Consider the following 71,082-nt stretch of genomic DNA (forward strand, 5'->3'; position numbering starts at 1 on the left):
AGTGTTTAAAGGGGTTCGTGATGCACAAGAGGTGGAGAACTTTCTTTGGCACTTGGAGAACTATTTCAGACATGGCAAAGTGAGGGATGATGAGGCCAAGATCAACACCACTGTGTTGTACCTAACAGAGACTGCCATGCTATGGTGGAGAAGAAAGGTCGCCGATGTTGAGAGAGGTCTATGCACAATTAGCACGTGGGATCAGTTCAAGAACAACTTCAAACGACAGTTCTTACCAAGGAATGTTTTGTACGAGGCAAGCCACAAACTTAGGGAGTTGAAGCAAATAGGGAGCATACGAGACTATGTTAAGGAGTTCACCACCCTTTCGCTTCAAATTCCTAACCTCACTAATGATGACTTATTGTTTCACTTTATTGACGGGTTGCAAAATTGGGCTAAGAAGGAGTTGCAACGCCGTCGAGTCGCAGACATAGACCAGGCCATAGTGGAGGCCGAGTCTTTGATAGACTTCAGGCATGACAAGCACGACAAAGGCCAAGACAATGAGTCAAGGGGTAGCGATGCCAAAGGTGGGGGAGACCGTGGTGAGAGCAAGGAGTCGCAACAACAATACTCCAAGACTCAAAATCCGAATAAGTTCGACGGCAAGAAGTCAAATGGTCGTCAGGGCTATGCCGAAAAGAAGGCGCAAAACGAGAAGAAGGGATGCTACTCATGCGGAGGGCCGCACAACTTCAAAAATTGCCTTGACCTGAAAAGCCTTAGCGCTATGGTGCGTGAAAGTCACGAGCAGACGCAAACACAGAGTACGGGAATCGCACAGTTGGGGACGATTAGACTATGTGGCGCTGTCACGAAGCAAGATAGTCAAACCAACGATAATAAAAACCAGTACGTGGATCTCACCATCAATAACAAGCCCGCTCGTGAACTGGTAGACACTGGGGCGACTCATAATTTTGTGACCGAGGCCGCAGCGAAGAGACTAGAGTTGAAGCTCACTCCAATTAACGCCCTCGTCAAGACCGTGAATGCTAAGCCATAAAATGCTCGTGGTGTAGCCAATAGAGTTGGTGTCAAATTGGGCGATTGGAAAGGTACGACAAACTTTACCGCCACTACTATAGATATTTTTTACATTGTTTTGGGGCAAGAATTCTTTACACATTGCCACGCGATGATGGATTCCTACCTCCAATGTCTCTTGGTTATGGAGCGAGAAGGCGCTTGCATGGTGCCTACAGTGACTATGTCGCATGGACAGGGCCATGCACAACTTTCAGCTATGCAGCTTGTCAAGGGGCTCAAGAAAGAGGAGTCAACATTCATGGCAACCATTATAAGTTTGGAGGAAGATAATTTGCTCGAAGAAAACAAAAATGGTATTTCCAAAGAGCTACCTAAACGCTTGCCTCTTAGGCATGAGCAGGATCACAAGATTGAGTTGGAGCATGAACCAGAAAAGGGTCAAGTCATGCACCGATTACCGTCACCGCCTCACACGATAGGGAGATTGAAGCTATCATTGACTACCAGGCCAGGCGGAAATAAGGGCAAGAAGCCACTGCCATTTTTCTCGTGCATTGGAAAGGGCAATCACCGAAAGAGGTCACATGTGAACGATACGAAGACTTGTGGCAATTTAAAAGCAAGAGTCAAGAGTTTAAGCAGCAGCAGTGCGCCGTGGTCGTCGCAACATCAGGCAGGGGAGAGTGTGATAGCTCGCCACGTCATCATGCCACCTAGGCACCACGTGGAACTATTTTTGCCATGTAGGAAGCTTATGTGGATGGTTACATGGAGAGGAGGCTAGCTTATGTGAGAAGGTTCTAGAGAAATATGGAGATTTCTCATGGAAGACCTTAGAACCTTATGGAATTGCATGGAAAGTCCTTAGAATAATCTAGTTGTGTAGAGATTTCTAGAATAGGGGCTTATTTGTAAATATGTAGGGACTTATATAATAATTATTATTTACATACTAGTCCCTAGGTGAGTAGTATAAATAGGGGGTCATTCATTTGTAAATCAATATAAAAAAATTAATCAAGTCTTTTTTAATAAAAAGCTTCCTTCTAGCAAATTTCTCTTGTCTTATTCACCTACTATTCCCTTAGCGATCTTGAGTGAAGTAATCTAGGCTGACTTGGCATAGCAAGATCGTGAGCAAGTTGTGCAAGAACGTGAGCGAGTTGAAGACTAAGGACGTGACACTATGCTACAAAATATTGTATATTGCATTTCTTAATACAATTCGCTAAAATTATATCTAACCAATTTATTGATCTTCCTTCGAAGTCGTGATTTAAATTAAAAGACATCATTGGTTCAGGATTTGGTTGATCCTAAACCTGAGTCGTGATTTAAATTAAAAGACATCATTGGTTCAGGATTTGGTTGATCCTAAACCTGAGCAAGCATATTCGTCCTATTTACCATCCAAATTGTTCTTTAATTTGAAGAATCAAGATTGAGATTAATTCATACATAGTTAATATATGTTGAGAGTTTTCATGCCAATGCACTAATATATATATGTACATACTAATGAAACCTAAATATAATAAGAGTGTTGAGATCTTAATTTGGGGCTTCCTTAATTAAGCTTGAATCATACGATTGCGATAAAAAGGTAAGGAAGATATCATTATGCTAAGTATTATTATTGCATGCGACGACTAATTGAACAATCACGAGTTGGGATAATCATCTAGTATTATGATGATTAAAGGTATTGTCACGCTTTTGTTCAACCAACAAGCAAGGTGATTTGTCCGTGTAGAAAAACTCCAAAGCACAAGAATCCAAGATACATAAAATACCTTTTCTCGTGCTAGAGTGGTATTGGTATCTTCTAACTTACTTTTTCCACAAAAATATACATTGTTGAAGACCTCTTGTATAAGTCATGGGAATGAAACTGTTGGTCAGACATAGAAGGGGGAAAAACGATATATCACATTTAAGATAGTACGTCTTTTCTTTGGTCAAATATAGACCCATCCTTCTTCCCTTTTTATTTTACTTTCTTTTCCTTATCGTATTTCACCTAAAAGTAAAACACCAAAATGCTTCGTCTTGATTTCCCACCCTATACAGTCGAAAAGGCATATCATAGATGGGACTAACAGGATAAAATATATATTAACTGATGACCAATATATCAGAGAAATGACGAAGACAACAACAAAGGGATAACGCGTTGCGAGAGCCGCGTTTGGCAGCACCTAAATACACAAATTAAAGTAGCACATAAAAGAGGTGGTTATATTTCTGCGCGCAAGTAGGTGGTTACTAATCACGTTTCTGAAAAGCTTTTCTTACATGACTTACACTTTGCACTAGTAGTTCTTGAACTTGGTGAAGCAAACATTTTAATCCAAGATATATACTAATGCTTAATGAAATTCCACTTCTTCTTCTTTTTACCGAGAATTTGTTGGAAAATAGAACCCATTATTTCTCCTTCAATAAAACCATCTCACTAAAATAACTTTTACCAAAACACCCTTTAAATAGTGCTTTTTTAATAAGAAACCCTTTAAATATTGCTTCTGTTTTTAGCGAAATTTGATACTAGGTGTGAATTGCAGAATCCCGTGAGTCATCGAGTCTTGGAATGCAAGTTGCACCCGAAGCCATTAGGGCGAGGGCACGTCTGCCTGGGCATCACACATCGCGTCGTCCCCGCACCCAAAAAAAATGTGACAGAAGTGAGATAAAATTACTACACAACAACAATGCAATGTCATCTTGCATCTAAAATTGTTAAAGAGCCAAACTACTTGACCAAAATTTAAGGGGAACTTATTATTCTGCACTCAACCCAAATGATTAGTTTCCCATTATGGAGCTCAGAACAAAGTGCAAAAGTACCCACAGAAGAAAGATCTAGCGCCAAGGAAAGTACTAAGTCCAATAAGCTAATCATTCAGATATATAAACTAAAGGCAAACTGTGGATCGATAAAATATGATGAGCTTTGTGTTAAGCCATCCAAATGCAACATAACTGAGGTTTCTCTAATTACACTACATATGGAAATGGGAACAAACAATCAAAAGGTACATGGTAGAAAACTAGCTTTGCCTACATTTACACGCTAAGTTACAACTGTGAGCTTCACAGCGACATACTAGGTCGCATATGACGCTGTGCACATCTAATTTCCAACAAAATAAATTCCACACATGGATGAAACTTCAATGTCATCACCTTGTCCCAGGATTGGCTGCAGGTACCTTAGATGGATAACTTGAAATGTCTACATCAATCAGTGATAGGTCATAGGGTGCTGAAACATTATTTGATGCATCCATAAGCAACGAGTAGTTCATTGCCTCTGATTTCCCTGTTTGCTGGCCTGCACCCAGATTTTGTGGATTATTGTTATTAGCAGAGGGGGAGAGACTAGATAACTGTACATCTTCCTGTTTGTTTCCAAGTATGTGCTTGTTTTTCCTAACAGTATCCATCTCTGGGCCAGTTGGGACGAAAGTCCTCGCTCGGTACTTCGTTGCACATCCCTCTTCAGCATCACCACCATGATTATAGAGAACATAATCATGATAAGTAGGAGCAAACTGCATTCATGGAAGAAAATAGATTTGTTAGGACACACATGGAGTAAACATATGGCGCTAGGGAATGAGCAAGTGCCTGTCTTACCTGGTGGACCGTGTCATGGTAGAAGTCATTTAGCATAAGGGCATGTCCAAGGCTAGCGGTAAAACCACTAGAAGAACCAATATTTGCGCCAGCATATTCCTTGTATGGGAAGGCATAAAGATGCGCAAAAGCTGCAATAAGCATCTCAACACAAATTACAAAATTCTGAAATTCAGCAGCTTCCTCGGTATCTTTAATAAGTTCTGACTTTGCAGCAAGAAACACCAGAACACCCTGGCAGAAGAAGTTAAGGAGGAAGATTATGATAACTAGAAACGTCATTCTACACAGAAAATTGTAATTGAAGAATAAAAGCCAGCCAATTACTGTGATTTCAGTAAAAACTCGGTTATAAAACCAACACATAACATGAAGTTGTACTATTAAGGGCAAAATAGTGATGGTAATTAAAAAGTTTCCAAAAAGAGAAAGGATTCACTTTTCGGGTGCATACTAAAAAGGAAATGTGTCACAGAAAACAGGACAAAGGAAATAATAATAATAATATTGTTATGGTAATAACAGAATTAAGCTAATATGCCAGATTTGGTGAAACCAAAGTGTAAAGTGTTCAGTAGTCAAAAACTGAATTATATTTTGCTTGCTTAACAGCAAAGTGAGAAAATAACATGTAACTGAGCAAATCTGGTGAATTACCTGCCAGTACGTAAGGAATACGACGGATTTTATAATGATAAACTTTGGAACTGGATTAAAAGGCCGGAGCAGATCTTTGCATGCCACGTAAAACAAAGCCAAGGCATAAAGTGCCATTGAGTATGAAATAGTATATATAATTGTGAGGTAGAGGTATGATTGCCTAGGACTGAAATTTCCATCCTCATATTTTCCTTTTACATAGAGTATGATTGTAACGATCACTAATATCGGCTTGAGAATCACAAACTGCAGACATCCCTGCTTGCACCTTCGAATAAAGCGTCTGCATTGCTTGAACATTATCAGAAACACATTTCAAAATAAATAAATAAACAAGAGTTCTGAAGTCCAATCATGTAAATAAATTAACATTGCAACATGGAGACCAACATAATTGAAATGTAAAGCAAGGTGATGATAATTTGGTAATAGATATCGAGGAAATCATTATTCAATTGAAATTTAAGGAGTCATCTCAAATTCAAGCATAAAAATGCAATGCATTCAATCATATAAACCATGAAATATGACTCCCCTATGTAGAACTGCGAGTAATGTACAAATTTCTAGAAACAGTACATGCTGGAGAATTCTCAAAAGGCATAGCTCTTCATTGACTAAATAAAAGTAGGTTCGCATAAGCACAACTTACCCATCCAAAGGAAGTGGAGGAAAGCAGCAGGTCATCAGACACATATTTGGCTTTAAAACTCGGCCACTCAAACTTAGAACAACAGCCCCTGGGCCGCCTACCCATGCCAGGCAGAGTGATAGAAAATTATATATGACCCAAGCCTCATATCTGAAAGGAAATTAAAAACGAAATAATCACAATTAACGAAACAATTCCACCATAAGAGAGGTGGGTAAACTGTAAACATAAGTTCAAATATAAAATATGCATACTCATATAAATCATTCACCAACTGCTCCTTTCCACCTAATATATGTTGCGTGCTTTACTAGGACGGAGATTTACAAATAAAAAAAAGGCTAAAGTTTTTTCTTCTTCTTTATTCTTCTATTTCTCCTTCTTCTTCTTTTTTTTGAATTTTTGAATTTTTCAGTTACTCAAATACTAGAGATGTGCACAAGTTAGGTATATTGTGAGAAGATGTCCACGAAAAAAGGAAAAACAAAGCTATTAAAGGATACAAAATAATAACTATATAATTTGAATTCTTAAAGGCGGCAAAATATTGCCACTCGGCAAGGATTAGACTTTCTCCGGATAGAGAGATAAAGAAGTGGTTCAACTTAAAAGGGAGAGAGCGACTATGATTTAAAATGCTTAACATGCACGATCCAGATTCCTGAGAGCCCTGATATAGACCATGTTGGGGAGGGGGTGGACCTACACATAGCTTCTAAGAAAACATAGAGGGCCATAGCCAGTGCACTCCGAACGGATCATTGCTGACATCATGAAAACATTAACTATTCAATCTCCCAATTATAAATTCAGGACAAACGACCCTGGCTCATACAGTAAGTAAAGTCTGCATAAAATAAGCTAAAATGCTCATAAATCCAGATAGTTGAGGCTAAAATGCTCCTTTCCTTTAAAGATATGTGGGTCTAGAGCTTTTAACAAGCATCTTCTTTTGATCAGTCCAATCTTACTCACAAGAAACAAACGAACAACATGCTCAATTATCTGGATGCTATTACTAATAAAACAAAATTCTGTCCGCAGATCAACATCCCAATGGAACAAGGGAAATAGCACAAACTCAAAACCAACCTAACAGACATAATCCAACCTAACAGACAGAAAAGGAACCCTCAATATCACTCAAAATTTTACTTTTTTTAGTTTCTTCTTTCTGCTCCTTTTCTAGCCAACCCCAACTTGTTTGTGACTGAGATATAGTTGTAGTAGTTGTTGTTTCTCCTACATTTTTTGCATTGGTTAGGGCTGCAGGGGATTTCTATCACCATTAGTCCTCCATGCACCTGCTTCCAAATCCCTCCATCAATTTCTCATCATATCCTACTTTCTCAAAAGCAAACCCCCTTGTGATCTTTTTCATTCATACAACAAAAGCAAAAAGATTAAAGTCCCACCATCACAAGAAAGGAAGTTTTGAAGAAAGATGACCTTGCAAAATAGCCAATCCAAAATAAGGACCCAATATTCCCCTTACCTAACAAAGATCTTGCATTTGCATCTAAAATTTAACAAAAAGTATCCTCCAACCCCATAAGAAGTTGAAACTTTCTGAGTACCCAAAGGCACAATTGGCAAAATTTAGTAGTGCATCCTCATATTTCTAGCACCCAGTACATAATTACCAGGACCTACCTACCTCCCAAACCCAAAAAAAAAAAAAAAAAAAAGTTCCCCTTTCAGAAACTTCTTTTCCATTTTCTCACAGATACTATTCCAAATATCATTTGATTTATCCCATCTCGAATGGCATGCCTAAATGTGGGATAGGATGAGAGCTAATTTTGCATCCTTGAATATATGTCATCTCTTCTATCCCCTATACTTCATTTACCGAATACTATCAAATTTTGGATCTATATGCAACCTTAAAATTGCACCTAAGATGGTTAGGTCATGTCCTATGTAAATCATCATATACAGATGCGACATCATGAAGAATGAAGGTATTTTAAAGAAGGGATGAGGTAAAGGTAAAATCACATGGAAAATGGTGTCTCAAACAACCTCTAATCCCTCGGAATCCATGCGGATTGCGAAAGAATAGAACTCAAGAGAAGCAAAAGGTTCATATAGGCAATAACTAGTTGGAAGGAGAGCTAGATGTGTTGGTACATTTATATGAAGTCAAGTGTTTACCAAGAATCCTTTTTGTCTATTTAGAGATAAGATTGGGGTGTAAAGCCTTCAGTGTGAACCCAAGTGTTCTAAAAAGGGAACTGAGAAAAACTTGGAATACGTTGAAGATTGATGCTGATAGTTGTAGTGATCTAAAGAAGTGGTTAGACGACAGAGTTCTCAAAAACTCTTCAAAAGACGGTCTAGTTGGATGAGGTGAGTAAGACAGCGAGAGTAGCTTTCAGAAGTCTCTGGAGAGACGGTCTTGTCGGATGATAATGAAAGACCCCTATGCTCATAAAGACTCAGGTTAGTTTCAAGTTTTGAAGGAAGGTTCCGTGAGGGTATTTAAGTATACTTTGAACATTTTCAGCTAAGAGATCCCCTCTCTGAAGAGTTTCACTAAATGGATGCTTAGCAGACATCCAGAAAAGTCTGTCTCACAAGGTTTGGATATTTCAGTCGATCTTCTGCCGAGGGATGTCACCTTTTCCAAGTCACAATCATTTTACATATCAGCATCTGTCAACACTATATTATGTCGTCCTGACAAATTTTAAGGCTTTCGACATTCTTCAAGGTTCTAGGTTTAAGATGCTTCAAGCTTCCTGGTTTTGTTGACTTTATAAATCCGTAGCAGTCTACAAGTTGGGTAATTAACTTGACAGCTCAATAAACCTTGGATGTATGAATGCCATATGAGAATACATCCATGCACTGTGTGGTTGAACAAAGCATAAAGTGAGTTCATTCTTCAGCTTATAGACGAATAAAACATTGTGCAATTAATTTGATTCAACTTTTAATTTTAAATAGGGAAAAGGGTCAAAAATCCCTACTTTGTCTTTTTAGTCAGGTTTTATCCTTCGTTTACAAGTTCGGGCTACTTATACCCCCGCCGCTACTAAATTTAACAAAAATACCCAGATTAACGGATTCCCCCGAATCAACCTCAATTCCCCAATTTCAATTGAATTTACCCAATTTCCCTCATTTAACCCCACCCGACCCACTACACTAATTTAACCCATATGAAATAACACGCAAATCCCATTTCTCTCTTCTTCATCACATTTACACCAGCCATCACCCCCACCCCACTCAAATAAACAACCAGCCACCCATACAGCAGTCAAACAAAAAAAATCCTCGTCAATTTCAACACCCAAATAGGTAGACATGTCAAATAGCCAAACAGAGCTATACCACTGAAATGCCATCTAAGCACGGAGAAGTTCTAGTCTTAGAAGTTGACCACATTGCTATTCAATCTTTCCTCTTACAAGAATATTATAGATGAGAAATTATTTGCTTACTTTCTTTAATCAGAAAGGATTGAGGTTGGGAAATCATAACCACCAAAGAGTAAACTAACCAATTAATCAAGTCTCTATGGGAAAGGATCGTGGGTCAAGGGAAATCATAACCAAACCACAGCAAGCAAACAACAACAACAACAAGCCCAGTAGAATCCCATCATGTGGGGTCTGGGGAGGGTAGAGTGTACGCAGACCTAACCCCCACCTTGAAAGGTAGGGCAGTTGTTTCCAAAAGACCCTCGGCTCCAAACCACAGCAAGCATTATATAGTAAATGAAAATCAATGCATTAGAGCATACCATACAAAAGATTGTACTCCTCCATTTCAAGTTGGTGTCGCCAGTGTAGACCGTGGTGTATTGGCCACAGTGGGGAAGATATTAGCAGAGGAGATGAAGAAAATGGGTTATGGGTTATGGGTTCAATTGGGTTATGTGTATCATATGGGTTTAATTAGTTTAGTGGGTCGGGTTTAATTGAGATCCGTCCAAAATAGGATAATTTCAATTGAAATTTGGGAATTGAGATTGATTTGGGGGAATCCGTTACTTTGGGGGTATTTTAGTTAACTTTAGTAATAGCAGGGGTATAAATAGCCCCAACTTGTAACGGAGGATAAAACTTACTAATAAAACAAAGTAGAGGGATTTTTTTACCCTTTCCCTTTAAAATTTTGATTCAATATTTTTGCAAAGGTTTTATTGCACACATAAAACTATAATGTAAGATAGACACGCATACCAAGTCAAGCAACTGGGTTGGAGGATGCATATATATATTTCATAGTTTAATGCACTGTAGGCTAAACAACTGAGCATGCAGTCAAACTCAACAGGGCCATCCAGTTCCCTTTCTGCATATAGGATAAAGAAGTGGAGTTTTTGAAATATGGTACCAAAGGTGTGGCTTAGTGGTGAATGAAGTGGGTGAAAACCTTAGAGACCACGGTTCAAGACAAAAATACAAGGTGATTTCTTCCGATCTGCCTGAACTTGTCGACAGAGTTACTCGGTACTTGTGAAAGGTAGCAGGTATCCGGTAGAATAGTCGATGTGTGTGTTCGTGTAATTAAGTTTTCAACATATAACAATCTAGTTAAACTCGCAAAACTTTTAACAATTAGAAACTCAGTCATAAAAAGAGGAGCTCATTAAGTTCAGAACAAATACATGTTTCTCCACACTATAGAGCCGGTTCATGACGACTATTATTCTATCAGTATTCATGACTGCTACTTGTCGCAAAAGTTAGAGCACAAGGGCAAAAGCACAGGCACCATTCCATGGAGCAAACAACAGGCAGTCAATTTCTAATACCATCAAGAAAAAGAATATGCATTAAAACATGAAATACGAACTTGAATCATACTTACATTTCACGAATGGAATTGAAATAGATGGCACTCTCATTTAGGATGAGTGACAAGAATGACGTTAGTGCATAAACCTGTCAAGGAAACAATAAGAAATTTAAACATTGACGTGAAACTTAACTAAAACTCTAGCACAATGTAATAAGCAGCTAAGAGTCAAGCTAGTTCTGAAAATATATTTGCTAAGGCCATATAGAAGGAAAAATTGCATTCTCGTGTTATTGAAATTAACACCATGACTTCCAGATTTATGCAAATATGTCTGATTTTAAGATCCAAAGAGATTCACAACTTTAATATTCACTACCTGTTGGGGTACATTTAATGAACATGGCGTCTTTAGTTTAGCTTTAGTTGGTATTATCTAAAACAACAATTATAAGAAATTATACTACTACAAATTGTGAAAATTGCAGTTGAAAAGAGTAACCATCAAAAAGGGGCAGCCCGGTGCATAAAGCATCCCGTTAGCAGTATAGGGGGAACGGTTATTGCGGTCATATACAGCAGAGTATATGATTTGATTCATAATTGAAACTGTGGAAGAGAGTATTCAAGTAAAGGCTGAAATCAAGCTTGACGGAGAAAATATCACATCAAAATTTGCAATTTGAAATGTTTAATGAATTTGAATCCATGAAAGTTGTATGAAACGGAATGGTGTTAAATATCTTGGAAGGTCTGAAAATACAAACACTGTTGTGTAAATTGGAAAGAAGGGAATGATAGAAATAAAGTAAACTAGTTCCACTACCACGTGACAAAGAGCTACCAAGGATTGCCTAAACATAAGTTTCTCCCATTCCTCGCCGCAACAAAGAACTTCTATTACTACAACATTACACTAGTTTCATGGTGGACCGGAAGATAAGATAACATATACTAATAATTAGTCCACCCTTGCGCATCGTTAAGATAACATAAACATATAACTTTTAGAGGTTAGATCAAGAAGAAGAATAAAGGCAAAGAAAGACTCACAGGAACCATAAAGATGATGCGAACAATGTATCTTTGATAAGTAGGCTCGGTGTAATTCAAAAGGTGCCTGTATATGTGCAAAAGCGCCAATGCAATGGCACCAACAGTACAAGGCAATGCAATGATGATATAGTATATGGGCGCCATTTGTTACCGAGCATCAAACACAAACACCCTTGTCTGAAACCTTACAAATATAAGCAAATCAGTACACCATTGGAATAAAGAGATAAAGAAAACCAACAATTTAGGAATATCCATTTGTAAACAATGAATCCACTTACAGAACTGAAGAAAGAACTCAAAACCCCAATTATCTTTATTCCCCAAATAGAACAAACTCTTGCTAGAATTCAAATACTTGGCCTTTTAACTTCGATTGGATGTACACCAACTATGGGACATCAGGAAACCCTAATCAAACAATAAATGTCAAGATTCAACTTATCAAGAAAACTGCTCAGAGAATTTCAAAATCCCAACTGGGGTTTACAAGAAAAAGGGTAAATATATAAGAAAGATGCCGAAAAGGGTAAAGAAACACTAACCTTATCGATGCAATCGGGAGAAAAAAAAAATGATAAGAGTGCCAAGAAAAATGAAAGGTTTAGTTTAATGAAGAAGGGGAACTGTGTATAGATCTGCAGCTTGAAAAATCAAGAAAGAATGGTTAGGGGCCAAAAAAAAAAGCGTTGTTAAGTGAAATGCTCTGGTGGGTGGTGGGACAGGGAAGCAATAATGGCGGCTTCAGGGGCTAAATGTATTTTATTATTGATATTGATGTAAATCAAGATCGGTTAATGGTACAGAACATATCTTGCGAACAAAGGATAAATCTTTTTACAGTCAGAAAGAAAAGGATAAATCTTTCTTCTTTTCCTAACTGTAAATCTGGAGAAAAACGCGAGTGGCATTCATTTAGGAGATATTCGTTGAGTTGTCACTGATTCGACAATCAAGATAATTAAACCAATTATTAACAATCACTAATCATATACATTCTTTTCCTTTTTTTTATTTTGATACTCAATCATATTCAGAATTCAAAACTTGCTTTTTACTCTATTTAAATTGCAAGTATAAGTTAGAATCTGCGGACAAAACAATTTGTTTTAAAAATATAAAGTGAGAGGAAAATGATGAGGTAGTAACATCACCCATAGTTGGGTAATGATCTTAAAGTTTTTTTTTTCTTTTTTAACAATAAGGTAATTCAACTTTCTCTATATCACATAAAAAGTCACTCAAATAATGTTTGGCCAACAAATATGACGTGACATTTAATTTAATCCATATAAACTTTTCTTTTGTGTCAGTCCATGTGACAATAAGACCCGACCCAAACCAAACTCATAACCCAAATTAATCCAATTCAGTTGGACAAAATCACGAAGAAAACTTATTGCTCTCACCAAAAATTCAGAACTACTAATGTATTGAAGTTAAAAGTTATGAAGGGTTTATCTCTTCCCCCACATACATTATTTAATGCGAAAATGGAACACTATGTCGATGGTGCTGCACGGAACATCAGAGAAAACAGGGTGCTTGTATTCTAATTAATTATTAGTGCTGCCAATATATAATAGGAGTACGATTTATGGGTCATAAGGAATGACCAGACTTCAAGAACTATATTTACTGTTAAAAAAATCCTTATGGACTTCGCTTGACAAAAGGAAGAAAAAAAAACGACACGATTTTAATAAAATGATAGGTCATTTTTTCCGGAGAGAGTGGAACTCTATTTTAGTTAAGAGAGAATATGATTAATAAGGATTAATTTGGGTTTGGGTTAGGCCAGGTTGGGTTGGGTTTTATTGCCACATGGATTGAGGAAAAGAAAAAGAAAAAATCTATGTGGACTAAACTAAATGACATGTCATATTTTGTAGGTTAAATATTAATTGAGTGACTTTTAATGTGATGTAGGGAAAGTTGGGTAACCTTGTTGTTAAAACAATCATGACTTTGGAAGATCATTATCATAGTTGGGTGACCTCTTGTGTTACTACATGAAAACGGTAAGTATTGAATTGGACTTGAATTTTTCTTTTTGCACCAATTCTTTTTTCTCGGAATGCCCCCTTATTATTTATACGGAAAGGGCTCAAATATGCCATCGAACTATTGAAAATGGCTCATTTATGTCACTCATCAATCGTTTGGCTCATTTATGCCATCAAACTATCGGAAATTACTCATTTATGTCACTCATCAATAGTTTGGCTCATTTATGTCATCGCCCATTACCAAAATGACTCATCCATATCATTTTCCATTAACGTCGGTTTTATAATACCAGATGACATGTGGCCTCTAATTAGAGGTCTACGTCATTTAATTAAACCAACCAAATCTTAAATCCCAAATTAATAAAAAAATCCGACCCATATATCCTACCCACCCACAATCATAATCTAGTTGGAGGCCACGTGTCATATTTGGTATTGTAAAACCGGCGTTAATGCAAAATGACATGGATTAGTCATTTTGGTAAGGGGCGACGGCATAAATGAGCCAAATTATTGATGAGTGGCATAAATGAGTCATTTCCGATAGTTCGATGGCATAAATGGGCCAAACTATTGATGAGTGGCATAAATGAGTCATTTCCGATAATTCGATGGCATATTTGAGCCTTTTCCGTAAATTATATTCCCCTTTTTGCACCATTTCCATTTATAAATTTGCACTCGGCATCCTAGCTTCAGGATTTGGTCGTCAAACTACTAAGGATTATGTTCTCTTCTTAAATCAGAGAAAAAATATCTTTGAAATCATTAAAACTACATATTATGATTGTGTAGCAATTTTAAGAGCAGTATATTTGCATGGAAACAGCATATAAAAGATTGTAATTTTCATACCCGTCATTTCAGGGACTAAAATATTTGATTCATTTCTTAGATTTGTGTGTCATCTTTGCACAGGACAGTGCTAAATCTTCTCCGTATGAAAATCACAATGATGTGCATATAGGTAAAGTGATAGGTACCAAACTTGACGATCTTATAAAGTTCTTTTCTCTATTTTCTTCTGGAAATGAAGAATGAGCAAGCTTTTTAGGTTTTCTAGCTACTTCAAAGTGGTAGTAATAGTAGCTACTAAGGGGAGGACATAAAAGTCACAAATGGGATTTTCAGATAGTGCTTAATTTTACAAAATAAATGCGAGTGATAAAGATACTAGCATGTACTATTAAAAAACTAACCGTTAAATGGCTGTTTAGACAGCCATTGTATTCAACGAGGAAGCCGAGCAAAGACGAGTAGAGCTAATCAACTAGACATTCTCAACTACTTTTCTAACATTCTGGAACTTGTCCTTGGACAACAACCAGAAATTGTGCTTATCCTGTTTGATTCTAACACTTCGTTTTTCCAATATGCAGCTTTGTATATAAAATAAAATTACAAACAATACTATTCATTTTAAACTTTTTAGATGATCTTATTTGGTCAAAGGTTGAAATGTATCACTTTAGAGAAGAAAAACAAACCAAAAACAAAACACCCTAAGCGATTTTCAAATGAACCCATCGGTGTTGACGTGCTGCTTCAAAGGCGCTTCTTAGCTGCACTTTTATGGTCTGCATATATCTGAATCCAGTTACAATAATGACCTCTATAGACTTATTTACTTTTTGGTTCAGGTCATCCATTATGAACTACCGTACGATCCAAAGACTTCTGTCCATCCCTCCTGTCACGACTGGAACGTAAGTAACTCAGTGCTCCGTAGGGGGGAAAATGAAAGCAGAATTCAAGATCTCCCCACATGTTCAAACGGGACGTGCACGAAAAAAGGCGCTGCTATTTCTGATGTACAATCATAGCCAGAGGTTTAACTATCAGACCTCTTGAATATAATGTTGGGTGCACATTTGAATTTGTTAGTCCTCCGTCTGTTAAGGAGGCTTTGGAGTCACCAGCTGAGCAACTGGTGGCTATGCTTGGTGGAGTTCATCAAACTGTAGAAAATAACTTCATAAAGAAATACTACTTACTACTATAATGCTTTATCATTAACACATATCGCAAGATCAATGCTGAACTTTGGGAACTAGGATGAAGCTTTTCATGAGTCTTTCTGGTTGAAGATATTGTTGATTCCAGATAGTATTATATAACATTCACCTGAAAGAAAGAAAATTACAGCTAGATCCTGGATCAGTCATTAGAATTTGCCAAAAAGCTAGATAATCAAATGTCCATAAGCACAAAGTACTCTGCATCTCTTATGACAAATGCCAAGAACCTTCCTACTACAATAATCTACACAACAAACAGCCATTAACCAAACAAAAACAAAACATGTTTCATTTGGCATAGAAAACCTGCATTATAGTCCTATAAACCAACCCTCTTTTATTCTTCAACGCCTCCTTCATCTTACTCTCTTCAGGCACAGCTCCATTCCTCTTCACTATCTGCAACAACTCTTTCCCTTCTTCCTCCATTCCTGCCTTCACCAACCCTTCAAAACTAGCCAAACAAATACCCGCATTCGGCTTCATTCCCCTTTTCTCCACCATCTCCAACACATACTTCTTCGCCTCTTTCAAAAACTTTTCTTCTCCACTCTCCGCCAACGCCTTAATCAAAACGCTATACGTATACGCGTTCGGAAGCACCCCCGATGAAAGCATCCTTAAGTACACCTTATGAGCTTCCTTGTGCTGCCTGGCATTCGCGTATGCCTCGATAACCGCTGTGTGGGCCACCACATCTGGCATTTGATTCTTGTCTTTGATTTGAGAGAATAGTTCTAAAGCCTCGTGGGTTAACCCGTCTTTTGACAATCCGTCGAACATCTTAACTGCATTGTTGATTAGTCCATCTGAACGTATCTTTTGGAATACTTCTTGTAAGTTTGTTGGGTCTTGGGGTTCGTCGATTACGGGTTTCTTGTTAAATGGGTCGTACGGTGGTGGTAATTTGGACTTATCTATCTGTGGTTTCGCTACCTCCTTTGTCGTTGCTTCAGAATCGGAGTCTTCTGAATCAGATAACGAGAAATTGACTAATGTGTTGCGCTTTTGAGGAGGTGGAGTTGGGGTATTGGAAATGGGTGTTTCTGGGGTAGTGGTAGTGGTGGAAAATGGTCTGATTGTGGAGAGTGGTGAAAAAGAAGAGACTGTGTTTGGGATTTGGGTTTGGTAAGAGTGGTGGAAACGAAGGGCATAAGGGGAAACCAAACGGGCGAAACGGGCAATGATTATTCCGGCCATCCTGAACTGTGATAATAGTAGCTCCCTTTTGATTTAGCAGCGGCGAGTCCAACTTGTTCACAAACGCATTGGCAGTCTTATTATTTTCTAGGAAAGAAGTGGCTTGCTCTTTAAATATGAGTATTAAGTTAGTATATGGAGTACATTATTATTATAAAGTTTTTCTACATTATCACATAATCTAATCTTATTTATGATTACAAATTTTGTATTTTTAGGATGCTTGCATGTAAGACGCACACAGCATTTTGATTGACTTGACAATACAAAGAAAATCTTATATTGACATTTTATATAACTTAGGCTCTTCAAATATTGTCACAAATTAAATTAAATATTTTTTAAGTAATGAAAGTCATTACATGCAAAATGAACATGCTAAACTCTACATGAAGAATACAAACGGAAATTTAGGGCTATAAGAATTCAACACTATACTCTATGCGTGAGCTTGTTCATATTATCGAACTTGTCTAGATAAAGAAGAAACGTTACATTAGGATGATAATCTACTATTAAATCATGTAGCTAGTCCAAATAAAAATTACTTTACTAATAGGAGTTTGAATAACTATAATGATAATAAGTAACGATTTTCTCCACCACGTCTCCTCATCAATTTCACAAATCAACATACATCTCTTACCTTTCAAAAAGCATCATCATATCCTATTAGCATCATCTATTGGTCAATAACTTCTCAATAAGAATTTGAGTCATAAAAATCGATTTTGACATCAATTCATAAACTATTTATGCCCCTCCCCTCCCCTCCCCTCTCATTATGGATCGATCTAAAGTTTTTTTTTTTTTTTAAATAGATCTAAAGGTTGAATGAGTTACATAAGACAATTAAAAAAATCTGTATTTTTAAGATTGCAAGTGAATTCTATTTGAATTAAGTTACTTATATTATTTTTAGTAGTATATTTTTCTTTCATAATAACCATATGAGATCAACTAGATTGTAGGATTTTCTTGAGACATGAAATTTCATGTGGATGCAAAACAACGAGAATGACAAAATGAAATAGGATTTGGCTGAAAAATAAGCAAGGCAATCGATATCATAACCGATCACCATCGATATAGAAGAATCTTCTAAATTACTTTGTGTCAGTGAGGCCTTCAAGCATTCGAAATAAGCCATGACGTAGCGATCCTGATAGAAAATGACAACTCCTTAAAAGAAAAAAATTATTCAAATTCTTTCTCCTAAAGAAGTCCCGTTCCGATCGTCCGCCAAGTCATCTACTTAAAAGGATCCTCCTGCAGTCCTCTCCCACCTCCCTCCTCCTCTTCCTAACCACCCTTATTTTACGAGCCTTCAAGAAGGATCATGTAAAATAATAGTAGCAATATTTGCAAAAAATAAAAATTTATATTATGACCAACTGTTAAATACTAGTAAAAACGTGACTATATATCACATAAATAATACTCTTTCAACGCTCCTCCAATTTATCTCATTTTTAAGCTTTGTTTGGAAAGCCACCTAGTAATAGGAATTGGTGTAATTACTATGGTAGTAATTACACAGTATGGTAATTATGAGGGTTTGTTTGTTTGTCATAATGTAATTACAGTATAATGACAAACATACTTTTTGGTTGCACATGTATAATTACATAATTAGATTAGTTTAAAATAAAATTAATACTTGACAAATGTGTGCCTTTGTGAATGATGTATTAAATTAGGTATTTAAGATACATATTGTGTCTTGAAAATACATTAATTAATAATCACATATTTGTAAATAATATTATAAAATTAATTGTATATTTTTTCAAATGAATAATGTTTTAATTTAATTATTTATAAAAATTAAAAGCATATATTTTGTAAGAACGTCATGGGCTAGATGTTTGACAAAAAAGATTAATATTAATACATATAATGTCATAACATTATTCAAATGTTTGAATAAAAAATAATTTATCAATTGTGAATGGAAAATTAACAACATGCATTGTAAAACAACAAGTGAATAGTACTAAAGCAAATAAATTGAAATCGAAAATATAACTTAAATTCAAAATCCAAAAAAAAAAAAAGTTTCACATGATACTTTTATGTCAAACTCCAACATAACATAAAATAAGTTCTTACATAACTTAAATAAATATAACTCAAAAGAAAGTGAAAACATATATAAGTCTATAACCTCGTTCAACAATGGATTCTACTTTAATGACACTCGTTATATAACTTGCGGATTCTACTTTAATAACATCACTCGTTATATATCAAGTTAGTCAGTGACTCATTCTTTCTAATATCAGGAAGTGTACTTTCAAAAACAAGAATAATAACGTAGTTATACTAAATGAAGAAAATAAGAAAAAAAATTAAACAAAATACAAGCAATTACATGGAATCACAAGAAGTAAGATTGGGAATGAGAAGAAAAAAAATGAAGGATAAATATAAAAATATTTTTAAAAAATCAAAATAATTCAAAATGTAAAAATAAAAAAGAAATAAAAATAATAGAGAAATAAAAAATAAATTAAAAATAAAAAGAAAAGAAATTAAAAAGTAACACTGTAATTACAAGGTGTAATTTCACCCAATTCTCAACCCCTTGAGAATTGAAGAGTGTAATTACTCATGCGTGATTTGCACGATTACCTTCAAAGCACTAGTCTTTAAATTTTGCCCCTCAAATTGATGGTTTTTAATTTTTTCCCTTCGCTAAAATTCCTTGATTTCGGGACCCGCTCAGTCAAAAATTTAAAAAAAATTGCAAGGTAGAGTTTGGATTCTCAGGAGGCAGAGTTTCAAACTCCACCTCAGCCAGAGTTTCAAATTCCACCTTAAGGCAGAATTTTGCCTTCGGGCATAAGGCAAAACACTACCTTAAGGCATTGTTTTTTTTTTATTTAGTTGGAATTTTTCAAACCTCTGCCTTAAGGCATTACTTTTGCCCGAATAGGCCTAATTTTGGCTAAAAAATTGCCTTCAGGCCTAACTTTTACCCAAATAGGCCTAACTTTGCTACAAACTCTACCTTATAATTTTTTTTATACTGAGCTGGAATGCTGATCATGTAATTACTTAACCTGAAAATTATACCAAACTATCTAATTACACCCTACTACACTCTATTCCAATTACATGGGTGGCTTTACAAACAGGTCCGCAATATAGCCGATTTGAGTCTCGATGCTCTTTGGCTATACCTTAAATATATTGCAAATGGTTACATGTTTAAAACAAGAACCCCTTGGAAGTAGCTAATGGCATAATAACTCGAGCAATTGGCGCGAATGCCCTTCAAATGCGCTGGTCTTTAATTTTTGCCCCTGTAATGCGTGGTCTTTAATATTTGCCCTTCTGAGCTAAAAGATAATAAGAAAAAGATGTTACTACCCCTACCTATAACATATAAAAACCTGAAAGTTTGTAACGAACCCCAAACATCCAATTAAACCTATCCATCATTCCAACAACAAACCTTTCAATCGTTCCAACATTTCACCAGAGAAATCTCCATTGATTTTGCTGCTACAACGTCGGAAAAGGTAAATACATAATATATAGTGTTTCAATTAAACGTAATTCAACTCAATCTGATGCTTTATTAAGTTTAGATTTGTTAATATTTGAAAATAACAACAAATCATCTTCTATGAACTAAACAACTGATATTCAGTTGAGATTCAACATTGCGAATCATGATTTTACTCAACAACATAGAATTGATCAAATTTATTGCTTTGTTCTGATTTTGATTAGTTTATACGTTCCATTTGATTAGTATACAATGCTCAATGTGTCACACCCTAATTCCACTAAAGTGTGATGGGCACCCGGCCCCACATCCGGAGCCGAGCGAACCCACAGACCTTCGGGACACACAAAATCTTGTTAGACTTTTAAAATCAAATAAAGATAAAATACATAATAACTTCTCAAATATTCTTTGAGTCTTATAATTCTCTCCATTATTCTTTAGGAACTTAGCTCGTAGTCATTTCCTTGCTTCCTTTACTATTCTCTAAAACATATTACTGCATACTTAGGTTTGACGCCAGTTTGTCCGATAGAAGAGATTCAAATCATGACATAAACGTATCATAATTCATGTTGGCAAGAAGCATTTTCTTAAGGTATCTTTTGTTCTTTCCCTTATGTCGGCCTCTCGGCACACTCATTGCCGCACACTTATTGCCAATTTATTTCTACTCCTTTCATGTATTCTCTTGGTACGCCGATACATTTAAGCTCCGGCCTCGAGCTAATAGATGTCCTTCCTTAACGCTTGAAGATATGTGATTCCGCCCTAAGCCTAATATAATACGTTCTCCCCCCCCCCCCCCCCCCCCTTTTTAGGGGCTCCTTGGGTGTCAACAGTCCTCGAGCACCTTCGACTACGATAATTGTCTCGTTCCTCGCCCTTGTTTCCGATTCCGTACATAACATATCAAAACTTCTTACCCTAATTTTTTCCTTTTTTATTCCTGTCTATATCGTCATTCTGTCCATATTTCCGTCCCTTTTCACCTACTATTAATCCTTTCACCCATCTAATTCACATACTCGTAAGTCTTCTTAATTATGCATTGGTGCCAAAGTTGTGCATCCATAGGTTTTGAGCGCCCACTACTTTTGCGCTAAGCACAAAGTCTATACGGTTTACACACTCTATATCTTTACTCATTGAGCTTTTAATTATGCTTATAACACTATGATCGAGCAGTCTCCCTAGCTCGTTCCTTGTACTTCGTTCCATTTCCTCCAAAATAAAATCTGTCGAACTTCGCATGGATTCTTATTCCATATCATTAATCTCCCAGTCGACAGTGTCAACCCATCACACTTGTTCTTTCTTTGGTGCGTAACCGGGTTCCCATCGCTAATTCGTTAAAGTATTCCCTCTTACTCCTATGATTACAGATTTCCAATTGTTCTATTTCCAAAATTTCTTCTCTTCCTTGGGTTCCTTCCTCCTCGAACACTTTTCTGATTTTGCCATTTGTGGCATCGACTCTGAAATTTATGAAATTTTCACTTTAAGTTCGCAAATCTGTTTCATTTCTAGATCATCCTTTCAGGAGAACACTTTCACGTCCGATGTAATCACATTAACGCGACTGCATATTATCCCTTTATATGCCAAATCTTCTGTCGTCGTCACAAGGGTTTATCGTTCTTTTTCTTACTTCACATTCCTTGTCGTAGTCACTATTTCCTTAGTCCCGCTTTTGGAATTGGTTCTCGAACCTCATACTTTCCTTTTTTGCTCCATATGACCGCATTTTATCCTTTTCATATGCCTATCTTTGAATTTGTATTCAATTAGTCTCGTACTTTGCCGGTAATTTTTCTCGGGCTTCCCTTGCCGGGATTTCTTAACTTTTTTCCGATATTTTGGTCTCTTGTCTTCCATCTACGCGCTCTCTTTCTTTTTTCTTCAAATATCGTTGTATTATAACCTTTCCAGTCTTATCCTGTAATGAAAATGATAACAGCTTGCCTTATAGCACTTGCACCATTTATTTCTGTTGTGATTTAAACTTCGGTGCCCTTACTCACTTAATGCCTTCCACACCGTAATGCCGGTTGCTGGGACTCACATGTCCGCCGATACCATCACATATGGGATGTCGTACGCATTCATACATACATGTATAATTATTACCAACTATCCCACAAAATACCTCCAAACGCTATTCAAGCCTATCCTAATTCCAGAGCTGCGACGTATCTTCCATTTCTCCTCTAGTCTAGCCTGTCGCGTGCTGTGTGGTCTTTCATGGTCTCCAATCATCCTATATACTCTAATTTCACTCAGACTATCCTAACTTTTCATTTGTCTCTTATGGCTAAATCGTTGGGATTTCTTGCATACTTCCCGGGGGGGTCACCCATCCTCCCACCTTAGCACGCTTAACCTCGAAACTTTGGTGGAATCCGGTGCCTTAATACTGATATAATCGCGTCCGCTTTCTCATACGGCCTTTATTACATAATTTGAGGCCAGTCAAGATCTTACAGGTTCCGAGGCATTTTCGTATTACGCCCTTCTCTGTACAATTACTATTTTACCCTTTTCACTTTCGTGTATGATTATTGCCTGTCCTGGACTTCCAGATTACTGATGGTGGCGTACATACCTTCGTCGCCATTACCTATAAGTACTCAGATATCCGTATGTCCAGACTTTCCCTCGCCATCCATACATACTAATCTACAACAAAACTGATTGTTAACTTTCTCTGAATCATCCAACAAACCTTGTTCTTACTAACTTCAAATTTTTATCCCTTTTTAACTCTTCGAACTGTTAATCATCTTTCTTACAATCGTTCTTCACATCGTGCCCAAATCTGTAGCTTCTCTAAAATGTCACATCCACTTATCGTCCATTTGCGATATTTCATTCCATGCTTCTTCCTGTTAGGTATACCTAGTTAAATGACCACATTTGAAAAATTTGTCCAAGTCTCCTTTACCATTCCTATTATTCAGAATCTGCACACCACAAATATCAACAATACCTTTATAACCTTCTGTGTCATCCCTTACCTTCTCCCATAGTATGTAAAGCTCATATAAGGAATTTCATTTTCCTATGACTCAGCTCTATCGCACGATCTAAGATAGCATGAAGGTCAACAACCCCTAGATGCCCCGTAGCCTCCTGTTTATAAATGTGGCGCGCTTCACACCATAAACAGGACTCTACCGGACACGACTTTACAGACAGCCCCTAGGACAGACCTGCTCTGATACCACTTTGTCACACCCTAATTCCACTAGGGTGTGATGGGCACCCGGCCCCACCTCCGGAGCCGAGCGAACCCACAGACCTTCGGGACACACAAAATCTTGTTAGACTTTTAAAATCAAATAAAGATAAAATACATAATAACTTCTCAAATATTCTTTTCGATATTTTCCAAATCAAACAGAATCTGTGATCATATAGAATTTAATGCATAAGACAGGATGGCATATCGGCTGACGAAGCCGCTTACACAACTGACATACTATACCCACGACTCTGTCTGCAAAGTCTCTAACATCAATCCAGAAGAAGCACACATACAAACTCTGACTCGGTGGCACCCCAGGAACAAATGGAGCTTGCCAACTCTGCCGGAACATCCTCTATAATAACTCCACATCATCTGGGTGTACCTGCGCGGCATGAAACGCAGCCTCCGAAGAAAAGGGGGTCAGTACGGAATATGTACTGAGTATGTAAAACATGAAGTATAATAAACAGAATCATAACCGGAACAGGAAGTACAGAAAATGAGTGCAATAATCAGAATATCAGAAATGCTTACTCATATAACATAGATAATGCATGTCAAAACATATGCCATATCCGGCCCCATTATGGGACTCGGTGAACAGAACGTGGTCGCCACCCCGTCACTGGCGCCACAACACATCATACTCCAGAGTAGGGAATAGCTCCGTAACATATCATATCATATCAGAATGTGCACATATCACAACATATCAGATGGCCATATCATATCATATCGTAGCATATCAGAATATATGTACATGGCACAGCATACTCGACAACCCATGTACAGATATACCTGCCCCCTCACATCGAGGCACGGCGAACAATGCAGTGGAATACGCGTGATAACATATCCTGGCCCGGGCTCAGTGAAGGAAGCATTGAGGCATCCACGAGTAGAGTAGTAGGAAACTATATGCATTATAAAACATTTGAAAAGACTCGACAAAGTAATCCGAACGATAGGCCATTTAGAAAAGAAATCAAACGGTAGTCATAATACGTACCTTTCGGATGATACAACGGATTATGTCAAAACAAAAATTCTGAGTTCGTTTGTACATGTCAAAATATATCATAGGTCTCCATAGAATAGTTAAAACAATTTTCGATGATAATCGAAATAATAGTCAAAAGTTTCCTTTGAATGTCGCTCGAAAATAAGTCTAATAGAACCATATGGAAAGGGTTAGGGAAAAGTGGGCCCACCTCGGGTCAAGCCGAGGTGGCGTACATAAGTTACGAACCTTAGGCTTTATGGATTCATTTGCTAACAAGTTTATTTAAAGTTTTAACGGATTAGAACGGGAAAAATAGCGATATAAATTCGTCTGTTGGTATTGTGAATTATGGAATGAGATTTGAAGAGAATTTTGGATGAAAATAAATGTAGTTAACTTGTAGAATGTGGAGGATGTTGCTATTGATGTTGTTAGTATTAATTTCGACTTCGTTACGGAAATAAAAATTATGAAATAGTTATATCGCGAATTGGTTGGTTGGAAAATTTGGAAAATAATGTGTGGGCTATTCTATGGAATATTTTGGAGCTAGAAATATTATGAATAATGGTGGGTGTTGTTGTTGATATTGTGGCCGAGTTAAATTCTCGGGTTTTTTTGTTGTATTTTTGGCCGAGTTGAATTCTCGGGGATGTTGAATTTATAGGGGAGATGCTGCCCAAATTTCTGTAGACAAGTATGGATTTAAGATTGAATTCCTAAAGGCTTATAATTAATATTTGGTAATTGTGACCAATTGTAGATTTCGGAGGAAACGGGATTTGAGTTTGGACAAGCGTAAAAAGCAAATAAGGTATGTAAAGCCCTACCTTTTCTTTCTTTGGCATGTCTTAGTCATAGTAGGTTATGACACGAGCCTCGGGGGAAACGCCATTCCTAGAAATCCGAGCATAGATTCGGCCCTTAAACATTCAATGTAATTGAATTATGAACCCATGTTTTGTTGGAAAAAAAATATGTTTGAACACTTTTACTTCTAAAAGAGTCTTGCGTCATAAAACGTCCATAACTTCCACAAATAAATTCGGAATGCCCCGAAACTTGTTGCAAATGAATCCATAAAGCCTAAGGTTCGTAACTTATGTACGCCACCTCGGCTTGACCCGAGGTGGGCCCACTTTTCCCTAACCCTTTCCATATGGTTCTATTAGACTTATTTTCGAGCGACATTCAAAGGAAACTTTTGACTATTATTCCGATTATCATCGAAAATTGTTTTAACTATTCTATGGAGACCTATGATATATTTGGACATGTACAAACGAACTCAGAATTTTTGTTTTGACATAATCTGTTGTATCATCCGAAAGGTACGTATTATGACTACCATTTGATTTCTTTTCTAAATGGCCTATCGTTCGGATTACTTTGTCGAGTCTTTTCAAATGTTTTATGATGCATATAGTTTCCCACTACTCTACTCGTGGATGCCTCAATACTTCCTTCACTGAGCCCGGGCTAGGATATATTATCACGCGTATTCCACTGCATTGTTCGCCGTGCCTCGATGTGAGGGGGCAGGTATATATGTACATGGGTTGTGGAGTATACTGTGCCATGTACATATATTCTGATATGTTACGATATGATATGATATGATATGATATGATATGATATGATATGATATGGCCATCTGATATGTTATGATATGTGCACAATCTGATATGATATGATATGTTACGGAGCTATTCCCTACTCTAGAGTATGATGTGTTGTGGCACCAGTGACGGGGTGGCGACCACGTCCTGTTCACCGAGTCCCATAATGGGGCCGGATATGGCATATGTTTTGACATGCATTATCTATGTTATATGAGTAAGCATTTCTGATATTCTGATTATTGCACTCATTTTCTGTACTTCCTATTCCGGTTATGATTCTGTTTATTATACTTCATGCTTTACATACTCAGTACATATTCCGTACTGAACCCCTTTTCTTCGGGGGTTGCGTTTCATGCCGCGCAGGTACACCCAGATGATGTGGAGTTATTATAGAGGATGTTCCGGCAGAGTTGGCAAGCTCAATTTGTTCCTGGGGTGCCACCGAGTCAGAGTTTGTATGTGTGCTTCTTCTGGATTGATGTTAGAGACTTTGCAGACAGAGTCGTGGGTATAGTATGTCAGTTGTGTAAGTGGCTTCGTCAGCCGATATGCCATCCTGTCTTATGCATTAAATTCTATATGATTACAGATTCTGTTTGATTTGGAAAATATCGAAAAGAATATTTGAGAAGTTATTATGTATTTTATCTTTATTTGATTTTAAAAGTCTAACAAAATTTTGTGTGTCCCGAAGGTCTGTGGGTTCGCTCGGCTCCGGATGTGGGGCCGGGTGCCCATCACACCCTAGTGGAATTAGGGTGTGACACAATGACTTAGACTTGAAATTACAGTAACTTTAGTTGACAAAAAATAATCAGGCAAAATTCTGAACAAGTATGCCGGAGGAGGCAGAAGTTCGCCTTGCAAAAGAACAAAGTATGTCGTTAGAGTCAAACTTTCATTTTCATAAGTAAAACATCAAGTATACAAATGTTAAGAACTAGAAATGTATACCCGAGGAGGCAGAAGTTTACTTTACAAAAGAACAAAGTATGCTGTTAGAGACAGCTTTCATTTTCATAAGCAAAATAAAAAAGTACACAAGTGTTAAGAATTAGACAAGTCTGTCGGAGGAGGCAGAAGTTCACTTTACAAAAGAACAAAGTATGCTGTTAGAGGCAAACTTTCATTTTCATAAGCAAAACATCAGGTATACAAGTGTTAAGAACTAGAAAAGTATGTCGGAGGAGGCAAAAGTTCACTTTACAAAAGAACAAAGTATGCTGTTAGAAGCAACTTTCATTTTCATAAGCAAAATAAAAAAGTACACAAGTGTTAAGAATTAGACAAGTCTGCCGGAGGAGGCAGAAGTTCACTTTACAAAAGAACAAAGTATGCTGTTAGAGGCAAACTTTCATTTTCATGAGCAAAACAAAAATTTACGCTAGTGTTAAGAACTAGAAAAGTCTGTCGGAAGGGGAAAAACTTCAGTTTACAAAATTACAAAGTATGCCGTGAGAGGCAAACTTTCATTTTTCATAACCAAAACAAAACATTATTAATAAAACAACACCAAAACACATAAGATTGCATAAAAACTAAAATTATTAACAAGACAACACCAAAAAACTAAGACACACATAAAATAACTTAATTCATGAAGTTATGCCGGAACAGGCATAACTTTATGTTGGAACCGACATAACTTCAGTTTCAAAAACCAAGAACTCTGTCGGATCCGGCATATGTTGCCTCAGACAAACACAGTCTTCATGAAAACACAGGTTACTAAACAAAAAAAACACCAAAAATCTTAAACTAAAGTTTATAATCATGAAAACATATAAACTTTCATAAAAACCAACATTATTAACAAAAAAAAACCAAAAAATCAAAACACATACAAACTAACTTAAATCACGAAATTATGCCGGAATAGGCATAAATTCAGTTTCAAAAAACAAAAATTCTGCCGGAACAGGCATATGCCGCCTCGCACAAACACATTCTTCACAAAAACCAGACTATTAAACAAAAACAACAGCAACAACATAAAACAGCTGTTCACAGGCAAAACTTCAAAGATTCAACAAAGAGAAAACCAAAACGCATATCAAAATCAACTAAAAATATTACGACATTCAAAAAACCAAAATATATACATGGGGAACGAAACTAAAGTTCAAAAAATCATACAGACACTTTAACAAAACACTATAATTTTAAATAAAAAATGATCAATTAAATATAAAAAACGATGATGACAAAGATATCAATTCAACAAACAACAATTTAACATAAAAACAAATATTGGAACGAGCAAAAGATCCAAATTCGTACCTAAATTTTAGAACAGATAAGACAGACACAAAACAGAGGAGGAACGAAGAAGCAAAAAAAGAAAAAGAAAAGGGCAAATGATGAAATAGAAAGGGTTTTAATGGGGTAAAGATAATTTCGTCAAATTTTTTTCATTAAATAGGCGGCAGAGATAAAAATTAAAGAAGACATAAATGAGGGGCAAAATATAAACACCAGCCCAAAAGAAGGGCACTCCGCGCAAAAAAAAGTAATAACTGGTTAGCAGAGCAAACGGGACCAACTTTGTGGATTGACAAATTTTGGGGAAATGGCAGTTTCAAGAGCACTCAGGAGAAGCTTTTCCACTGTTTCTTCAGAACCATTACGCGTTTGCATCGTGGGGAGCGGACCTGCCGGCTTCTACACTGCCGATAAGGTACTGCTTTCAACTTTCTCATTTTTTCCGATTGACTTTGTTTTTGAATACTACAATTGACAGATTTTGAAAGCTCATGAGGGAGCTGAAGTTGATATACTTGATCGGTTACCGACGCCATTTGGATTAGTCAGGTCTGGCGTGGCTCCTGATCATCCTGAAACAAAGGTCTTAATACTTTTATTGTATTTCTTTTTTCGTAATAGTGGTGGCAATAGGACAAGGCCGTTGGTGGGAAATACAGGACGAACCCTAAGAGGGGTGGCCAAGGCACAAGTATCTTTTAAAAGTTAATTAGCTCGGCAAAAATTAACATGTAGCCATACAAGTGTGTTTTCTTATGCCGAGGGTCTACAGGAAACAGCCTCGGTAAGGCCTGCGAACATTCTACCCTCCCTAGACGCCACTTTGTGGGATTTCACTGCGTATTTTGTTTTTGTTGCTATACAAGTGTGCAAATATGGAAACAGAAGCAGGAAAAAAAATGAATAATCTCCTCTGATAAACCTTTTCTCTTTTTGAGACTTTTTTCAGCTCACCTAACACCAGCAACAAACTTTCTGAGGAGTTTTTTTTGTTATGGCGGCTTGAAATTTTTGAACTTTCTTTTTCAATGCATAAGTTTGCATCTTTATATATTTGTGTAGTTCTAATAGTACCCCCTCTATTTTATTTTATATGACAATATTACTATTTGGAGAAGGGAACAAATTTTTATGTGACCATCTTAAATACTTTAAGCTATGGTTGTTTATAGTACTTTTTATATAATCCAATCCAGGTTTGTAAATTTGTCTCCAAAAGATTGAGAATCCCATATCTGAATTCACATTAAAATTTAGACTTTGACCCTCATATTGTATACTTCGTCATCCTTTTCTGGAGATAAGGAGTAGTATATTTCTTACTTATAAATAACAAATTACCCATCTTGTATTTCTCTATAGAGTTAACAAAAAGTATTTTTAAGTGATGAAGAGTATGCTTCAATTTGAGACAGAAAGCAATTATCAAGTAATAACCCAGCAAACAATATCTTGCTGCACGAACAGGAGCGTTTTAAAATACCGTTTTGGATTTTTTTAAAAATTTACAACTTCCTGATAGCTGCTCTTATTAATGCTTAGTTTACCAGAATACTTGCAACAGATTGTGACGAACCAATTTTCTCGGGTTGCTCAAAATGGACGTTGCTCGTTCATTGGGAATGTGTCGCTTGGAGGCTCCATATCTTTGGCTGAGCTGCGTGAATTATATGATGCAGTAAGACTCTATACAGTGATGAGGATGCATTTGATTCTCTGACATTTTTTACTTGTCTGGTGCAGTATGTAGTATTCACCAGATTCAAAGTTAATATATCATTTTGCAGGTGGTGCTTTCTTATGGTGCTGAAAGTGATCAAGCTTTAAGAATACCTGGGGAAGTATGTATATTCAAGGGGTGGCTTTGTTGAGTTTCCTTGCTTTATAACTAGTGTCTTAGGAAATAAGTGTTAGTGATGGTGTCATAACAATCAAAAAATATTACTGATGGTGTCATTTGATCAATCTTCTACCACTAAATTCCTGTTATTTCTTAAAGAGACATAGTTTCTGTTTATCCATCTATCGCTGCATGTCTTGTAGGAGTTGGCTGGGATATACGCTGCCAGAGAATTTGTTTGGTGGTATAATGGCCACCCAGACTGCAGAAATCTGGCACCAGATTTGAAGAGCTCCGATACTGCTGTTATTATTGGTCAGGTATGTCTATATAATGCCCATAATACTATTACATGTGTAGCCAGTGGTCCAACTGTGGTAAAATTGTACTTCTAAGGAACATTACCGATGTTCATGGTTTGATTTTGTTGCTATAGATTGTCTCATTGGATAAGTTGCTTGTTTATCTTTTACTAGTAGTATTTATTGAACTTTCAATGACATGTGTATTCCACTTCAAAAAAAATATAAAAATAAGCCAATATTTGCTTAAATTTAAACCACAAATTGTGTGCACCCAAAGGTGTGGCCTAGTGGTGAATGAAGCGGGAGGAAAATCATGAAGTCTCATGTTCAAATCCAAACGGAGGCAAAAAACAATAGGTAGGTTTTTTCTTCCATCTACCTAAGCATTGATGGACAAAGTTATCCGATACCGTCATTAAAAATTCTGGAAAACTCGGACACTACTGTTACTAAAAAAGAAATATTTGCTTAAATATAAAATAGCATAGCGCGTCTTCTTTTGGGTTAATAATTATTTTTTTGTTAAAATTAAACTAAACCAATGGAACAAGTCCCTATGCCTCTCTTTTGGGTTAATAATTAGCCTACCAAATGTTTTCCTCTTATCTCTTTCTGTCTTCATGGTGTTGTATAATTCAATGACAACCAGAGTTATTATGTGGACATCTTATCTCCTAATGTTTAGACTGGAATAAGGGTTAGCTTCTGGTGTTTAATTAATACTACCTAAAGTATGTTGCTCCACATTGGATGCTTCACTGCATTAATATGCCCATCAACTCATCACTTTATAGTCTGAGTTGTCTATTGGGAGATTGGCAAATGCATGACATGTTTGCATCATTTGAAGCAATGTCTTCTCTAGGAAACCACCCTAGAATTTATTTGGTTAGAGCTTTATAAAAGAATAGGCACAGTGAAATGTAGCTCCTTGCTAAGTGATTTTTCACTTTTGTTCAGGGAAATGTAGCTCTTGATGTGGCGCGTATCCTTTTACGACCAACTACTGAATTGGCAACAACTGATATCTCTGACCATGCTTTAGCAGCTTTAAGCGAGAGCTCCATTAGGTCTGCCTTCTGCCATCTGCCATCTGCCATCTGCCATCTGCCATCTGCCATCTGCCATCTGCTTTTGTCTTTTTCAATATAAGTGTCATCACATGTTGTAGTTAAATATGTACCATAGAAAAACATGTTGAATTTAAATGATGACGCTTATGCTTGAATATTGTCAGAAAAGTGTATTTGGTTGGAAGACGGGGAGCAGCACAAGCAGCCTTCACGACGAAAGAGCTGCGTGAACTTCTAGGTGAGTTCACAGAATTTTTTGTCTGTCTAAGATTGCTGGTTCCAGTTCCCCCCACGTTCATTCATCATGTTACTCGTTTAACTTTACTCTCGCAAGATAATTAGAGCCTAATATTATTTGCACCAGTAATTGGTTTGTTAAATGAAATTTATGTTGCTTCAGGTATCAAGGATCTGTCCATTAAAATTCGACAAGCAGATTTAAGTAAAACCCCAGCAGATGAGGTATGCCCGCTATCTGTATTACTAGTTCAGGTTCCGTAGGAAATGATGTATAAATGCAAAGCCCTTAAACTTTACTGTTTTGTAGCATACTAGCATTATATATTTCACTGCTTTTCTTTAGTGACAAACCCTTAGACCGTTTGAAATATAGAAACTTGCTCCTCCTTTTAGCTTCAACTACCATATAAAAAAAAAAAGAAAAGCAAATGACGATACAACCACATGATTGAGAGAAAAGGACCTAAATGGTCCATTAACTACATCGATAAGTTTAAATTTGATCTTTCTGTCTGTGACTTATCTTTCTAAACAGAGAAAGTAAAAGATAAGTAAATAAAGTGCAAGAATGAGAGTAATGTGGGATGCTGGATCTTGTTGAGGAAAGGAAAACCTATCTGGTTAGAGACTTAGAGTCCCACATTTGTTGATGGTGTGAGTTGTTGTCTTCTTATATAGTATTTGACAAGTCTCACTTCCTACAACAACCTCAAGTTAATATGCAATAATAACTGGGTTCATAGTCAAATATTTATAGATATTTAGTAATTCCTTTAATACATATATAATAAGGTCTAGACAAAAACTACTGGGTTCCCGTTAACCGACATATCGTACTGTTGATCTGCCCCTGTTTCTTGGATATGTTCGGAAGAAGAGTGTAATAGGCTGCTTGCTGTTGTATGCTGTTTATGTCCCTTTTCTTGTACCCTCTTGGTACAAGAATTTCACTTTGCTTTTATGGTCACTAGTCTTATGCATAACTTTGGTATCTCCCAAGTTGAATATTCTGTTCTTTTGTTTTGTGTGCAAAGGAAGAATTAAAGAATAACCGGATTAAAAGGAGAATTCATGAACTGCTCTCCAAGGCAGCCACTCCGGCAGCTTCCGTATGCAGTCCAGGTCAAAAAGAACTGCACTTTGTTTTCTTCAGGAAACCAGACAGGTTTCTGGAATCAGATTGTAGAAGTGGTCATGCTGCTGGTTTGCGGATGGAGAGGACAATTCTTAAAGGTAACTGTATGCTAAAAATTCTTGCCTTTTTTTGTTTCTTTTTGGGGGTATATGTTCCTCAATAGATCTGCTCTTACCTTTTGTTCTGTATAATCATTTTAGCATGGACTTGACATTGTCCGATGAGGACTTCTGATGTTAAAATTTCATTGATATGATGGGGGAATCTTGTATACAAACGCATGTACAACAGTACAAAAGGATTGTTTGATGAGGATTTATGTTTTGTTAGTTGTGCATCTATGTGTTTGTGTAAGTCATGTATTTGAATGAGTGTATGCTTGTTTGTACATTTTATTTATTGATGTAGTGCTTTTTTTTCCTTTTCATTTTTAGGACCCTTTGTTTTCATGGATATTATTATTCACTTGAGATAGAATGTGATAAGTGTATTAGTAATACGTGGATAAGAGCATCTAATATGATTAAGATACTTTTGCGCATTACTTTGTGGTAATGCACCATGTGGAGAATCTACAACATATATGATCCTCCACGAAAGTCACCTGATCATTTGTACAAACTGGAACCTCATGAATGGCTAAAAAGAAACTAGAAATAAAATGGCTATTCCTCAAATGTGCATAACAATCCTGTATGCTCTCTTTTTTCCTTCCTTCCACAGGATTCGCGTGAGTGCTAATGGGGCAACATCATAATTCACTGATTTCTCTTCCTATTTCTAAGTTTTCAGTTGGAGAGTGCCTCCGTCACTTATGACCATATATGTCAGATATAGGCCAAGGATATTAATGAAACATATTTCTATCCAATTTCAACATATGCTTATACAATGTAAATTCAGTTTTAAATGTAACTAACCATGAGAAAGGCATATGCAATAATTCATCCAAAGGCTTTTCATTATTACCATTTCTGTACAATAGCGGGTGATTGAGTGGTTGAGGCATAAGATAAGAGTAATTGAATGTAGATTCCAGGTCTGTTTCTTGTTACAACATTCAGTATTTGCCCATTACTCCACCTTTGGTGTGCAGGTTAACCCAATACGTGTTTGTGGGCAGTCGCATGCTGCTTGATGGATTAGTCAAGGTCTGTGCAAGTTGAGTACAGATACTACAATCTACAATACTTGTTTGAAACCAAATTACCCGTTAACGTATGTGTGTCTTTGTGTGTGTGTTTCTGTAGTTCATGCTTAAAACTCTTCAAAAAAATGTGAAAGACTTGACTTAGTATTTGCAATTATGTCGGAGTTATAATTAATAAGTGTGCATGTTGCAGATCTTGTTCACGAGAGATAACTACTTCTAACTCTGAACTTTTTCTTCCTCCAGAAGATGTTGACTCTGGGAAACAGATTGCAGTTGGTACTGGACTTTTTGAAGAAATGGGATGCGGGTACACTGCTTTAGTTTTCTTTGTTTCCCTGCATTTAAAATCTTTTCTTTCTTAAATGATCTACCAACTCATATAACATGTAAGAAACCGCTTTAGTTCTACATTTTATTTCATATTGCTGTGGTGTAGGAAAGCGCTTTTTAATTCCCTTTTTTATTTGCAGCTAAACCTATCTTTTGATTCATTCCCACCATGTTTAACAAAAAAATAAAAAAGAGGAAGAAGACTATAGTAGCTGAAGTGGTGAGATTTGAGGGATAAAGCAAAATCTGAGAAGATACAACTAGTGAGTAGAGTAGTTTGAAAGCCAGTAGTGGTTCTGTGACATACCAAAAGCGAAAAAAAAAAAGCAGCCCGGTGCACAAAGCATCTGGCGTTAGCAGGCTCCACGGAAGGGCCGCACCCCAAGGGGCGTGATGTAGACAGCCTACCCGAATGCATTAGTGGCTGCTTCCATGGCTCGAAAAACCTTTAAGTTAGCAGAAAAACCCTTAAGTTAAAGAAAGTGAGATAAGCCCATTTTTGATAGATTTCTCAACTAAAATTAGGTGCTTAATTGACTCAATGCTATGATGAGGCCTCCCCACGGACCAAGAGAGATGGTTTTTATTTGGTTTAATCTTTCCTTTGCTTCTAGCCTTCATAGCCATATATTGCTGGGCCAGTCACTGGTCACTACATCAATAAGCTCTTTTTTACTTTTCTGCATTCCGGAGCTCTGTACTGAATGTTGATATGTTTTACTGCACTCGTTTGTAGGCTGGTATTGAAGAGCGTTGGTTACAAGTCGATACCTGTTGATGGCTTGCCTTTTGATCACCATAAAGGTATGTGATGAAAGCTAAATCATTGCCAATGTGTCGATTGCTCTTACAGCTCTTTGCTTGGATAGATCTCTCTATAATTTTAAGCTTCCAATTCTCATATGTATATTCTATTTTAGCGATTGCAAATACTTCCATTCACATTAGTGTTTTTGATTCCATTTTTTATCTCATCCCTTGGACAAGTGTTTTCATCATTCACATCAACTGCATGAAAGCTTTGGTTGCTGTGTGGTCCATCACTGTTGCTAATTAAATGATCTGGGGCTGCATTTCCAGGAATTGTTCCAAATATTCAAGGACGAGTGTTAAGCGAAGCTTCTGGAAATGCACAAGTTGAGAAAGGCTTATATGTATGTGGGTGGTTGAAGAGAGGACCAACTGGGATAATTGCTACAAATCTTTACTGTGCTGAAGAAACTGTAAGTGCATATCAATCACAAAACCTGTTGCTTTACTATTCCCATCATCATGACCAAGGAAATTTTCATTCAGAGCTAGTTGGATTAATTCTATAATATTATAGTTAGCTTTGCTAATTGAGACATAACAGGTTGCTAGCATATCAGAAGATGTAGTGACAGGAGTGGTAACATCAAGATCTGGCTTATCAAAGCCCGGAAGACAGGGCCTTCTCGAATTGCTTGATAACAGGAACGTGAAAATTGTTCCTTTTGGTAGCTGGGAAAAGATCGACAATGAAGAGCAAAGGAGAGGGAGTCTGAAAAACAAACCCAGGGAAAAACTTACCAGTTGGCAGGATTTACTAGAAGTTGCTACCGAGTGATAAAAGTGTGTCCAGGATGGCAGATTTTGCTCACTTGTTGCATGGTAAATCCTGAACTCAATAACTCTTCAGATGTGCTGCATTTGGTTGGCCCTCGGCATATAGATGATTGACAGTGCATTCTAAGAAAACATGAGAAATTATCAGTTACCTGCTCAATTGCTCTGTTTTGAGCTCTTTGGTCCTGGAACCTTCTACTGACATGGTCACAGATTCTAACCAGGTTGAGGCAGATGAGAAGCGTTGTGCTTTTGTGACTTATTCATCATTTGAAATGGAGCACTGTAGTTGTATTTTAGAAGAAGCTCCGCATATTCAATTTTCATTTGTTAAAGCCTGTTTTCACTCAAATGTAATTGATTTCAGGTAAGGGTATTGCAAGGAAAGAATGATCCAAACACACTTGTTTTTGCATTATTTATCTTTGGTTATATAATCATCTTTTGAGCTTATAGTTCAAAATGCGTCCTCTGAAGTGTGCACAAATTCATTTATTTATACAAGAGTTTCGTATGTCTAAAGGGTGAAGAAAATCAAAGAGATGAGAACCTTGAGAGTCAGGATTTGCACTTTCAAAATATGGGTTAGCTTAGAACCATATTTTAGATCTATTCTTGTGTCGAAACTTGAGAATTAGTAACTTCTGTAAACTTGTTTGAGAAACTAGCTTCTCCAAACTCTAAGCCTACGAAATAGATCCATGGAGTAGAAAAGGAAAAAAGTACCACACGATATGTTGATATGCTTAGTGGTATATATTTTCAGAGGATAAATACTCACACTAATCCAAAGGCATGCTTTACGTGGCATTTACTATAAAAGTTACTTGTTTATCAAATGTCAACCCATTCAAGTGCATTTGCTTTTTAAGAGTTTTTTCACTCGTTACCCGTAATTCTAGAACCCATAATTCAATGGTGTCTTCACTTAAAATGAGTAAGATGAGGTTCATGGTTAATACTTTTTCGGACATTCTTTATTTTATATACGTTCAAACTTTTCTCACTCATCAATTTCAATTTGGTAAGTTGAAAACGAAAAAGATTCAATATGGGAACTACAAGTTGTTCATCTTGAGCGCATTGGTGATCTAAGCATTCACTTATGTATGGAATCTAGTTTCCCGCAGTTCATTTTCTTCCGTTTCCTGAGAGAGAATGAACAATAGCATCATAAATTTTAGATTAGCAAGTATACACTTACACTATACAATAAGTAAAGTGGCTTGTTCAACTAAACCAATTTTAGTGTCTAATTGAGCCTTGACAGTGCAAGACAAAAAGAGTATAACATGGGGTGGTGGCGCAGTTGGCTAGCGCGTAGGTCTCATAGCTTCTGAGTGATCCTGAGGTCGAGAGTTCGAGCCTCTCTCACCCCATAAACCTTTTTTTTTTTTTTTTTTTTAAATTCTGGCAAATTCCTATTGCATCAGTGCCATCCGGAAACATAAATGACTACTTGTAAACAACTTTCGTTGGTTCAGAAATGTTAAGCTTTAGACTACAAAAAATCCTTTCGCCCATCATTATAATTTATGAGTATGTCTTCATGCCATGGAAACATCAACTTGTCGCATGCCATGTGGATTTTACAGGTCTAGAAAATGAGCAGATAAAGAGGTTTAAATGTCTTTGGCGTTGACAACTGTCTTTTGCTACTTTTCCTACTGTTTGCGGAGTGATGCTTAATGTGTTATAGTTCTCTCTTTGCTACTTTTTGTGGTTCCTTTAGAAGATTCCAGGAATGACCACTTATTGTGGATTTGCGGTGCCGCTGAATAATTATATTCCTTGCCGGGTTAGAGCCTTTTTGGATGGACATTATGCCTATAAGCTGCAAACAGCTTATAAGCTAAAAAAAATAAGTTGGGGTAGTCTAACTTATTTTTTTTTGCTTAAAAGCTGTTTTAGATAAGCTAAGCCAAATGGGCCCAATTATTTTTTTGAGCTTATTTTAAGCACAAAATGACTTTAAGCTGGCCAGCCAAACACTCAAAAAAAAACTTATAAACAACTTATAAGCCAATCCAAACGGGCTCTTAGTGGCTTAATGGTAGTATTATAATAGTACAAAATCACAAAATGCACAAAGGGGTGGTGGCGCAGTTGGCTAGCGCGTAGGTCTCATAGCTTCTGAGTAATCCTGAGGTCGAGAGTTCGAGCCTCTCTCACCCCATAAACCCCTTTTTTCTTGAACTCAATTTGGCAAATTCATAGTCATTTGTTTTTTGTTCCTCCAGGATCTGCCTGTGTACATCAAACATATCATACCAAAATTCAATTTAAGCAGCTGATTCGACTTCTAATTAGCTCTTTATGCCTCAAAATGATGCCCACTCAGGTAGCCCGATACTTGTTTGACGTCCGCCGAACTTCCTTTTTCCCAGTGGATATACCAACACCCATGTCAGTCATTCCACTCAAACAACTTTGTCATGTGGTTGTTCAATTTCGAGCTGAGCAAAATACTATAGAGTTTCATATTATATCCCTGGGTGTTTGCCTGCTGCCAATGAGAGCCAATTTTCCTGAAACTTGTATGTCTTGGATCATTTGCACACAGACAAGGAACGAAAAATTGCATTCAAGTCTTAGCTTAATCTTGCTCGTCAACACGGGTAGGACTTTTGATTTCCAAGTCATCGAGCCTCTCTCACCCCATAAACCCCTTTTTTCTTGAACTCAATTTGGCAAATTCATAGTCATTTGTTTTTTGTTCCTCCAGGATCTGCCTGTGTACATCAAACATATCATACCAAAATTCAATTTAAGCAGCTGATTCGACTTCTAATTAGCTCTTTATGCCTCAAAATGATGCCCACTCAGGTAGCCCGATACTTGTTTGACGTCCGCCGAACTTCCTTTTTCCCAGTGGATATACCAACACCCATGTCAGTCATTCCACTCAAACAACTTTGTCATGTGGTTGTTCAATTTCGAGCTGAGCAAAATACTATAGAGTTTCATATTATATCCCTGGGTGTTTGCCTGCTGCCAATGAGAGCCAATTTTCCTGAAACTTGTATGTCTTGGATCATTTGCACACAGACAAGGAACGAAAAATTGCATTCAAGTCTTAGCTTAATCTTGCTCGTCAACACGGGTAGGACTTTTGATTTCCAAGTCACAAATATATTCCTTAAACGGTAGAGGAGTTGCTAAAAATGCAGTCCCCTTGGTGGAAATGGTTCATGATTGGTTATGAGTTATTCTTAAGGGTCCCATACATCATGATCGGAAATGGAGTGCCATAATCCCCGCAGGCCTTCCCTTCTTGTGCTCCACTATGTTTGGCTGGACTATTCCCCATGAGGGCTATTTGGAAATCGTGGCATAATTGGGAGCACAGACGATATGTATTAAGTGGATGCATCATGTAAGGATAATTCTATTTTATTTTATTTTTTATACTGACATAAAAAAATACATAAGAAATGTGCAGTTCCCCTTAAGAGTCCTTTCTTTCTTTATTACCCAGATCATACAGTTATCTTACAACTATGTATACTTCCCATACCCAGGGTCCCTTCACAGACCATCTGCAGAGATGGCATTACGCTATCTTTCAAAGGCGGAGCTGCCAAACCAACATTACAGAGATCTCTCTCTTTGAATAATAACTGAATAGAAATGTTATATCACAGATTGAAAGCAGGTAGTACAACATTCCTACTGACCGCCTAAGGTATACAAACCTGACCTGATCTGATCATCTACCCAACTGTCAACAGTACCCAATACAGAGATATCAACATCGAAAGATATTTATGCTCTCAAATGACCCAACAAACCTAACAAACTCAGGTCACTATTATTAAGTGAGCGAAGTGCAAATAGCTATCAGCCTCGAAATCTGATCTGCACAGGCACTAAGCAAACCCTCTTGATGTAGCACCAAAACCTTGAAATTTTGAACAATGATTAACTAGCTCGTCCAACTTTTATTAGAGCAAAACTGCAGCGTGAAGCCATGTTTTTGCCGCAAGACCTAACCTACATATAACTCTTCTTAAAAACCCTACACTCTGCAGTGTGTGCATGTTGGCCGAGGTAATTAACCAATGTTAGGCAGTTTCGTGAGTGCCAGCACCTGTCGATTCACTGGAGTTTGCAATTGGTTGATGTTTACTTGTTTGTGGCAGGTAATTATAAGCAACCACTGAAACGCCAATGGCAGCAGAGAGCCCTATACAACCCCATAGCCACTTCCTCTGGGTTCTTTTCCTCTGTCGCTGCTTCCGAGCAACATCTGCAGAATGTTTGAAATGAAAATTGTCAAATTGATTAAGAAATGACATCGCTTATAGTGGCACAGAAGCATATATTTTAACTATCACATTCAAAATGTTAAAATGGTAGTTTCCCAAAGCTACAAAGGACTAAGTAACAACAATCCTGACCAAGGGTCTTTAGGCCAATAATAAATGGAAGTACGGTTGACCCAAGCTACACCAACTCCAACTGAAAAATAATTCTGACCAAGGGTCCTTAAGCCAAGAATGGCAGGCAGCTGACGAGGTAGATCTTTTGAAAAAGTTTTATAAAAAATTTCAGCTACATTAATGCTGCAAATCACGGTGCCACTTTTTGTACAAGTTAAATAAACCCTTGGCAGAAGCAATAATCCACTCCCATTCAACTTTAACCGGGGCAGAATGGATCCCAGCATTATTGTATCTTTCTCATATCACGGGATGCACCTTAATTTAAGGAAACTTCTAATCGAACAGATGTGTGTATGACTATAAATGAAGCTTGTACTAGCTCAGAAGTATTTGGCAACCATAACTTATTATATAGCAGTCTATAGAACTCTTTTTTGGTTCAAGAGTGGGGAAATAGGATGCATATTTCGTCTAAGAAGTAAGATGCCTACACATTCATCCTAGATAGTCAGTCCTTCTCTAAATGGGATTGTAAGATTCTCAGTTTTAGGAAACTAAAGTTGAAGCAAGACCACAACAATATTATCATGAGAGCTGTCAATGTCTGGATGGTAAGGGACATTCATCAAAGTTGTTATAAGTAGCAACTACGTAGTAACAGAAGCAACACCTACCAATGATTTCCTGATTTCTCTGGGACATCTCATGATTTACAGCCTCGTAGTATCGGAGCCTGTCTCTCAACCTTGAAATCTCCTGGTTTTTTGATTCAAGTATTGACTCTGCAGCTAGTTCAGCTTCTGCACGAGCTTGACCTTTTCCTATTGCTTCAGCAACAAATCTTGTGACAATTACTTCCTGAGAGAGCTGCTCAATTGAAGCATTATCAAACTGCATACCACCAATGACATCTGAAGGTGAAGGAAGTGTTAACCCTAACCCAGATAGAACATTACTGATATTCTGCCACTGACATCGCATCATATTAAGAGCATCCTCGGCAGAATTTCTCCTTTCAATTTCCTCAAGGAGTTTAAGCCTTGTGGCACGCAGTTCCAATTCAATATTAGCGCCAGATGCAGATCCATTAAGAGATGATCCTTCCAAGGTGAAATCTGAGGTACCACCATAAAGAGCAATTAGACTCATCATAGACTTTAGGAATTACCTAGGAAAAATGACATTTTTTTGTCTAGCAGCTGTTATAATAGAACAATTACATTCATCAGTGTACTGCAGGAATTATTTACGGAACATAACATAATTTGTCTGACAGCTATTCAAATATAGTTGAAAGCAATCCCTCCCTCCCTCTATTTTCATTCCAATGCTGACTTTTTCTTTGATCAATTATTCCAATGCCAATCTGATTTTTAAGTCAAATTAGGGGCTCAGTAGAAAAACCTTCTCTAATATCACGATTATACCTACACAACATACACTTCTCTGATCAAATCGAACCAAATCCAAGTGTAACAACAATAACTAAACCTTGAGGACAACTAATTGTTCCCTTATATCTATCCTTAGCTTCCATTCTTTTGGTCTTAGTTTTAGTATTGAAAGACTAGAAGTCTAGACAAAATTTCCTTACATCATAACCTTTTGCATAACCCAGGGCACGGACAAACCATCTATGACGAGCTTATGTTATCCTCTATATGTTCCACACACACCCTTTGTGAATTGTTCTCATTTCTATAATAGTTTGCTAAGTTTCTGCAATATAATTCAGCTAATTGTAACATAATTTTTTTTTTTTTGTTGAGTTGCTAAGCTTATTCTAGTCAATAATTCAGATCTAGATAGAGGTTGCTAGGATAATCATTTTCGGTCAAACAGATACAACTCAAACCATTTCTTCTCTTTTACACCCTGCCTATAAACTAGAGCATCACAGTGACAAGTTACTCAGAGGTACCAACCTCAACAATTCTTCTTTCAATAAGAAAGCCTTAATGGTAGTCTTTACTTTTTCCCTTTCACTCGTAGTGTGGGGAAAGATTGGACTCTAGGGGTCCTACTAATTGAGTTAAGGAAGCAAACTGTAACAACAAAATAGCATTTGAAATTCCATTGGATTTGACCGGAGTAATGTATTATAGGAATCATCCAAAAATATCAAGTCTTAACACAAAAAAAAAAAAAAAAAAACACATACTTATAATTTATTAGAGATTACAGTTCAACATAACGTAATTCCACAGATTTGCTTAATAAAACAATAGAAACAAACATTAAATTAACAAAGAGAAGCAAAAATTATACCTTCATCGGCATCAAAGAATTCGCCTTGAGCAGACACAATGCTACGGCAATCATTAACACTTGCAACGCTAAACACATCACATCTCGGATCCAAAAATCCCTCATCTTCTTCTTCTTCTTCAAATGAAGCTAATAACTCCTCCTCTTTCAAATTCAAATCTAAATCAGTGTTGTCATTGTTAACTTGCTCATCAAGTTTCCGGTTGGCAAAGGCGGCACCGCCACGTCGCTTGTGGTTGACTACATAAGGAGAAGGAGAGAGGGAACCAGAAGAAGTTTCTGGAATCGGAGCTGGCTCAGGTGTTATGTACAACGCCGGTGATATATATATGTGGTTCGCCGCTGCAACTTCATTTCTCTCGTTTATTAGCTGTTGTTGCTTTGCGTAGGAGGATTTACGAGGTTCCAGAAGATTCTCGAAGGCTATTGCTGTATAAGTCGGCATAATAACGGCGCCGGACGGGAATAGTACCTAGGTTTTCGACATCGGAGCTTTTCTTTCACCGCCGTAATAAGGGTTTGTTTTTCAGGAAAATGGGAAAGCAACGTGTTATATGGCGTATCCTTCAAGTCCAGCGACTTTGGAGTTATGGGGACACGTTTGGTTTGCTCTTTCTTTATATCGTGCTTTCTTTGCCTTCTTCTTCAAGAACAAGTTATGCTTTTCTCAAAAGGATTAAATTTAGAAAAATCTTTTTTCGAAGATAAATAAAAGATTTATTAATGTTAAAAAGCACATACGTATAAACTTATCATTTAGTTTCATCTCAACTATTCATTACTATATTTATCTACCCGAACTCTCTTTATATTAAAAAAAACACCTCCAGTGGAGAAGTCAAAATTTTGACTAAAAGGATTCAAAATAGGTGGAAGTGAATCCACGAAGAAGTCAAAGGGGGTTCAACATCTACTAAATATACATAAAAAATAAATTTAACTATATATAAACTGTATAATTTATCACCTAAGGGGGTTACTTGGCTTCACCCCTAACCTCTATGCTGAGTTGACCTCCACACACCTGTTGTCTTGAGAACAAATATTTGACCACACAATATCAAGGTGTGGAAATAATTTAGGTAGGTAAACAGAGCAATGATTAGTTGAGGTATGAAACTCGTCGAAAAGTGATAGTTTGGATGTGCTTTCTATCATTAATCATTAATTCTAAATAAAAACAATTCAGTAAGTTTTCACAAACCTAAAAAAGACCCATGAGTATTTTCTTAATGACTAATTAAGTATGCGACTTTTTCGTCAATTTTTTGCCAAAGACTTGATTATTCAAAAATTAAAGCACACCTAATTCCAGACGCCATGTTTATTTTGTTCTCCCTGTCTCAACTTTTATTTTAAATTTTCACATGGAAATTGTCAAAAGAAAACTTCTATTAAATGTGTCACGCCTTGTAAGGATTAGGGACCACCGAATAAATTTGAAGTTTTGTTCATAGTAAAGAGCACACATTGATAAATTTATTAATTTATCTTTTTTTTAACAAGTAATTTAGCGCAACAATATTTAGGTTGATGAAACAATCAGTTAGCATTATATTGAGATTCCTTCAATTGTCCCATCATTTTTATCATGACTTATTGGCGGTTCATATCTTTGATGCATTTATTTATTTATTATGTCTAAAAAAAACAATTTTGTTAATCACTGCTGTGTTATAAAATAAAACTATGAAGTAAATACACAGAAGAAATATGTAGAGAGATATCAGATTATATTACTTCTACTCTTTCAACATTGCATCTGTGCATCCCATTTATAGGAGCAACATACAAAGGAGATATTTTGGGATATTTCTAACTTAATGGATATTCACTAATTTGGGATATTTATAACATGCTGGTATATGTACAGGTTTTAAGGGGCTGTTAGGTCACTCTGCCTAACTTAAAATGTTTTATTTGTGCGGATTGCCCTTCAAAAGCACTGGTCTTTAATTCCCCCCCCCCCCCCTCCCCCCCCTCCCCCCCCCCCCCTCAAATATGAGAACTTTAATTTTTATCATTTGCCTAAAAACCCATGGGTTTCGGATTTGAATCCCTGTTCAGAAAAAAAAAAAAAAAAAATTTGCAAGACAGAGATTTAGATTCGCTCTGCCTGATGGCTTGCAAAATTATGCCTTAGGCCTAACTTTGGCATTTGCATTCAAAATTCTACCTGAGGCCAAACTTTTACAAAATTCTGCCTTGCGATTTTTTTTTTTAACTAAGCCGGGATTCGAACCTCAAACCTCATACTATCAGGTGAAGTGCAAAAAGTAAGACCACCAATTTGTTGGGCAAAAAATTAAAGACCACCCCAAAATAAGGGCATTCCTGCGAATTGCCCACTTAAAATCGACGCGAATTGCCCACTTCAAAATCGACGGAATTAACTCTTGCCTCTTAATCACAAGGAACGATTAGTATTCCCTCCAATCCTATTCTCCGCCCATAAAAATGCGATAAGATTCTACAAGCCTTTTATGTCATAGAATAAATTTCTATCTCCATCCAACTTGAAAGTAAAATCCTCCTACATTTTGGAATCTGTTTAATTTAAAGTTCTTTTCACCTAGACTTTTATTTTATACTAGCTCCTATGGTGCTTCACTTCACTGCTTCTCATTCTCAAGGGATCTCGAAGATCTCTTTATTTAATTATATTCCAACTTTAATGACGAAATAATTGTTTATTTCTTTAAAGGTATTGTCACGCTATATTACGTTGCCGTAGAAATTGATGATATTTTGTTTTCTCTTTTTGGTAAATAGATATCACGATTGGATTCTCTAAGACAATGAAACTGAGCAGTAGTCGGATAATTCGTAACACTGATCGTCTAAAATAGGGAAGCAAATTATTAAATTTTTTAATTACTTACAATAGAGAGATGATTCTAAGATATTTTCATTTACTTAGATTTATTAAAATAAGGAAATAAAATAATTGGTATCAATATAACTTTATTTAAAGTAGTAAAAGATAACCGCATGGCCAATATAACACCTGAAATTAGTGCGAGATAAAGTTCTTTATACGACAACATAATCAATTAGGTTAAACTCGAATTTCATAGTTTGATTGTTGGGTTCGAATAAAAAATTCCTTTTCACATTCATGTATTCAACGTTTGACGTCTATCGTTGATGTGCACATAAAAGCAGATGCGCAGGAAATTAGTGCAATGTTAGTTGGAAAACCAAAGGCCATTTTATTTTGAATAACGTGTAAGGCCATTTTGAAACTCCGACCTACTGTTTTTTTTGGGGGGGTCCAACTACTGGTCAAACTTGACAAAAGTGTCGAAAATGTGATTACTTCTGAACTTGATAGAAACTTCTCCATCCAATTTACGAATTTTGACGTCGTCTCTCCTACTTTTTCCCTTTTCTTTCCGTGTATGGACATGCTCAACTTACTGAGGGCAGATATGGAGATCGAAAATTAGAGTAGAAAGATAGTAAGTAGTCGAGTATTATCGTACTTGTTTGTGAGAGAGGCAAAGGGCTAGTCTCCTCTGCTCATCCTCTCCTTATTTAGTTAGTATTTTCGTAGTATCTTATTCTTCAATTTTACTACTATCTATTGCTTCTTTTGCTTTATATTCATCTTGATATTTTGTTGTCATTATTTTCTTTTGAATCCTGCTTCAAATTTCACTTTTTTTAACCCGAGAATATATCGGAAACAACCTCTTTATCTCACAAAAGTAGGGGAATATCCTGCCCTCCGCAGACCCCATTTGTGGATAACACTGAGTATGTTGTTGTTGGACCATGGAAATGAGAGAAGTTTTGATAGTATTTGACTGGTACAAATCTCAAACCACATTTTCTAAAGAAATTTACAAGTGATAAATTCAAAATGTGGAGGTCAACTTGAATACCGCGAAATAGACAGTGAATAAAGAAGCAGGTGCTGAAGAACAAAGTGTCACATCTCACAAGCATGTTTGCCCCTAAAGAATTTGAACCAAATCAAAATTAATTCCACCCAAGAAAAAGATACAGAAAAAAGGGGGAAAAAGGAAGATGCAGCATAAAATAATGAAGTTATATCAGAAGAAAAAAAAAAAAGAGGTTACAAAATCAAGAAAGACGGAGCACAAGATGATGTGAACTGGCGAAATCCCCCCAAATCAAAGAATAAGGAACAGACAGGACAAACTAATATTAACAAAACAGACCTTGACACCTAAGATAACGATCCTACCAAAGAACTCGCAGCTTCAACTGCAGCATGCATAGTGCATTAAGCATAAAAAGAAAGTATAAGATATTCTACTCCACTATTATACAAAATGTAATGCAAGGAATCCATACCACTCGTACGCAGAGAATCTGCAAGGGAAAGGTGAACATGCAATTAGAGCACGTCAAGAAAAATCAATCATTAGAGGCTCATCAGGAAAACTTGGTTTCTTATTTTCTGGTGCAAGTGGTGGACCCGTGGCTGAAGTCGATGGAACAATTGAGCCGGTTGTAGTTGGTTCCATAGCAGCTGAAGTTGATGGGACCAAGGCCAGAGAGTCTGAGGGCTTTTCATTAAGTGCTGGTGCAGCAGGCACAATTGCTTCAGCAGCAACTGAAGCATCTGAGTGTGATGCTTGGGACGTACTTGATTCTGCAGGAGCGGCACCATTTTCTGGAGCAGGTACAGTAGCAGTTTCTGTTGCGGGTGCAGCAGCAGTTTCTGTTGCGGGTGCAGCAGCAGTTTCTGTTGCGGGTGCAGCACCAGTCTCTGATGCAGGTGCAGCACCAGTCTCTGATGCAGGTGCAGCACCAGTCTCTGATGCAGGTGCAGCACCAGAGTCTGGCGCAGGTGGATTACTTGATTCTGGTGTAGTTGAAGCCCCATTTTCTGATTTAGGAGGAACACCTGATTCTGATGTTGCAGTTGTGTCGCTTCCAGCTGGAACAGAACCAATTGGTGCTGTCGTTTTAGATCCTTCCAAAAGTAGTGGTTTGCCAGGTTGCGCCAAGCCCGGCTTCCCCAGAAGAGGTTTGGGTTGACCGGGATTAGGACCGTACAAAGATGCCATACCAGGTGGCAGTATTTCAATTGGTGGCTTCTTTGCAGCATCTGCCAAACTTGTGAGCTTAGGCCCCTCGAGAGAGGCCAAAAATGCAGCTGCTGCATCAGTTTTCATTGATGGAGTGTGCTCCATCTCCTTCTGCAACGTTTTGTTCCATGCCTGGACCAAGGTTCTCATTGAAGGTCGACCATGAGCCTGAAAAAAAAAAAGAAAAAAAAAAAAAAAAGAGAGACCATTTGTAACAAATACTAAATCAAGAGATCGAATCCAAAGCAGAAGGTGGAGGCTATTAATTGAAGTGCTAATTTATAGGTCAAAACACCAATCCAACATTTAGAAAATGAAATTTTACATGTGCATGTAGTACAGCCTCAGCAAGCATCCCAGTTTCCTGCCATGCTTTCTCCATAAGTACATTGTCTCCCAAAAGTGCAGCTGCAAATGCAGCCTCCCGTCCCGCACCAACTGATATCAAGTTGTTTACCAAGTTCTGCAAAAAATTCATTTGGCACTATGTGAGGAATTTATTCTCTTAAAATCATTTGGTAAATATACAATGAATCCTGTCGTGCAACTGATGCTATCGATCTCAAATTTCACAAGGAACGCCTATCATGTTAGCAGAGTCGAGAGGGGGGTAACAGAATATACTAGAAGCAGAAAAACTGAAAGATCCTTTGAATTTGACTGCTTTCTTTATCAGACCCAGAAGCATGGGAAAAAAATATAACGTAGAAATGTAAATCAATGGTTAATCATCTAGGTTAAATTAATTTAAATCTGATAGCATAGATGATCAATTCAGACTTGGGGAAGATCATTATCAAGGGATAAGGTATAAAGGAGCCAAGAGCCAGTTAGTAAAGTTCAAATGTATATGAGGATCTGAAACAAAAGCAGAAAAGAAGCAGGCGACATACTCAATGTCGACCGTCGAGAGTCAAGCTGCCAGAAACGAGGATGGAGTTCACAATCAAGCTATTTCTTTGCCTAACTCTACTGTCCAGTTTCGATCCTGTTAGTTGGGACACACTTATGACATTGCCCAGAACTAAAGCACTAGCTATGGTCCAGTGTTGGACAATGGATAGGTCATATTCTAGTTATACATATGCTAGCTCATTCATGATTTAAGCTAATTTTACAGCTCATTGTCAAGTTAGGACACTCTGTAAGTCCTAGTAGCTTTTATGTTTTGCACCTCCTGTTATTTTCACATTGTGAAGGCTTTATTTGAGAAAATTCATAAAATGAGCTACTAGGTACCCTGCCTAATAGATTTACTAAAAAAAAGGGCCGTGTCAATGAACCAATTGGAAACAAAACAAGTGACATACACTGAGTCGTGTTAACTCCCCATGATTTGCAAGCCGTAAAGCAACACCTCTTAATTCCTGACCTCGTAGAGCTCCCTTTATAGAACCAGCAGCAGCTAGTCTTTTAAGAGCTTCACGAGCAATATCAGCTTGTGCTGTAGCATCTGCAGCATCAATGAGATCCATAAACTCCTTGGCAAATTTAACTACTCCTTGAACAGCATCAACAACATTTTCCTTCTTTTTTGTCATGTTCATCAGATCGTTCAGATCCAATCCAACAGTTTCTTGCCCAATATCTCTGCTGTTGCTCATTGTTAGAAGGCACTGAAGTGCTCTTTTCAAATCAGTGCTCTGCAAGGCCAGATCAAACTCTAGCCTCTTGGATATTCCAGGTAAATGAAGTGCTTCAGTAGCATAACCCATCCCAAGCATAAATTGCGCTAAATCATCATGGTGTTCTCTGCCAAGTCTACTGGCCCATTTTACAGCACTAACAGCATCTCCATAAGCTGCCAAACATCGGCAACGGATACCAGGGTGGCTAAGGGATATTGCATGAGCACACATGTATCTATCAACTAGCCAAAGAACACCATCTCGAACACCTACAATAATAAGAGGTCCAACTGGACGTGTTTGCTCTGCAGGAAAACGAGTGACAGCTACTGCAACCCCACCACCACCAACTGCCACCTCACTAGCTTTACGAGCTTCCATCTCCTTGAGCACACTCGATGGATCACCATCAACTTTTGACTGCCTAGGCAATGACAGAAATGGAGGAATAGAGGGCGCATGCTGAAAAGAAGCCAACCGCACAACTTGTAGCATTGGGGGTCTCAATGCTATCCTCTCTTGTGGATTTGTTTGTTGATTGTCGACTGTTATCAAGGCTAATTCTCCATGTTCAGCAATAGCTCTTGACTGTGCCTCTTTAAGTTTCATTTCCTCTTTTCTTCGTTTTGATTCTATGTCAATAAGCGCAACCCCAGCATCCACAAAAACACACTCAACGGTAGTAGGAGTAGCAACAAATAACTGCCTTCGCTGCCAAACTGCCCCAGTGGCAAAAGGAATTGCCACATCCCCCAAGTATCTAAACTGTGGACGCAAAGAACATATGACAATGTGCTGCGGATAACCAAAAGCACAATACTCAACTGTTTGGTCCCATGCTGTCCAATCTGGTTGAGGAAGAAGACCACCCACTGGTTGAAATGTTTCCCAGCTGTATAATTGGAAGTTCTGAGGTGCTGCTTCAGCTGCAGATCTTTGAGAACCGTCTTCCATGGTGCTAAATGAAGATACAGAACTACCTCCAAAGCCTGATAATGGCATAGACTGAATTGTTGAAATTGCTGAAGCAGCAGCAGGACTAACCCTTCGAGAAGTTCGATAGGCCACACCAAGTAATGCCCCTCCATGCAAGCCAATAACTGGTTCACTCCGGCTTCCCACCGACTTCATTAATACATTTGATGTCCCGTCATCCAGCAATATACGAACTTGAACAGCAGCAGAAGAAGCAGCAGATGCAGCAGCTGCTGCTGCCTGTGCTGCAGCTGCAGCAGCTTCCTTCGCTTTTCTAGATGAGCCTTTTGGAATAATGGGAATTCTAGGAGCAAGTGCAGATTCCAACAAAGCAAACCTATCTCGACAACTATCCCAAGCCAAAAGCCTTGCGCTTCCAGAATCAACAACTGACCAATCGCTGACTTTGTAGATAGAGAAGTAAGGAATATCAGGCCATACAATTGCTAGATACCTGCAAAACGTTACAGTTCAGAACCTTGTAAAACCGGACAGTACAACTTAAAAAAACATAACAGAAATAATGGATGAGGCTTTTAACAATATGAGGCAATAAGACAGATCAAGATAATGTTGAAGATACTAGATGCGGTCTGCTATGCTAAGCCTGATATAGGGCTAGGGTATCGCTACTGTCTGTGAACCACTTACTTCCCAGAACTGCTGACAGAAAGAACTGAGTACGAATCGTGCGGAGCTGGAGTAGTAATATGCTTTTTGGTTTGTTTGACGTGGAGTTGTTCAGGAATCTCTCCTCTGAACCTTCCTGTGTCACTCAAAGAGCCATTACTTCCGAGTGCTGGAGCAGTGGTGTTAGATAACTGAAATTGCAACAGCTTCAATTCCCTTTCAACTACATAGACAGCAGTATGTTCACGACTTTCTGCTGGTGTTGGCAGTACTGCTACAGGAGGAAGAGACTTCTGATCAAATTCACACAGAATAATGCCAATATTGGTTCCAGTAGCTACAAGGTGTGGCTGTAAAGGGTGTGCAACCATAGAATAAACCTAAAAGGCCAGAGAGAAAAACATAAATAAATTGTAGTCAAGACTCGAGTCATCTTCTAAAAGTCAAATAGTTAGATGCCGTCCTGCATAATCTTAACCCTATAGGATATGATAGAGTGCATAAACAGCCCTCAAAATTATCTAGTTGAAGAAACTAGTATAAATTCCTCTTATAAAAAAGATACTGTAAAAATCACTTTCCGATTACAATAGCCAAACTTCAAACATTCCGGCTTTGCTCGTCCTAAAATGATAAAATATTTATTGGTTATTCATTTTTCCCGCCATCATAGTGTAGATTTAACACTTCAAATTATCAATCTTCCTAAACCTAAGAAGTTGCTAAGGAAAAATAGGTAAGATTTGAAAGACAAGATATACAGCAAGGAAAATGTTAAGATAAACCACGTTGTTTATCTATAGTAGTTTCACCTTCAGCTTCTTGTGAGAGGTAAGTAATTGTGGAGGAACTAGTGCAGAAAGTTCACACAATGGCCTTGTAAGAGCAGAATAGGTGGGGTGCTCGACAGCCCTGCAAAGTTGCAACAGAGTATCATGTTCTGCCCAAAGAGGGAAGACTTCAAGCAGTGTTAATAATATTCCAACCAAGGGAGGTGTGTGGAAGTATTCCTACCATATATGAGAATCTTTGACACATGTCAGGATATCGAGGTTGGGAGCCCGTGGGTGGCACCACGAAGCTACACTGTGACAAGCTAGTTTTGGAACGGGTTTTATTCGACGCAATTCCTGCAATTGGATATAATTATTATTATTATCAGAAATACACCCGCTATGTGCGTAAAGCAACAAATCTAAAAGATCCAGTACCATACCTTAAAGGAGACTGTGTCCCAGATTGCTAATGTTTTATCAGCACCAATAGTAATGAGCTGTGGTGCACTACCAATCACTCTGGAGAGCTCTACAGCAATAACCCCACCATCATGAGCCTATAAAGTATAACATTGGAAGGTCAAGAAACGCTTCAGGGATTTAATAAAAAGCATGCAAGGACTTGCAGTTCAATCAACTTTCATCTATCATTGATTTTCCAGATGCATTCCGTGCAAAGGGACCAAGTGGTTAATAAAGAAATGGAAAATAACAGAATAAATTCTTGGAATATAAAACTATAATGAATGCTATGAACGATAAGGACTTCTACTAAAACACTGTTTCTGTGTTAACAGAAGCAGGGTTGGGCACCGGGAGGCCAGTCTCTCTACTCAATTCTTTAAAACTGTTAATATTCTAGTATTATTCTTTTTTTTTCCTTTCTTTTTTTTGGATAAAGTAATAAGTTCTATTGATGTTAGGGCAAGAAACACAAGAAGTTTACCAAAAAGTAGTAACACGCTAGTATTCTATTTTTTGAAGTGGACAAATTGTATTCTAAATTGACCTTACTTCCAAACATAGGAAAAAAAGAGGTGATCAACATGTACAGCTACTAATCAGGAAACATGAGGAATAAACAAGAATTTTACATATTTTAACCAATAGACCATACTGGCCAATTACCATCACGACCATTTCCTGTTTGAAAGTTGAAATGTGACAATGCATTGAAAAGACAGTTCTGAAACAAATAAAGAACTAGGTTTGTTTATGCTTCCTTCTCGTGCCCCCTTGGGAGGGGGGGGGGGGGGGGGGGATTCTCGACATCTAATACTATGAACTACAAGCTGGTAAATGAATGCATTTACATCAAATGAGACACCAACCCTGTTTATTGGTCTATTCTTCCACGGACTAAATTGTTCTCATTTTTTTGCTTTTAGCAACGGCAAATGAAAATCTTACTCGTTGAAATTAAATAGCAGTAGAAATTTAAAGGATAAAAGAACTAAAGGAATAAGAAAATACTTTTAAGCTGAGCTTGGGAACAAGTTCTCTTGAATCAAGAGCGTTGTCTGCACTCCAAAGTATAAGCAATCCGTCACTCCCACCAGAAACTAGAAGAGACTGCATATACATGATAGCAAAGGGAATTGCAATGAGATATCCATTCATTTATGTAAATTACATAAGAACACAGAATTGTCACTTCCAGCTGTTCTGTTTACAGTAACAAATCTCAGAGTAAAATTTCCATATTCTTCGTAACAACAATTCATTTTCTTTTATGTAACTTCAATTTCTGTTTCTCCATTTATATATTGAGAAAGGGAAACACAAGGGACGTTCAAATGTTGAATGGCTGGAGAGCAAGCATATATACTTCTGTAATCCAGTTTCATTTTATTTACTACAAAGTGAACTAGGTACAGAACCATGCAAGCCAAGGACCTTAGATAGATGTTTCCCTTTTTCCCCTTACTTCTCTCTGACAGAGAAATCAACACTGCCCTAACAAGTTATCTACTTCATTTAAGATTCTTCTATCTGACAATAAATGAATTAACAAGGCAAGAAACTCAGAAGAACCTAAGTCAACTTCTATTGAAATGCGTGAACCACCACATCTAAAAGTTTAAGTTGTTCCTTGTCAAAAAAATAAATAAATTTAAGTTGTTAGATAGAGGACACCCTTCTTCAAGTTGAAGTACAGCTTCATTGTAGACTGAAATTTTCTTTAAGCTCTCTGTGTTAAATCATAAGAACTGGAAAACATACTTTTCACAATCAAGATCTATTAGTATTATTTTTCTGAGATCCCGACAGGCCTTCGAAGTCTAAAAGAGAGATGTGATTGTCAATCTCTTTTGGCTGACTCCCCTGCACACAGAAGATCAATGCAAAATTGCTAGTTTAACTAATACAAAAGCTGCAAACGATGAAGCATATCTTGGCCTGAAATAGTACCGTCTCTTTCGCGAAAGAAATATCTCAATATCCTTGAGGAGAGAGAAGAGGAAAATTTTAAGCACACCAACAACCGCCAACCAGCTTAACCAAAACTAATAAATACGCTTTTCTATCTTCAACTTCAAATACTCTTTTTTTTTTCAAACTTCAACTAATCATGTCCAAACACCTACAAACTCCATATACCAACTATAAATCTAGGACACATTTCTGAGACACAACCTATATCTTGAATTATAGATGGAGACACTAGGTTCTGGATTAAAATTTCATGTCCCACATAGTTAAGGTGATAACAAGGCATTTAATTATCCACTGGAAGTCATAACAAGTACCTCGCCAGAAGCAGCCATGAAATTCATCAAACAAGAAATTGCTCCCTTATGACCTCCTGTGTATCTTCGCGCAAGCTGCAGAAAAGAAGCGCCGTTGTTATTCAACTACTCGTTTTGACAATGAATAGAACAAATATCAGAAAGACTTGACAAACCAAATATTCTAAAATGAGACCTTCCATGTTATCATCGAAAGAACTCTAATTACACCATCTGACCCTCCAAAAGCCACAAGAGGGCCATCAGCAGCAGTTGTTTTAGACAGGAACACCATACTGCAAGAGATTCAAAAGAACAAGCAAATTAAGATAATCACATATGCATTTTTCCAACTTTCCATGACCCAGAGAACAACTTTTGTCAGCAGAAGACTAAACACCAGTATGACAGAAAAGTATTTATTTTAGCTCAAATCAAATACCAAATAAACTCTATCATCTATATGACTGGTTATCTTTTCTTAGCAATCTCAGTTTCTTAGCCACATATTTTCACAATTGAAGACATTCTTCAATTCCCTCACTCTCCGCATTCCAGAAAACTTGGGCAATAATATGAGATGGTTCTGGGAAGAACTCTCTGTTTCATGTACTTGAATGTCTCGTCCCAGTCACTGTTGATAAAAAATCTACCAATTCTTGAACTCTATTGTCAGAATTGTCTCTAAACCAAGTAAATTGGCCCCCGTGAAGAGGCAAATCAACTTAAGACAGATCTGGTATCATCTCAGTGAACTCTTTTGCCGATTTGGTAAATTCAGCATAAAAATCACTACCAATCAGCCATGAATGATAATGCCAAAGTCCTCTTTTGGCAACCAGCTCTTCCCATAAAACTTCCCTGTCAGTCCTTGGACCAGGTCCATACACCCCAGTAAAATTCATGTTCAGCCCCTCTAGTTCCACTGTGTTTGTGTGATAAATCATGGATATATAATTTTGTTCTCTCCATTATCATCTCTGAAAGTTCTTTCCAACTACAGGATTTCGTAATCCCATTTAGCCTAAGCAAAAAAAAAAAATGTTTTGAAGAATGCCTAATTCAACTTAGATCTTGTTAAACATAATATTCTTCTCATTTCGATTTCCCAACTGTTTGCTGAGTCGTTTCCCCGCTTCAACATTTAAGAGTCTAGTGGAGAGGAAGGAGAAGAGGCATCTTTAGCTGGTTGAAAACAGTGTACAGCTCCCTGTTTTTGTATGGCCTTTGCATCCTATTGATGATGGTCAATTAAAATATACTTTTGCCTGAAATAAAAAGAGACTAGTAGACAGGAAGGAACTGAAAAGCAGTTTCTGTAATGACTTAGAGCCTGTTTGGATGGGCTTATGCCTATAAGCTGTTTGCAGCTTATAAGCTAAAAAAAATAAGTTGGGGTAGTCTAACTTATTTTTTTTTACTTATAAGCTGTTTTCAGCTTATAAGCTGCTTTAGATAAGCTAAGTCAAATGGGGCCAATTATTTTTTGAGCTTATTTTAAGCACAAAATGACTTTAAGCTGGCCAGCCAAACACTCAAAAAAGCTGAAAACAGCTTATAAGTAACTTATAAGCAACTTATAAGCCAATCCAAACGGGCTCGCAGTAGGAAATAGTAAGCACATTTAGTGAACTGTTGGTTAAGTGCAACAAACTTGAGATGCTCTAGGTTGACTGGTAGTTGGCAACGCTGATACAATGAAATAGTAGCCTAGAAAACTTAATTTCCTAGGAAATGGTAGTCTAAGAAATAGCTGCAAACAGATAGTTCAACTTTTGGGCAGATTCAAAAAGATTAAATTCGTTAAGAACCGTAAAAGTACAAAGGGCTGGATAATACAAAAATGAAATTGATGGATTTAAGACTTGCCATAGAAGTGATCTGTTGTCAAGCTCCTGCTTCGGTACATCGCGACCACGCATCGTCACCAAGTCTAAAAAAATAGCTTTGTTCTCACAACAAATAACAAGAAAATGGCGTCCTTTGGTTGATGCAGCAGGAGAAGTAAAAGTTGAAGTGACATGACCAGCAGCTGCTGGGGACTCGGCAGCAGCAGACTGATTACGCCAGAGTTGCCAAAAGCGTACATCATCATCGTAAAAGCTAACCTGCTTTACACTTGAACCATGCACCAGAATGGCATAGTAAGATTCAACAAAGACATTAAGGAAGCTGGAGAAGATATGGAAGTCCAAGGTAAGCATCAATTACCTCCCACCTCGTATGGCTTCTGTAGGTTTCCCTCTAGGCTCTGCAGACAAATATAAAGAGAAGTTTAAAAAGATAAATGACTACAGACTGTATAATATTCTAAAGGACTACTTTTTGAAAATGTATCATGCGACATAATTCACAAACATGAATAAAGTGAGCCAATGTGCAAAAAATTATGGACTCCTACAGGGTTAGTTAGCCCACTGGCAACAATGTGCATTGCCAGTGGCCTTAGTCAAATGCAATAATTTGTTGGCCTTAGTCAAATGCAACAAATTGTTCAGTACTTCGAGTCGATTCTCACTGATTTACCCCAACATTAAAAGCTCAGATTCATAGAGTGAATATACACTTAACCAGCACCCCTAACCCAAGCCACTAGAATTTAGAATCTCAACTTTCTCAATTGAACTGAGCTCAGAGAATTCTGTGTACAGTTCTACAAGTAGGTCCAGACATCACAGTTATAAAAAAGAAAATATTTTAACGCTGATAATCTAATTGATATCCTATATAGAGTGTGCTATGCCCAGGAGCCAGGCTATGTTAATCTTAAGAGAAATATCACAGTTCTAGTGAATTTGCATCTCGCAAGGAGCAAGCTCGACCTGAGCTTTCCCTACAAATCCCAAAATACAAGGAACTGAGATTTGCCCAAATTTCTTCCATCGCCATTGCTTACTCTTACTAAAGTGTTACACCTGATTTTTTTTTTATTTTTTTTTTTTTTGAAACTGGTACTATTGAATGTTACACCTGAAATTTGAGTTTTAACTTAAAGGTCTGTGTGACACTCACCTTATCAAGAAACGGTCTATCTGACACTCCGTCAATAAACAACTGAATCAAAAATGAACTATTAGAGTGTAATATCTCTCACTCCCGTATAGACTACCTTCGATTACTTTTTCTTCTTCTACTAGTAGTATTTTAGCTTTTCCAAAAATCAGAATCATGTAAAATTCGGTGCATAGGTCAAAGTTTGAGGCATAGTAGTAGATATTGTTGATGCTACTAACAGGCCAAATCTAACAATTACCTGATTCGCCCTCAGCAAGTTTTTCCAATTTGGCACCAACCAAACGGCGCTCATCAACACCACCAGGTTTGAGTTCATAAATAATCTGGCAATCAACCAATTTAGATTCATCAATCCAAACAAAAAAAACAGAAAGCAGAAAAAGTAATACCTGGCGGTGTTCCCAATTCCAAACGGAGACGTGATCGGATGCATCAGCGGTAACGAGCCAAGGATGCGTGGGATGCATATGAATCTTGACGATCTTGTCATTTGTAGGGCGAAATGCCCTTAGACGCAGCATTTTCAGCCAAAATGCAAGCTGGATCTGACTATATATTTACAGATCTTTTTCCGGCGGTTCAGTGGAAATGAAGAATTATATGGGTTTTAAATCTTAAAGGACTTGATAATCTCTCCAACATACACAAAGAAGCATGGGACTTATCCTCTTGTGTTTGGACTTGTGAAATTTGTTTTACTTTTGCCAATTGCTACTGTACATTTGAGAAGTTGAGAGAGCTTTCTCGGCCATCAAGTTGATTATAATTAATTTACTAAATCAAATGGATGATAGACTTTTAAGTACTTTGGTGCCTTATATAAAAAAAGAATATTTAATACTATCTCTAATGAGACTATTATGAATACATTTCAAAATATGAAAGCTCGTCGAGAAAAGTTATTGTAATTTACTTAAATTATTCTTTATTGATACGCTTAGGATAATTTTTTTAATATAACATTATTATATTAATTATTTATTTATTTACTTTTTAAAATGTCGATAGCAACATTAAAAATCCTGCATATGCCACTGAAGAGGAAGATGGTCCAGGGCCAAAACCGAAGAATAAAGGAAAATATATTTGAAAAGAAAAAGAAAGTAGAAGAAGGAAAAAGTTATTAAAATGAAATAAAATGTCAGCACATGAGCGAATGCATATTATTTATTGTGCCACATTAGCGTGAGATATTTAATCTGAACATATTTGTTAAGTTTGAAGTGTTCAATTTAAATTAGCCTTAGTTAAAATGTCAAAGTAAAACAAGCGAACCATTTTAAGGGGCTATCTATGAATTAAGTCAAAAGAAAAAGAACGATTTTATATGTACAATACATGAGGTTTTGTGTTATGCCAACTCCTAAGAATATTTCAATAAGACTTTCTGAAATCTATCTTTACATGCAGCACAAAAAAAGAAGTCTACAAGGTAAAATCTAAAGCTCCATCCTCCTCTACCGGCTAACATTAATGTCACGCCCTGAACCATGGCCTAGGCGTAACACGACAGTCGGTGCCTAACTGTATGCGACCGAATGAACCATAGGCTGGCTGAATCAACATGTAATATCAAAACATACTAAGGAAATAAGACTAACACATACCGATCTACTAAAGAGTCTAGCTGAAATATATAAAATGCGAACATAGTGTTTAAGTCTAAAACATCTGAAATCAACGCCAACAAGGCTAACACATCAAAGTATGCTAATATATGACTGACTAGACTATGTCTATGAAGCCTCTAAAGAATACTGAAAAGATAATTGTCTAAAAATCGGAAAGACTGAAAGCAGGATAACGCCCCGAAGGAACTGGGCTCACCAAGCAGCTGATACGAGCACATCCTAGTTAGCTGGATTGTCAACCTGTAAATTGTTTCCTGCATCACAATAAAAAGGGACATCAGCATATTTGAATTGTACTGGTATGTAAAGCAAACTGAAAGAAAGAACTGTAAGTGCTGAAACTGAAACTGATAACTGAATTGAACATGTGAAGTAAAGATATGAATACTTCTTGTTTCTGAATGAAGAATCACTTGTATAACTGTAAATATAGACTGTGGCCTAGGGCCCAAATAATGTGTATAAAAATTGTGGCCTCAGGCCCAATCAATACGTCTGCATAAACTGTGGCTTAGGACCCAAAAATACAGATACAGGTGATCAACGTTAACCAACTTATGATATTGAGACTGAGATATAATTGATAGCATGATAATTGTTTCTGATTATGGAACTTAAGACAATAACTGATTATACATTGACTGAGACTCATGTGATGTCAATATACAAGTCTATAATGATTACGTACTAAGTTCATGATATTCAAAATGATAACCATGAATGAATTATGAAACTATAACCCTAGAAGCTAGCTGTTCTACAACTATTCAAGAAAGTAGGGTAAACTGTATTCTGAGTCAAATTACTGATAAACATGTAGAATGAGGCGTAGGGAGAATCATGAACATTCCTTAACGTATATAGTTAGCCCCACATACCTGAATATGCTCCAAAAATTTCAAGAAAGGTCTGAACTTTGAGAAGAATCCCAAAAGCCAAAGTCTTGAACCCTTTAGATGGGTTTTCTTGAAAACCCTAAGTTAAGAACAATGAATTCTTGCTTAATGGTCATAAATATATGTTAGAATCCATTTGGAATAGGTTAGGATTACTTAGTGTTCTTGGTGATGGAGAATGAGAGTAGGTCGTCTTAGGGTTTAGGAATTTGAAAATAAGAAAATAAAGCTGAGTCTGCGTATTTATATTGTTCACTGAAGCGGACGAAGTACGGGTGCCAAGTACGTTCCATACTTTGAAGTACGGGCCGCACCTTGTGGCTCGTACCTAGAATGTCAAATTCCAGTGAGTAACTAATTTCCCTGGTGAAGTATGGGCACCAGGTACGTCCTGTACTTTGAAGTACGGGCCGTACTTGCAACCCTTACTAGGATGCCACTTTCCAGTGTTCTCTGCTTTCTTCCTCTCAATGTACGCCTTCAATGTATGTCCCGTCCTTCCAAGTGCGTCCCGCACTTGGATCCCGTACTTTGAAGTACGGCCTGCACTTGACCTGCAAATTCCAATTTCCAGCTCCAACATTTCTGTCTGATTTTTTTCTAAGTCTAGAATCATGGTCAAAGCTTAAGTTAAAGGTTTGATTGTTACAATTAATGAAGTAGGCATTTGGCTATGAATCGCAAATATTTTTTATTTTATTTAAAATTTATGAAGTTGAAGTCGAAGATGAAGTTATGTCTGGTTATATTTGTAAAAGAGAAAAGAAAGCACTTTATTTGAACTTTATGAAGGTGGATTTAGAAAATAGATCCAGAGCACTTCTCTTGGGGTTGGATTTATAAATTTTATAACAAAACATTGATTTTGAAAGAAATTGAAAAATTATTCTGGAAAAAAAATGAATAGTTCTCATGGCCAAACGCGTCCTAATTTTTTTTAAAAAGGCATGTGACATTTGATTACCACTCATTTGAAAGGATATTTATGTTATTTTCAAGACAATTTGGCTTATTATCAATAATCTCTTTTAATTTTTTAAATTTTATGTTCAATTAAACACCTACACATAAAATGAAATAGAGGGAACAACGTGATATAAGGTTTTTGTGAAGATGAAGCCTGATCAAGCCCATCTCTGGAATAAAGATATAGGCCCAGTCATTAAATAGACCCGGCATAATCTAATTTTAGTTTTCAGTTTCCACATGTGTATGTGTTTGTATATATACTCGGATATTTTGGAATGAGAAGATAACAATTCATTTTTGGCTATTTCTGTTTTGACCGACTTCCATTTTCTCTCTCTTCAATGGTGTTAGCATCAATATCATTTCACCATTGTTGATCACATATATAGCTTAACATGGTATCAGAGAATGGTTTCATAATCATCTGCTTGAGATCTTTCTTCCGATAGTACCCTCGTAGGGTTTCTCGAAGGTTTGTAAAAATCAATTTCGAGAATTTTTCTATTTTTTCTTTGAATCAAGTTTGTAAAATTAGGGTTTTGTATTGAATATTCGATTTGAGGTATTAAAACGGTGTGGAGAACTCGATTGAGGTGTTGATTGTTCGATTAAGCTGCTCGTTTGATGGTTTTGCGAAGTTACGAATCTAGGGATTCACGTTGATATGAAGCCCTTTACTTTTTCAGGTTATGAAAGAAGTCTGGTATTGTTGCTGATTTCTTACGATTCATATACAAATTATCTCTATAATCTGTGCTTAGGGTTCCTGTTACATCTTGGAAATTTTGAGTTGTTTGCATTATGAGTATACTAACGTGATCCTAAAGTGGACATGAAGTCCTTATAAGGTTAAGGAGAGTACTTGATAACTTTAAGCGCGTATCTTAAGGTTTTGGAGCCACATGAATCGGTGGAAGCTAGTTCGTCGAAGGAAGGGGAATTTGAGTCATGTTTTGGGAAGATTCCGCATTGATTGAGCTATAGTTTGTTTAGTAATGTCTTGAGGGGTAGCTACAGGGCCCCTTATATGGTTAATGAAGTGTTACACAAGTGCCAAGAAGGTTCCATAAGGATTGGAAGTCAAACGAATCGAAGGGAGCAACTTATTGAAAATGGGCAGTTTGACGAACCGTAGGGTGTTTGACGGCCCGTCAAATAGTGGATCCACCACCTTGAAACAGTCACAGTGAGGCCTATTTGGCTGGGCTATTTGATGGACCGCAAGACGTTTGACGGTCCGTCAAAGTGGACATCAAAATGGCCGACGGGATTTTAAGTGACGCTTTATATATTTCGTTTTGCTTCATTTGGGATCATTATTTCCCCAAATCAGATCATAGTGCTCTCCAAAACCCTCTCCCCAATTTATAAACTAATCCATGCTAAATCCAAGAGAATCAAGAGATTCAAGTGCTACGAAGCTTACTAGGGTTTGTGAAACTCAAGATTTCCTTTGGTGTTTTGGAGACTTCACTTTAGTGGAGTAAGTTGATCCAAGGCTTGTTCTTGTGTGATTAAGGTAAGTTTTTACATCTCTTGCATATAGTTAAGGTTGTTTTATTGTTGTACCATTTGGTTGAAGGAAGAAAAATGAAAAGAGACCTTCAAGTATGAATTTAAGGATATTATGAGCTATAAGTTAACTTGAATTATGATTCCTGGCATGTAAGAATATAATCTTGTTGTGGGTGGTACTAATGATGTTGAGGAAGTGTTGTATACAAATGTATATGGAGTTGCATTGAAATTATTATTATGAGTGATCATGAAAAGGAGTTTTGGGCATTGAATAGAGCCTAACTTGAATGAAGTCTCTTAATTATGGTATTGTTAATAATGTCGTTATTGATTGAGAGTTGTTTTGGAATTTGGTAGAAGTAGATGAAATAGGGGAAATGCTGCCCAATTTTCGCTAGCTCATGAATTATACTAGTTTGAACTTAAAAGTGTCTTTGAGACCTAACCTTGGTATGAACCCTCTTGAATGTAGATCCTTCGGGCTTTGGAGGGGAACGTTAAGCAGTTAAGAAGACATAAAGGTTTGTGATACGCTCAAATTACACCTATTAATAGTATAATGCGGACGTTGTCAAATATAGTAACCCAATAAGGTTGGGATCGAATCCCACAGGGAATATGGTGTGAAAAGGTTACAAACGTCGTAGAATGCTAAATTTAGGTCTAATGTCTTAATCCGATGATTTTGGTAAAAGTTGATTTTTTTATGACTAATTTCTAACAAATTGCTTTGGGTGTTAATTTATTGTAAAAAAAAAATTAAGGTTGTGTCCCCGTTAGATAGAGTGTATGATCATGGGTATTGATCTTGATATGCTTCCAATGGATCATTATATGAATGCACTTTAATCTCTATATGAATCTCTACTATTTCCCAATAAACAGAGATTATCTCTTTCTATGATTTTCCCAAATATAAGAAAGTAACTATGAATAACGATTAATTAGGCCAAGTAAATTCTTCTTATTTCTAAGTGAATTTATTAAACAAAGTTTAAAGCTTTGAGTCCTTGTTATTTATTCTTACCAACCCTAATTATATTCCCAAATAAATTAAAGTTTATGGCTTTAATCAATGTTTGTAACCATTAATTATGAATGAAGAATGAAGAATAAGTAAACCCTAATAATCCATTATGTGTATATCAATCACAAACCCAATCACAAAAGACCCATCATTGGGTTCACAACCCTAGTAAGGGAATTTAGCTACTCATGACAAAGAACAAGAAATAAGAAATTGAAGAATTCATAATTGCTTACTTTGGAAGAAAAGAGGAATTGATAATACTTGAATTGATCTTTGAACCTTCAAAAACTAGAAAGTATTTAATGTTCTAAGCCAAAAGTCAAAATATAATAACTGATAACAATTAAAACCCTACAATGGACTATTTATAGGTTTCAAAACGTAAAATTACAGAATTTGCACTTACTTACCCAGGCGTTACTTATACGGTCCGTACAACTTTTCACGGACCGTATAAGACTTATACAGCCTTCATCCATGTGTCTGCAGAGAACAATATGAACTGGCATTCCATGGTTCGTATAACTTTATACGGCTCGTACAATCCTGCCCGTGAAACTTCTTCCAACCTTCGTCACATCAACTTATACGGCCCGTACAATATTGTACAGTCCGTATAAGTGTTCGTGGTTCAGCATCTCTCCACTGTGACATTCTGTTGATTTGCCAACTTTTGTACGACCACAGATACGGTCCGTACAACTTTCTACAGACCGTGAAAATCAAGCTTCAGTGCAACTTTTCTGTAACTTCTAATTCTTGAACCCGAACTTTCCGATTTACCTGAAACATGACAAAAACACATCAAAACAACACATACTTGCCTAAAAAACAAGTAAAAATTCTCATAAAAGAGTATCAATTGTGCCACAATTTCCCGGCACATCAGTATGTAAGGCTAACCCTTTATTTCTTAAGGCATGATTCCTTGTTGTGAACCTATACATGATATCCATTTTTTTTAATTTAAAGGTCACTAGGCTTTTTGTCACCTAGTGACTATTTTATTAATAATAAAGAGGAACTAAACAAACTCAGAAGTGTATGCAAATAAGAGAGAGAAACGCAAAATAAGAAAGAGAAAAGCAAAAGACTACAGGTGCTCTTGTTCTTCACTTATGCTGTTGATTGCGCTTTTTCCTGATAGCTTCAAAAATAGCTTCTATCCCTCTGCTTATTGCTTTGTATTTTCGGTAATGACCATCTGTCTTATTCATTTGAGCTGATTGTGAATTGTTGATTTTTATTCCAAAAGTACCCGTTGTGAGATACTTGCAATTTGCTGATTTTGTGTTTCTGGGTTTCCTGAATATGCAATGTTGAGATTGTTGTGCTGGTGTATCTTGGCTGGTGTTTCTTGTTTGGCCCTTTCTTTACTCCTTGAAAATGTGTTGTGAGGTTTTCCATCATTTTCTGTCCAATAGAATGGACACCCCAGAGTGCTCCATTCCCTTATTCATTTGAGAAGTTTGATCCTGTTTCCTGATCTCCCCCCTTTATCCTTCCTCTTGATACTTTGTATTCTCCGGTCTGTCCATTATCTCTTGCAATATCTGATCCTTAGGTAAGGTATACTACTCTTATCACTGTTAATCAGTTTCCTTCCCCAAGTTTCCATTTCCATGAAGTTATTAGCAATGTACTCCCCTCTATCCAGAGCCAAGTTAGCAAGAAAATCTGCAAGTTTGTTACCCTCTCTGAAGACATGAGTGATCACAATTGTTCTTCTTCCCATGATTCTCCATATTTCCTCCATTATACTAATGATTTGCCAAGGATAATTCCATTTCTTCTCTGTTATATTCTTCATCAGCAGAGAGTCGGTCTCCACAACCATTTGAGGAATATCCATCCTATCCATATACTTAAAAGCTTGTAAAATAGCTTCAGCTTCAGCTTGAGTATTGGAATAAATGCCATCCTTCATCTCTTGTGCTTGAGCATAGATCAGGTTTCCCTCTGAATTTCTTATACAAAAACTCCATGAACTTTTGCCTGGATTTCCTCTAGATGCCCCATCAGTGTTGCACTTTATCCACCCTGTGTCTGGAGGTTTCCATTGAATTTGACTCATCTTTATATGTGGGGAATATGCATGCAAGGCCTTAATCAGATCAAACCAACTATAAGGAGAATATCTAAAGTTTTTCCTTCTAGTTTTCATGAACAAGGTTAAAGTATGCATAATCTGGTATTTTAACTTATAAAAAGACACTTTTCCTCCATGTAGTATTTTGTTCCTCCTCTTCCATAATTCCCACACTATAATTGCTGGTACAATTTGGTATATTTTCCTGATATGTTGATTCACTCTTGCCTCCCATCATGTGGATATCACCTGAGATAGTTGCATACCTGTTATATTGAAACCAGCAGGACCAGAAAAGTATTTCCAGATTGCTTGAGCCAAATTAGAATGTAAGAATACATGTGCTATAGTCTCCTCATGGGTTATCTCACAACAACTACATCTGGACGCAAATTGGAAACCCCACTTTTTCAAAGTATCATCAAGTGGCAACTTGGATTTCCAGAGCTTCCACATAAAGAAATTTATCTTTATAGGTAACCCCTTGATCCACATGTAATCATATAGTTTATTAGGATCTCTTTTTTGTCTCACCACCTGATATGCAGAACTTACAGAGAAAGTACCTCTTGTGTCCCTTTTCCAGTATGCTTTATCTACTTGCTCCTCTCCAGTAGGTGGCTTAACATACTGTAAAATGTGATTAGCAAACTCATTAGGTACCAATTCCCTTATCTTCTCTTCCTTCCATCTTCCTCCCTCTTGTACTTCTTTAACTAATACTACAGCAAAATCACAAGGGTAATTAGGAGGCATATTATGAACTAAGGCTCCTTTTCCAGTCCAATTATCTAACCAGAAATAGGAGTTTCCTTGTTTCAATTGCCACCAAATATCTTGATCAATAGTATCCCTACACTGTAGCATTTTTTTCCACACATATGTTCCTCCTTTCCATGGTGCTAAGACTGCATTATTCTTCTTCAAGTATTTGTTACTCATGTAAGTTCTCCACAGAGATTGCTTTGTTCTAAAGCTCCACCATAGCATGGCAAACAAAGCTTTAGACATATCCTGTAAGCACCTAAATCCCATTCCACCCTCTTCCTTAGGATGGCACAATTCTGTCCAAGAAACCCAGTGTTTGCTTGAAATTCCCACAGAATTACTCCAAAAAAACTTAGCAAATAGCCTATGTATTTGAGCAAAGACCCCAGAAGGAGGGTCACAGGCTGATAGTAAGTGGATAGGCATACTCTGAAGAACGTGATTAATAAGAGTAGTTCTTCCCCCAATTGACAATAGTTTCCCGGTCCAAGAATTTAACCTATTTTGGATCTTCTGAGTTATCTTCTTAAAGTGGTCAATTCTCCTCCTCCCATGATAAATAGGTACTCCAAGATAAATAAAAGGGAACTCTTTTCTGGGAATACTGGTACAATCAACAACACTGTTGGACAATGTTTGTGAGACTGCAAATACACAGCACTCTTTTCTTTGTTAATTTTTTGGCCACTAATCCTCTCATACTCTGCCAAGGTGTCCATGACAAGCTTCAAGGTTTGGGGTTGTGTAGAAGTGAAAATAATAGTATCATCTGCATATGCTAAATGATTAATATATGGACTCCATTTTGGCATTCCATATCCTACATACCCTTCATTCTTATGAAGACTATTTAAAGCTCTTGTCATACATTCTGCTGCTAAGATGAATAAAGTAGGAGATAGAGGATCCCCTTGCTTCACTCCTCTTGAGGATTTAAAGAAACCCTGAGCCTGTCCATTGATCAAAATTGAGTACCAATTATTTGATAGAATCCTATATACCATGTCTATCAACATTTCTCCAAACCCCATTTTCCTAAGCACTTTTGCAAGAAAAAGCCAGGACACTCTATCATATGCCTTTGCCATATCCAGTTTAATAACTGTATTGGCTGGTTTACCCCTTATTCTTATCTCATGAACTATTTCTTGTACGAGAATGATATTTTCCACAATGCTTCTACCTTTCACAAATCCTGTCTGCTGAGGTGAAATTAGTTGTGGAAGTAATTTCACCAATCTCTCATGAATAATTCTGGAGAACACTTTATTGATAAAATTGCTAAGGCTAATTGGTCGTAGATCAGAACATGTGACCACCTCCTTTTTCTTAGGTAGTAATACCAGGTTAGTGCTAGTAACATACCTTGGAAGCTCATGCCCACAGAAGAATGAATGCACCATACAAATGGTATCCTTAGCAATAATATTCCATGCTGCCTGAAATAATTTTCCGGTATACCCATCTGGACCCCCTGCACTATTAGCATTTAAACCAAATACTGCATTTTTAATCTCTTTCTCCCCAGGAAACTCATGAATCTCTCTGTTTTGGTGTTCTGTTATTATTTTTGGAATATGGTTCAGAAGTGCAAAATCAGTAGCTTCAGTTTCAGCTGTGAACTGATTCTGAAAGAAATTAATAGCTTCCCTAGAAATATCCTCTTCTCTATCCAACCACACTCCATTCTTGTTTTGAATTCTAGTAATTTGCAATTTCTTCCTCTTTCCTTGCACATGTGCATGGAAAAATTTTGTGTTTCTGTCTCCATCCATAAACCATTGCATACCAGATTTTTGTTTCCAGAATTGCTCCTCTATAGCATAGAATCTAATGAGATCTGCTTGTCCTTTCTGCAACCTTTCCCTATTAGCACTGGTAGGACTCTCTTCGAACTCTTGTTCATAAACTTTAACCACTTCTTCCAAAGTAGCTATCTGCCTGAAAATATCCCCAAATGTATCTCTACTCCATTTAGACAATACTTTACGCAATTTCTTTAGCTTGCTATGAAAATTATAGAAAGGATCCGAACCATGATACCCTATCCAATTATTTCTCACAACATCTAGGAAAAAAGGATGCCCAGTCCAGAAATTTAAAAATCTGAAAGATTTCTTAATTGCTCTACTATCCTCCTTACAAGTGATTAGTAAAGGAGAATGGTCAGATCCTTGTTTGATAAAGTGTTCAACTTCACAATTAGGATATAACTCCTGAAACCCTTGATTAGCAAGACACCTGTCCAGCCTCTTGAAAATACATTGCTCATCTGATCTCCCATTCCACCAAGTATACATGCTGCCCTTGAAACCCAAATCTGAAAGCTGACATATATTAATACATTGATTGAAGTCTTCTACTTCCACAAATGGGACTTCCAGCCCTCCAAATTTCTCACATTCATCTACTATCACATTAAAATCCCCTCCAACAAGCCAAGGCGAGTTAATGTTACAAGATATATGGTATACATCATTCCACAATGCCCTCCTTTTTGCTCTATTTGTGCTAGCATATATCATGGTTATAGTGATCTCCTGTCCTCCATCTAAACATGTCAACTTCATGGACAAAAGCTGGTCAGTATCTAGCTGAAGCTCCACCTGGTATCCCTCTTCTACAAATAACCAGATTTTTCTATTAATATTATGCCATGCAGTTGCCATTCCCACCCATAATTTGTACATCTCAATGTGTCTTATATGCTGAAAAGGTTCCATCAATGCAATAAAATTGAACTTCTTCTGTCTGTGTAACATCACCTCTCTTTCAAAAGCTTGCTGAGTGTTAACAGATCTAATGTTCCATATGAGTGCACTATTCATTGAGAACATTTAGATTTAGAAGTAGTTTTCCTTGTTTGTACACCCCCTATATTTATTGGGGGTACACTTTTTTCCTTTGTCTGTTTCTTGTTTGCCTCCTTTTTGTTTTTTAGTAGGTGCCTTGGTGATATGCCTCCTTTCTTCATGGCCTGCTGCATATCAATTGTTGTGACATGATATTCTACCTCATCATCATCACCAATATCAATGTTGTTGTGTTTCTCTTTTGCAGGTGAAGGTTCTACAGGATCAATACCTTTGGATATTACCAGTTGATTTAGCTCCTTTGTACCTTCCACTTTGCCCAATTGTTCCTCTTTGTTGTTGTGTTCAGTGGCAGTCTGCGGTAAGTTCTCCACCATTTCTTCATTTGATGACAACTTTTCTGTTTTCTTTTCAGGTGGTGCATGATTATTTTCATTTATATTATCAACACCCTCTATCTCACCAGCTGCCAGATCACAAATATCATCAGGGGGTTTGTCCGGAACTTTATTCAGATCAACATCATGTATTACTTTCTCCTTCTCGTGGTTATTTTCTGCCATCATTGTTTCCATTGCATCTTTAGGTGGAGCACTGATTATTTCACTCTGAATATGTTGTGTTTGAGAATTATCCTTGTCATTGTTCTTCCTCTTATCATCATTTTGGAATTTCTGCCCCATATTCTCCAGTTGTTGTATCTTAATGCTGCTAATTTCCTCATTGATTTCTTTGTTGCTGATTGTCTCATTGGTGCTACTGCCTTCCTCGTTGTCCTCTTTGCTACCCTTTTTACTATTTGAAATACTCCCCTCTGTTGACTGACTAGTTACTTCTACTGCAGATTCTTGGGTCTTACCAAATGAGGCTTCCACCCATTGTTTTGCAGTCTCCGTCTTCTTTTCTTCTTGTCCAGGAACTATTTCAATGGATTGATCCTCTTCCTATGTGGTAAGTGTCTCAAAGTTGTTGACTGTATTAATCTGCTGCTTTTTATGTTCTCACCAGAATTGTTTTGTTGATTATTAATTCTTTGCACCTCCTCCTTATTCAAGATTTTCTTCTTCTTGTTTTGTACCACATTCCATTCCATCTTAGCATTGTTTCCTTGATTGTTTGAATTTTTCCCATTTGGAACAAACTTAACAGTTTTATCATGCTCCTTTTTGTGCTCCTTATTTTGCTTATGATTAGTCTCCTTCTTATGCTCATTGTTTTGCTTTTGAATGACTTGTTGATCCTTATTTTGCTGCTGCTTTGGGTTTTCAGAATCATTTGTAGTATCTGCCTTTGGATCTTCTTTTTTGGGCTTAAATTCTGGATGAACAACCTAGCAACCATTCACATCTTGTCCTTGTAATTTACACTTTGTGCAATATTTGGGAAGATGTATTGTATTCTTTGCCATTTCGATTTTATCTCCCCAGTCTCCTCATCTACACAACTTATATGTATTCTCTTTGGCAACTCCTTTAATAAATTAACTTCCACTTTCACACGAGCACAACTTGGTCTAGTTTGGTTTTTGGTAGCTTTATCAACCACCAATGGTGTGCCCACTGCCTGAGCCATTGAGAACATTGATTCTTTATCA

The 71,082-nt window shown here is 37.1% G+C and overlaps 5 protein-coding genes and 2 non-coding genes across 15 annotated transcripts; 3 read left to right on the forward strand and 4 right to left on the reverse strand.

Moving 5' to 3' along the window:
• Positions 1–3,909: 3,909 nt before the first annotated feature.
• LOC132598538 (uncharacterized) lies at positions 3,910–12,689 on the reverse strand. Of its 2 annotated transcripts, none has more exons than XM_060311467.1 (8): positions 12,301–12,689; positions 12,037–12,166; positions 11,753–11,932; positions 10,772–10,845; positions 5,945–6,094; positions 5,290–5,575; positions 4,633–4,866; positions 3,910–4,547 (listed from the first exon to the last, which is right to left on the reverse strand). In XM_060311467.1, exons 3-8 carry the CDS (start codon positions 11,897–11,899, stop codon positions 4,176–4,178), a joined length of 1,263 nt encoding a protein of 420 aa, XP_060167450.1. In that variant the 5' UTR covers positions 11,900–11,932; positions 12,037–12,166; positions 12,301–12,689; the 3' UTR covers positions 3,910–4,175. The 2 variants fall into 2 exon arrangements, with proteins under 2 accessions (XP_060167450.1, XP_060167449.1); XM_060311466.1 differs by having other exon boundaries at positions 11,753–11,939.
• A 3,152-nt stretch (positions 12,690–15,841) lies between these two features.
• Positions 15,842–17,105, reverse strand: LOC132598539 (pentatricopeptide repeat-containing protein At4g38150-like). The gene has a single exon (XM_060311469.1). It carries the CDS (start codon positions 16,983–16,985, stop codon positions 16,074–16,076), a length of 912 nt encoding a protein of 303 aa, XP_060167452.1. The 5' UTR covers positions 16,986–17,105; the 3' UTR covers positions 15,842–16,073.
• An 11,770-nt stretch (positions 17,106–28,875) lies between these two features.
• LOC132598540 (NADPH:adrenodoxin oxidoreductase, mitochondrial) lies at positions 28,876–36,768 on the forward strand. 7 transcript variants are annotated; one of them, XM_060311471.1, is made up of 14 exons: positions 28,876–29,057; positions 29,121–29,225; positions 30,207–30,320; positions 30,430–30,483; positions 30,686–30,802; positions 31,748–31,857; positions 32,025–32,098; positions 32,261–32,322; positions 33,135–33,333; positions 34,632–34,695; positions 35,455–35,522; positions 35,799–35,941; positions 36,073–36,350; positions 36,519–36,768. In XM_060311471.1, the coding sequence occupies exons 1-13, from the start codon at positions 28,950–28,952 to the stop codon at positions 36,304–36,306; spliced, it is 1,452 nt and encodes a 483-aa protein (XP_060167454.1). In that variant the 5' UTR covers positions 28,876–28,949; the 3' UTR covers positions 36,307–36,350; positions 36,519–36,768. The 7 variants fall into 7 exon arrangements, with proteins under 7 accessions (XP_060167454.1, XP_060167455.1, XP_060167453.1 ...); XM_060311472.1 differs by having other exon boundaries at positions 36,530–36,768; XM_060311470.1 differs by having other exon boundaries at positions 36,073–36,768.
• An 831-nt stretch (positions 36,769–37,599) lies between these two features.
• On the forward strand, positions 37,600–37,684 carry TRNAM-CAU (transfer RNA methionine (anticodon CAU)). Its single transcript is given in 2 exon segments — positions 37,600–37,637; positions 37,649–37,684. It is a non-coding gene; the product is annotated as a tRNA-Met (tRNA).
• A 712-nt stretch (positions 37,685–38,396) lies between these two features.
• Positions 38,397–38,481, forward strand: TRNAM-CAU (transfer RNA methionine (anticodon CAU)). The gene is given in 2 exon segments: positions 38,397–38,434; positions 38,446–38,481. It is a non-coding gene; the product is annotated as a tRNA-Met (tRNA).
• A 1,402-nt stretch (positions 38,482–39,883) lies between these two features.
• On the reverse strand, positions 39,884–43,622 carry LOC132598541 (uncharacterized). Its single transcript, XM_060311477.1, has 3 exons — positions 42,959–43,622; positions 41,365–41,805; positions 39,884–40,554 (listed from the first exon to the last, which is right to left on the reverse strand). Exons 1-3 carry the CDS (start codon positions 43,401–43,403, stop codon positions 40,370–40,372), a joined length of 1,071 nt encoding a protein of 356 aa, XP_060167460.1. The 5' UTR covers positions 43,404–43,622; the 3' UTR covers positions 39,884–40,369.
• Positions 43,623–46,998: 3,376 nt separating this feature from the next.
• On the reverse strand, positions 46,999–58,555 carry LOC132598543 (uncharacterized). 2 transcript variants are annotated; one of them, XM_060311478.1, is made up of 14 exons: positions 58,164–58,555; positions 58,013–58,097; positions 56,971–57,010; positions 56,629–56,877; positions 54,956–55,055; positions 54,781–54,855; positions 53,504–53,602; positions 52,471–52,587; positions 52,269–52,384; positions 52,067–52,166; positions 51,276–51,634; positions 49,332–51,078; positions 48,347–48,484; positions 46,999–48,189 (listed from the first exon to the last, which is right to left on the reverse strand). In XM_060311478.1, exons 1-14 carry the CDS (start codon positions 58,293–58,295, stop codon positions 47,335–47,337), a joined length of 4,212 nt encoding a protein of 1,403 aa, XP_060167461.1. In that variant the 5' UTR covers positions 58,296–58,555; the 3' UTR covers positions 46,999–47,334. The 2 variants fall into 2 exon arrangements, with proteins under 2 accessions (XP_060167461.1, XP_060167462.1); XM_060311479.1 differs by lacking the exons at positions 56,629–56,877; positions 56,971–57,010; positions 58,013–58,097; positions 58,164–58,555 and having other exon boundaries at positions 54,936–55,029.
• Positions 58,556–71,082: the final 12,527 nt, after the last annotated feature.

The sequence above is a fragment of the Lycium barbarum genome, chromosome 6 (genome assembly GCF_019175385.1).
Source record: "Lycium barbarum isolate Lr01 chromosome 6, ASM1917538v2, whole genome shotgun sequence".
NCBI classification, from domain to species: domain Eukaryota; kingdom Viridiplantae; phylum Streptophyta; class Magnoliopsida; order Solanales; family Solanaceae; genus Lycium; species Lycium barbarum.

Bases quoted from the DNA above. Each gene is read 5' to 3' on its own strand.
- LOC132598543 (XM_060311478.1), bottom strand. From the start codon at position 58,295: ATGCTGCGTCTAAGGGCATTTCGCCCTACAAATGACAAGATCGTCAAG. The intron at 56,878-56,970 runs GTAATTGATGCT...GCATGGTTCAAG, and splicing joins GAAGCCATACGAGGTGGGAG to TGTAAAGCAGGTTAGCTTTT. The intron at 51,079-51,275 runs GTAAGTGGTTCA...AACGTTTTGCAG, and splicing joins TCTGTCAGCAGTTCTGGGAA to GTATCTAGCAATTGTATGGC.
- LOC132598541 (XM_060311477.1), bottom strand. From the start codon at position 43,403: ATGCCGACTTATACAGCAATAGCCTTCGAGAATCTTCTGGAACCTCGT. The intron at 41,806-42,958 runs GTATAATTTTTG...GTGGTACCTCAG, and splicing joins ATTCTTTGATGCCGATGAAG to ATTTCACCTTGGAAGGATCA. The intron at 40,555-41,364 runs GTAGGTGTTGCT...AACATTCTGCAG, and splicing joins GAGAAATCAGGAAATCATTG to ATGTTGCTCGGAAGCAGCGA.
- LOC132598538 (XM_060311467.1), bottom strand. From the start codon at position 11,899: ATGGCGCCCATATACTATATCATCATTGCATTGCCTTGTACTGTTGGT. The intron at 10,846-11,752 runs GTGAGTCTTTCT...TTTCCTTGACAG, and splicing joins GCATCATCTTTATGGTTCCT to GTTTATGCACTAACGTCATT. The intron at 6,095-10,771 runs GTAAGTATGATT...ATTTCCTTTCAG, and splicing joins TTCAATTCCATTCGTGAAAT to ATATGAGGCTTGGGTCATAT.
- LOC132598540 (XM_060311470.1), top strand. From the start codon at position 28,950: ATGGCAGTTTCAAGAGCACTCAGGAGAAGCTTTTCCACTGTTTCTTCA. The intron at 32,323-33,134 runs GTATGCCCGCTA...TTGTGTGCAAAG, and splicing joins GTAAAACCCCAGCAGATGAG to GAAGAATTAAAGAATAACCG. The intron at 34,696-35,454 runs GTACACTGCTTT...ACTCGTTTGTAG, and splicing joins TTTGAAGAAATGGGATGCGG to GCTGGTATTGAAGAGCGTTG.
- LOC132598539 (XM_060311469.1), bottom strand. From the start codon at position 16,985: ATGGCCGGAATAATCATTGCCCGTTTCGCCCGTTTGGTTTCCCCTTAT.